The 60948-nt window shown below is 43.3% G+C and overlaps 1 protein-coding gene across 1 annotated transcript; it reads right to left on the bottom strand.

Moving 5' to 3' along the window:
- Positions 1-1110: 1110 nt before the first annotated feature.
- Positions 1111-25690, bottom strand: FAM81B (family with sequence similarity 81 member B). Its single transcript, XM_056325003.1, has 8 exons — positions 25656-25690; positions 22975-23218; positions 19162-19280; positions 13648-13777; positions 9979-10085; positions 6056-6191; positions 3630-3825; positions 1111-1217 (listed from the first exon to the last, which is right to left on the bottom strand). The coding sequence occupies exons 1-8, from the start codon at positions 25688-25690 to the stop codon at positions 1111-1113; spliced, it is 1074 nt and encodes a 357-aa protein (XP_056180978.1).
- Positions 25691-60948: the final 35258 nt, after the last annotated feature.

The raw sequence follows: 60948 nt of genomic DNA, 5'->3' as shown, positions 1-60948 counted from the left end.
TCATGATGCTGTTTGGAGCTGGAGGAATTTACTAGGCCTGATTCCAATGTTTACACCAATCAAAACCTGATGTCGCTTATGGCACGACTGGGCTAACGATGCTTAGTTACTGAATACTTGTCTTCTTAAAGTCCTCTAAATGATATGAATACTTTTGTGTGAAATCTGCTTGTAAAATTTGAAGTAAATCCTTAAAGTTAAACTTTTCTTCTACAGCAAAGTAGTATGTTCTAAAATTGTTGTGGAAATGTCTGTTGGTCTTTGTCACATGCCAGTCCGAGACCGGAGCGTGGTTCTCTTTGTATTCTCGGGAACAGAATTAAGACTCAAAACGGAGTCAAGAACCAAGGAACTTTATTTGCCCAACAATAAATCTGCGAATGCAAAGGGAGAGAGAGTGAGAGATAAAGAGAGAAAGGAAGGAAAGAAAGAGGAAAGAATGAAAGAGTTCACAGCAGTAGCTACCACCCCAGAGCTGCGGCGTCCCAACAGTCCAATTCATTTCCAAGTCTGGCAGGGGAACATTCTGTTCAATGTTAGTTGGTTCCGGTTTTTTAGAGCTGTTACAAGCTGTTCTGCTCAACCACACCTTCCACCCGGCAATGGTGTATGTGCCCAACATTCCTCAGGGGCCTTGGGGCACCTTGTTCCCCCTGACCCCAGGGCTGGGCACATGCACAGGGGTTTGGTTGAGTTTTGCAGGATCAGCCTCCCCCATTGCTCCATGGCGTCAGTCGGTTTGCTCCTTTAACAATGTAGAGGTAAATCTCTGCTGTGGCAGTGGTGTTACCTTCCTGCCTTAACAACGTATAGATAGATCATTCACTGTGGTGGTGGCGTGAGTTTCCTGCCATAGCAATGTTGAGACAACACATCTGCTGTGGCGATGGTGGGTCTCACCGGCGCAGCCTCTTACAGTGTTACAGAGCTGTTGTTTTTCTGGCTGCACAGTATCCTAAGTAGCAGTCAGATCCTTCAGGGACAGGGGAGAACAAAATCAGGTGTGTCTAAAGGCTACGTCTTTAACCCTGTGCTGCTTCCCACTGGAGAGAGCACCTGCAAGGGTTGACAAGGCTTGCTCTTGGTGTTAAGTCTTCTGGGAGGTCACTTTCATTGTCTCTTTTTCATGTCTTTCTGAATTTTCTTTTTTTCAAGTTTCAGCTTTGTGTTCTGTATCTGCTTGAGCAACTCCAGAGACTCGCGAATGGATTGAAATCCTGGTAGAAGAATAGAAAGAATTCATCAAATAGTGGTCGCTTTCAACACATTAAAAGAGCTTTCTTTTTCTTTGCAAAGGTTTCTGACCCACATTTAATACAGAGCACATCAAATCTATTTCAGCATTTTATTGAATACTACAGGCATGCCTGAGCAGCTTGGGTTGCAAGCTCCTTGCTATAGGACTTGTATCTTCCAATACATTGAACAATACCAAGCATGATTATGCATAGCAGTAAATTGCAATTGACATCAGATTTGCGGTGTGAAGGAAAGAAAATACTGTCTTTAAAACCAAGGGTATTGTTAGCTTTTAAAGCATTTTTTTTTTCCCATTGAGCATTGGGTTTGTTTTATCTGGTCTGGTGTTTTTTTAAGTCTGCAGTCCTTATTTTGAATCAAAGACTCTGTATTCCTATGGGATACTGACACTGCTGCAGCCCGCCTACCAGATAGCAAGGTTGGTGCCATGGGTATCCTGGAGTTGTAGCAGCTGTAAGAGTTACCCTTAATCTGAATCAGGTGCTGGGTTTTTATGCAATTCTGGGAGAACAGGAGCTCAGCATCACTGGCTATGTGCTTGTGCAGCTGTACACAGGTGTATAAAAAGAGAGAGATGGCAATATGCAGACACGCTTTTTTCCAAAACAGAAATACAAAGCACCTGATACATCTTTGTGGCACCACTGTACAGTCAAATATTATTAAATATAGACTGGAAAAGTAGAATTGTAAGCTGCTGTTACCTAGCTGTTTCCAGGTTGCAATAACTTTCAAATTATGAAGTAGTAGTTCTTCACATTTGTCCAAGCATGTCACGTGTTAACTTATTAGCAAGCAAGCAGCCTAACAGTGGAGTAAAATTAATTCTCTTCCTCTTTTTATTTTTTGTTCTTAAACTGCTAATTGTAACATGGCAGCTGATGACATGTTTTTCTTTTTGCAACGGTTGTTTAATATGGTTTAATTTTGTTACTGCTACAGTCTAGATAGTGTTCAACCAAATTGCTGCATAGAATTTTATAAATTCCAGACATGTCTCTGATTTCCAAGATGCCAATCTGTGCTGAAGCACAAACAGCTGCTGAGACAGTCTAGAGGCTGCCTCTGTGCCCTTCAAGCTGCTCTGCACCTCTTCAGTGGCCTCTTTCCCCGCTTTTGGGGTCAGCCCCTGCCGGAGGAATGCCACGGGGAAGAGCAATCCTTGGACTTGAATTTGAACACAAGCATGGCCAAAGTTTGGTATAAACAGATTTACTCTGTTGTTAATTTCTGCAGGCAGGAATTTGAAATTAAGGACTCTCTCCTCTCAGCACCGGCATTTTCTATACTGACATTTCTTAGCCACAGCTTTCTTTAAGATGCCGTCCTGTGCTCACTCAGATGGTCTCGTAGACAACCAGGCCTTCCTGTGTCAAAGCTGCGCAAAGACTTTAACTAATTTAGAGCTTGGTTTGCTACAGCCTTGGAGCAGAGCTTGTAGGTGGTTGCAGAGGATGAAGGAACTGGAGCTGAAGAGCTGGGGCCCTCAATCACAGACAGCTTGGAAGATGAGAGCCAGACGCTTGAGTTTCAAGTGAGAACATGTAAGATGTGAAGCCCTTGTGTGATGATTTTCAGCCATCTGTTCTCATGAAGAGAGGGCTGAGTGATTTTTTGGGGGAAACTGATGTGTCCACTGTGTTTCCACGATCAGCTGCGAGTGGAGGGTACCACAGCAGCTACGTCTGAGTGACATAGGGCAGGTTACAGTAGGTGAAACCTGCCTTGGGAAGGCCGCGTGCTCAGTGCCAGGTGAAAGCCTTCCTAATTGCTGCTGAAAGTTGAAAGGCCAGAATCATCTCAGATCGGTAAAGCAGTTCATGCTCTGTGGGAGCATTGCTGTGACTGCCCCAGGAAGCAGCTGCCGTGCATTCAGCAGCGTTATCTAACTGCTTCCCTCTCCACTTGCACAACGTATGGTCTGTGTCGGGAAGCTGTGACTCATCCAGATGCCTTTCTCCAGCTACTGTCGGTTGAGAACAAGAGTAAAGGATGGAAATGGTAGAAAACCATCAAACGCGCCCTCAGCAGCAGGATCTGTGCAAAACGGAATGACTTGTGCCTCCCAGCAAGGGTTAGGGGCTAACAGGAGAAATAGGTGCTCTTAAAAAATCTGGAAAACAGGTTGTGAAATTGCCTTTTAAAAGGTCTTACCCTGAGATTCTTAGGAAGAGAAAGTAACCTGTGTGCAAATGTCATGCTGTTTGCAAAGACAAGTGTGCTAACCCATACACCTCGGTCTTTGCAGATTGGGAGACAGAAATAGTAATATTAATGTCTCTCTGTCTTTACTGTAACGTATTTTCTGAAACAGCAAGTTACTATATAAATTTATTCTTAAAATAAATTGCATGGAAGCCCATCCTCACCTGATCTGTATTCATTCTGGATTTCCTCAAGCTCCTTCCAGATCTGTCTTTCAAACCTGGTGATTCTTGCATGCAGGTTTTTTTCATCAGTTCTCATCTGGTTCAACTGCTTTTCATATTTCTGTGGCTTAGATGTTTGTTCTAGCTTTAATGACAGAAGTAGGAGCTTTTCTTCTACTCTTTTTTCTGCTCTTTCCTTTAAATACATAACACAGGTTTATAGTACATATAAACACATGCCCACATTAACCTGCCTCCTGCCAAACCATGCATTTAATTGGTCTTGCTTCCTAATCCCATGTGTGACAGCACATGAATAATCAATAAATGCAGGTGAGATTTGGTACCCTGGAGGATGCATCAATCCTCTCTTCCCCAACAAACCAAATAAACTGGGAAACTGAGGCTGGGCCAGGGCAAAGGTGCTTTTTAAACTATTATTTTATTTATTCATTCATTTAAGTCCACTGGTTTGTTGTTAGATTTTGCAATGGGAGACTGGGAACTCAAACCACCTATCTCAGGTTGCTTTCATGCACCCATCTCAAGTCCAAGCTTTGCAACCTAAGGGGTGCAACACTGGTGTAAACCCAGCTCAGCTGCTGGTGTAAATAAGGAGGCTGAGCCATGTAAGAGCTGCCTGAGGGATGGCAAGCAGCTCTCTCCCACTGCTGAGCACAGCACAGCTCTTGGAGACAATTCCCCCTCCTTGAGGCATGCTCGAACCTGAGCTGTGTGGCTGCCCACCCCTTCCTCGGTCTCCAAGTTGCACTGAGGCCAGTGGTCAACTCCAAATCTGGTCAGTATGGTCAAAATCCTCCGACCTTCTTTAGCCCTTGAGGCCCAAGGGAGTCCTGGGGCCAAGGCAATGGCTCTACCTCCCACGGAAGGTGTTTGCACACTCAGCAGAGCTGTCTGAACCCAAACAGAGTTTTAGCGTGGCGGTGGAACATGCTCTGAGTGTACAAACATTGCTGTGCAGCGCAGGTGGCTGCTGGAGTGAGTCAGCTCCAGGAACAACCGAGCTGCTGCTCTGCACACCCAGAACGGCTCCATCACCAGCACACAGCCTGCCAGATCCACCAGCCCCCAGCCCCGGCTGTGCTGGAGGCGCATCCCCCCAGCCCAGCCGAAGAGCGCAGACAGGGACGCTGCCGAGGGCAGCTGCCTGCACCGCAGGGCCCACGGCTGAGCTGGGACAAGTGCCCTCCTGGCACAGGTGGAAGCTCATCCCCAGCTGCTTTTCTCCAGTATTTGTGCTGAGGTTTCCTTAGCTCCGGAGGACTGAGATGTGCTTCCAGAGGAGTGCCATGCAAGCCCCTGTGCATGTCTGTGCATACATGGAAAAACAAATGCATTCCTTATTCAACCTATTCAAGAGTGCTTTGAAAGCTCCGACTCCTGTTAACACTGTCTTTTTTGGCACAGCAGTCTCACTTAAGGGAGAGTAACTGCAGACCTTGGTGTGGTTTATGCAAAAATAATCACAAATGCTGTTAGTGGAGGGAGGGAACTCAAAGAGTAGCTTCAAGATAGAGGCTGACAAGATGGAAGTATTTTTATTATCTTCCTAGCTGCACTAAGTGTTGGTTGCATTGAGTAGAAGAGACCATCATCAGGCAGAATAAATGGAGACTAAAGTTCAGGAAAGAGCATTTTAGTTCAAAGCAACTTCTGATTCTGGTCTTTGATCAGCAACCTTCATCCTGGCTCTAAGACATTACGATCGTGTTTTGATCACTTTTGAACTCTGAAGTGCAAGGAACTGCACACAGCAAAGGAGGATAAGCTTTAAAAGCTGTGAAGGAATTAATTAAAAGGCATTGGTCCCATGCCAAGCGCTAACTGCCGCTGTGGAACCGAAAAAAGCTGCGTTTTAATGTACCGACCGCAGGATGGTGAGGGTTTGCCTATATTTAAAGCCAGGCAGGATCTGCACAGACCCTCCCTTCCTTTTCTGAGCTTGTCAGTGAGTGCAACTGGCTGGTCAGTGGTGGCACCGATGCTCACCTTGGGACAGGAAAATGCCATGGTCAGGTATATCAGGGTTACACAGATGTGAAATTGTGCCTTAATCAGGGAAGAGTTTATTTCCTGGGATGCCCGGAGCATTCCATCCTCAGAAACAAGAATCACTTGGACGAAGCTCAAGCTGTGACTTTGTTGTTGGCCCGGTTTGAGCGAGATGTTGAGCCTTATGAATTTCCAGCTATCCCTTCCAAAATAAATTAACCTGTGATCACCTGATTTCTGTAACTCATCACTTTGCTGGCTGCATCCCAAGGCAGCTGGTTCTGTGCTAGACCTCGGGCTTTGTGTGCGTTATTTGGTGCCTGCCGGGATGAAGGTGATGGGACCAGTGCTTCTTGCTCCCACTGCTGGCAGGGATGTGGGCCACCCCAGTGCCTCCACTGCCAGTTTCTTACCAGTCTCTCCTTCACCAAGTTAAGCAGCTGATGCCTGTGCTGTGCTTGATCTTCTTCAGAGCGTGCCTGCTGCGCCTCTGTCCACTTCCGATGAGTCTGTATCTGATCCCTGAAGTCACTTACAATACTTGTCAACCTAAAATTATGAGTATTTTTTTTAGTAACAAGACTGAGGCTTAGTCAGTGTTATGGAGGAGTCCTGAGTCACTTGAGTAAATTGCTTAAATTACTCCAAATCTCCTCAATAGTTTTCTTCCTAACAAGCCCTAAGCTCAATTATTTTATTAATCCTTACCTTGGAGGTTGTACCTACATGCCAAAATGTGATTTATGTATTGTGGTCTACTTTAGGAAAATATCTGAGGGCTGAAAAATGTTAATTTCCCATTTGAATTAACTCTGAAGCAGATGAAGAAACTGCACTATCCCACTGAACGTCAGCCACACCACTGGGCATCAGGGAGAGCAGCGCAGCCACTTGCGGTCTGAAAATGAAGTTCATAATGATAAAAAAAAAGTGTATAACTAACCCAAAAAGAGAATACAGAGTTGTCTTTGAGGCAGTAGGTGGATAGAAATGTGAAAGCCCACCCAGGACAGAGCAAGCAGCACCTGGAGAAGACAGGGAACCACAGGCAAGAGTGCTGAAAAAACATGCTGCTTGGGTCAAATCTGAAAAATGTCAAGTTAAAGGGAGCTGTATGGTTTCGATTTTGATTTTCTTGTGCTGAAACATGTAATTTACAGCATGAACCATGACAAGAGATGAACTTAGGTCCAAGCTGTAGTCATATATACAAATTTTCATGCTTGTGCATATGACCCGATTGTAGGACTGTCATGAAAAAAATTAATGTAATTGTATTCATTTCTAACACATACTTGAATGCAAACAATGATTGCTTAAAATTTGTTTGGGCCTCACGTAGGATACAAACCAACAGGTAAGGAGCAGAATTTTATAACCAGACCTAATGCTTACAGCACTTCTAATATTTAGTATCCCTTTTCAAAATGATGTTTGAGTTAAAGTATTTTTTATACAGAGTGATTGATAACAGCTCTGTATCAGTCTAATGAAGTGATAATTACCATCAACAGTTACTGTAAATGTGATAAAAAACACTAATGATAGCAAAATCTCTCTAAGTGGTATGTTACTGCCGTTTGCTACAGACCGTGTAATTTCAAGATCTTCTATATAAGCAGCCTGTTAGGTCACTTTATCACTATCACTCATTTTAGTAGTTCTACGATTTGACTTTTCATGAGACAAACATGTTGTTTTCATATAGAGTTTGTCATTTGTAGTCCTACTCTGAACACGCACACAGAGTTTGCTTCCTGAAGCACTCATCTTTGTTCACGAGGAAATAAAAGCATACTGTGAGAGCATGCTGATGATAGAGACCACCAATGATGACTACACTTTCATATCTATATGTGTAATCAGGATATTTCAATCCATCAGGCATAAAACCAAGGTCTCTTGCCATCGTTTGTGTTAGGATTACTGAACAGCTTTGGGGAATATCATTTAATGGGTGAATATGAGTTAATGACGGGTGACAGAATTGATGATCAGGTTTGTTCAAGGGCTCCAACCCAAATTTTGCGTAGCTGGCAAGTGGCGTTTGACATTGCTTCAGTTTCCCTGATGCTGGAAAAGGAGGAAGAAGGAAATACTTAAATCTAAAAATTAATTACTTGAAACTGCGTTTAGACAACAGAATAAGATTTGGCTTGCCTCGGGGGGAAGGGGGAGAACTGCAGAAATAATTAATTTTATTTAAAATTATTTAACAAATACTGAAAATGACTGCTGTGAACCACACTAGCAGTACCGTGAGGTTACACTGCCTGTGTGGTCCAGACCAAATGATCACAACAGTCTTTCTGGGATGCAAATCCTGTGAACCACAGCCAGCACGTGGCTCTGCTGAGGAGGACAAAGGCGGCTGGGGCCCATCTCAAGGGACACACTTGACAATGGCGAGATGATGATGATGGTGATTTAACATTAATGACTTCTTATTAATAATAAAACACCAACATGTTTTATTTTATTTTAAACTTCCTTCGATTAGCATCCCTCCTACATGTAGCTTACAAAAATACATCTAGCAGCAGCAAGGCTCCAGGGGCAGATGATTTGCCATAGTCTTTGGCCCAGCAAAGCCCTGAAATATTAATAAGGGGACGCTTGTGGATAATTAATAAAAACATACTCCAGGAGAGCTACAACAAACCTTCACATGTGAAAACTGATCTTTTGCCGACTGAATTGACTTTCTGTGGTAGAATGCAGCTACTCCAACTTAACCAACCCTGAGAGATAAGCATCGCTTCCCTGCGAAGGGCTATATTTCTGAGCAAGGCACAACTCCCATGAAATACACTTAAAATTAATCTTTTTTAAAATTTTTTTTCTGGTAACATTATCAGTTTGTACATTTACAGTACAACTGCCAGACTGCAGTCAAAGATGACTAGGTCCCAGACAGCTGCATGTCAACTGACAAGGTAACTCTGGGCTTTAAAGATGATTTAAACATGCCAAGATTTATGCGGAAGCTCCAGTCTGTTCCAGAAGTTAAATTTTATTTCAGCTCTATAAAAAGAATACATAAATCTGGTAGACTTATAAAGGAGAAATATAAAAGGAGACAGACATTCCCCAAAAGGGCATGCCATTTTAATTAAATTTTATATTAACTAGAATAAAATCTCAATGTTTAGTAAATGCGTATTTTTTATTTTATGTTAAATACACAAAGCCAGCACTTCTCAGTGTTTGGAAAGTCAACTTTTTTCAAGCTTCCTGTTTCTGCTGACAGTGGCAGTAAGGTTTCATTAACTTTTGAGAAACTCAGCATTTACTTCAATTCAGTTTTCCAATTTCTTTCTTTTCTGGTGTTGTACCATTCCTTCGTCCCTCTTATTTTGTTTTCATTCCTTGTCCCTTTCATATCATCTTGATCTCCATCATCCACTGCTCTCTGCCTCCCTATTCCTTCTTCCCTTTTTCCGGTTTTAATTAATTGCTATTATTTCCCCATTCACACCGATTCTTTTTCCTGTTCTCTTGATAAGAACCTTCTTCTGTTTAAAGTTCAAGCCAATTTTTACTTCTGAATACAATTCAGATAAAATCTTAATTAAAATAAATCTTTATTCAATACTTCACCATTTTAAGGAGTGGAACTATTGCCTTTGAAATATCATTATTGCAGGATTATTATAATTAGATTTTAAATTATTTGTGCTGGCTCTGCTATTCATTGCTGGGCTGTTTTGCATTGTTCTTGATATGGATGCCAGATGCTTTTGTTCATTGCATCATTCCCTGGAGCTCCCTCCTCTCTAGAACTCACCAAGATTAAAATGACACTCTAAAAATACTTCTGCAGCCAGAATAGGAAAAATGTACTAGGTAAGTAAGGAACCAGTCACAAATCTGTGAGCACATGTGGCTGTGCAGCTACTTCAGCCTTCTGCCCACCTTTCTTTGTCACCAGCACCCTTGCCCTGGGTGCCTGTCTTTGAAATGAGCTGACAGTCTGCAAGTGCCTAAAGCAGATGTCTTGTTCTGCACATTAGGCAAGTCACAAATTAGCCCCAGTTATAATGGTAAATAGTCTTTGTATTTGGTGCCTTCTTTTTCAGTATGGAAAGTTAATTGGTTTCATACCTTTCTTCTTACAGGATGGCATTTAGTGCCCCATTTTAACAATTAGCTTGCAAGACAATATACTTTTGTTATGTATTTTCATTATTTTATGGCATAGATCTTCATTAACTGTCTCTTAGTGTTTTGAATGCATGTTAATTAATGGGTTTGTTTTGCTCTTTCATGGCAACCTGTTCATCACACTAAAGCACTCAAGATGAATTATCATAATGAAAAACTCTCCATCACCTACTTGAAATCCAGAAGTTGCAATTTGTGATGTTGTTCTCCCTGGACTGTCTTTAAATTCGAGCTTTGATCAGAGTTGGAAGTCTCTATCTTGCCTAATAGCTGCATTACCTAATGAGAATTCAGCAGAGAAAGCCTTTATGAGCCAGACTACGAGCACTTACATTTAAATATGCATTATAATTGCAAGCATGGAAAAAACCAACTAACATCAAGGTACAACTACACAAAAATGAACCTTTCTCACAAGTAATTTCATTCAGTATTCAGTAAAGACTGAAGACTTGAGCTCAGAGTCACCAAGGCTGTAAGACATTCTGAAGTCAAATGTCTTTTTAGATGCAGGCTTCGCAATTAGATGCAGGGGTAAGCAACACTCACGTGGTTTGAACAGAGCATCGGGCACCACTCAGATCTCCCCATCAGTGGCAGAAACCGAGGGGTAAATCCATGAAAGCGCATGCATGTTGCAAAGTGTTGGCTGCCCAACACCTAATGGCATCCCAAGAAGAGCAAAGAGAAACTCTCCAGCACTAACAGATGATCTGGTGGCTGCAGCACCCAGATGGTACCTGGGGGACCCTGTTCAAAGTGTCTGCCCCCACTGCCGCATCTGTGTTGGGGTGCACAGCCCCAGCTCTGCACAGCCCCAGGGTCTCTAGGCTGTGGGACTTCCCAGGTACCTAATGCTCTCTCAGACTTCTTTTGCTTGGAGATGCCCCTTTCACAGGATCATTCATTGTTGGGGTGAGGGGAAAATAGATTGCTTCACCAATGCAACCAGCAGGCTGAGAGCCCTCAGTTGGGATGCAGAGAACAAGGTGGACCTGCGAGGTGAAGCCAAGCACCCCGTGTCCTGCAGGAATGGACATGCAAGTGCTCGTGGCCTTGGCAGCAGTGGCCTGATCACATTGGGGTCTATGGGCAGGAAAAGGTGGAAATACCCCATCTAAGAGTTGCAATTTCAGTCTTTGGAGGGCCTGGCAAGCCAGGGCCCTGAGCTGCCTGCCCATCACCTGCAGACACCTGGCTCTGCACATCACAGTTGGTGTGAAAATGTGATGCCCAGGGCTCCCGACACATTGGTGATACAGCACACTGGAGTGGTTTGGAAACACCGTGGATGCTCCAGCAACTGCATCCACTATTTCAAGAGAAGCTAGAAGTCCATGTGCCTCTGGAAGATGGCATGTGAGTGACTCAGGAGACTGGCAGCCACCAGAAACCCATTTCTCGTGTGACCCCTCACCATCCAAGGGTTTTCCCTGTGCAGCCTGGGTTACGTTACCTGCTGCTGCAGGTAAACACTTGATCTTGAAGAGCAGTCTGATGCAAGGGATGATGGATTCAGCCTGCCTACCCCTGGTTATTTGATGAATTAAAGCAGATGTGAAAACCCAGCAGATTTTATAAAATCTTATATAAAATCCCAGAAGTTTTTATACCTAATGAGTACCAAAAAAATCCCGGCAAGTAGATGCCACCACATGCTTGGTAACCATGGCACATCGACGTCAAAAAGGTGCCACTGAAGACTCATAATGTGTTGGTACCTCCTTCCTTTACAGCAACAGAAGAAAATTTTCTTTTCAGAAATTCTTTCCTTTCTTGTCTCCTACAGTCACTTGAGAGCAATTCTTTCCCTTTTCAGCTGAGGCAGTTCCTTCTGCATCCTGCTCCATGTCTACCCTGACTTATTTTCACATGAATTTGTGTACTGTTTCATGCAAGTAACACAGACTTCCCTTCCCTGCTTCCAGGTACAGAAGAACATTTTTCATAGGTATTCAAGTGCACAGATGTCCAAACAGTGCCTTTTAACAGAATTCCAGGTAAATATCTTTGTTTAAGTTCTGTCATGAGTGATTTTTCCTTGGAGAAGAGGGCCTTGGGTAGGCAAGGTACATGACAACTGGCATTGTGCCCTGTGCAACAGAAGATGCATTCAAAATATGGTAATGAGATTATATGCAATAACAGAGTGCATGAGAAATTGCATGTCCCACATCTGCTCAATCCTGGCAGGCACAGGTGACGTCTAGTTTGGAGCAGGAGCAGAAAGCCGTCATGCTGCAGGTTTAGAAAACTGAATTTTCTGGTACACCTGGATTGTAAAATATTACTGTTAATGCTCCCAATCCTGCTAGAGGCTTCAAAACCACTACTGAGCATAGCGAACCTCTCACATGCAAAGGCCACCTACATCCACTGTTGGCTTATGCACTCCATGGAGAAAAAAACCCCACCACACAGAAAAAAACACCATTTTCCACAACTTTTTCAGTGTTACAGTTTCAAAAGCCTTTGAAGCACTACCAAAATTAATATGGAATTAGATATATGCTATTAGATGCCTCCCTGCCACCACCCTAAAAATTAAAGAAAAAAAGAGTGAATTTAGATGATCTTTTTAGTGCCAAAGTGTCTGCAACTGAAATTTCCAGACACCCTCAAATATAAATGATACTGAGAAACCGTAATGGGCCATTTATGATCTGAGGATCCCTATATCTTAGAATATTTTTATTATCTGTTATTAACTTACATCTATTATAAACACCACTACCAGGTGGACACCAGTGATGAGTAGTGTCCCTCAAGGGACTGGGACTGTTTTAAGCCTTCATCAGTGACATAGTGGGATGGAGCACACCACCCTCGGCAAGTTTGCAGATGACACCAAGCAGAGTCGTGCGGTTGGCATGCCTGAGGGACCTGGACAAGCTGGAGAAGTGGGCACATGTGAACTTCATGAGGTTCAACAGGGCCAAGTGCAAGGTCCTGCCTCTGGGTCAGGCAGCCCCCGGTACCAGTACAGGCTGGGGGTGAAGGGGTTGCGGGCAGCCCTGCCCAGAAGGACTTGGGGGTGCTGGGGGATGAACAGCTGGACGTGAGCCGGCAACGTGCGCTCGCAGCCCAGAAAGCCAACCGTGTCCTGGGCTGCATCACCAGCAGCAAGACTGGCAGGTCAAGGAGGGGGGTTCTGCTGCTCTACTCTGCTCTGGTGAGACCCCCGCTGCAGCGCTGCATCCAGCTCTGGGGTCCTCAGCACAGGAAAGACATGGACCTGTTGGAGCATGTCCAGAGGAGGCCATGGAGATGCTCAGAGGGCTGGAGCACCTCCCCTATGGAGACAGGCTGAGGGAGCTGGGCTTGCTCAGCCTAGAAAAGAGAAGGCTCAGGGAAGACCTTACAGTGGCCTTTTAGTACCTAAAGGGAGCCTACAAGAAAGCTGGAGAGGGACATTTTAGAAGGACATGTAGTGACAGGACAAGGGTTAATGGTTTTAAACTAAAAGAAGGTAGATTCAGACTAGATATAAAGAGGGTGGTGAGGCACTGGCACAGGTTGCCCAGAGCAGCTGTGGATGCCCTGTCCCTGGAAACATTCAAGGACAGGTTGGATGGGGCTGAGAGCAGCCTGATCTAGTGGAAGGTGTCCCTGCCCATTGCAGTGGGGTTGGACTACATGACCTTCAAAGGTTCCCTCCAACCCAAAGTATTCTATGATTCTATAGTATCATGGAAAACTTATTTTTTTATTAAAAATCCTGACATATTTAATAAATACTATATCAGTCTTCAATATTGGTCAGCAGTTAGGAAAAGAAGCTGTATCTATGTGTGCATAGTCACCACTCACCAGATATTGCACTGGACGCTTCTCTACTCACCTTCTTCTCAAAATCGCCAACACAAGTTTTGAGGGCAGAGTGAAGGCCATAAATCTCTTTATCAGTCTTCTGGGCCTCACACCTGATGATTCTGATGTCTTCTGACAGCTTCGCAATGCTTGCCTCACACCTGTGGTCAAACCAGAGACGAAAGCCTGTGCAGGGGGCACTGGAGAGTGGCTGAAGGCAGGTGCCGGTCTCCATGCGCTGCTGCCAGCTCAAATCCATCGCCCCAGGACCACCCTGGCAAGTGGCAAAATAGGCAGAGACACCCCACTGCAACAACCCTGACCCCCGTCTGCTCCCAGACGTTACTGCCCGTTACAATGCTGCTGGAACTACGGTGAGGAAGCAGGAGGCAGCTGGAGGGATGCCCTCCACTGCAGCAGTGATGCCCATGGGCTCCAGGGGGTCTGCAGGACCCATCCACAGCTCACCCTGCCAGACTGGGTCCCCCCTAAATTCCGCTCTGCGATCTCAATAAATCAAATCTGACGCATAAATTAGGAGTCCAGTCTGAACTCTGAGCACCCCCAACTTTTGGGTGCTTACCAGGAGAGATGGCATCCTGCTGCCCCAACCCAGCCTGCAGCCTCTGCTGGCTGGACCCAGGTGTTGGGGAAGATCACTTTTACAGCAAAAAACCTTGCTGTTTTGTAAGAAGCATTTGTCATTTGCTATTTAAATGCTTGCAGTTGCGTTCCGCAAAATATCTTGTCACATTTAAAATTAACAAATAAATGATTTGAGGGCGGCAGCATGAACTGAGCAGCACAGGCACTGAATAACACTCAACGAGCTACTCTCGCCAGGTGGAAGGAATGGCTGTTTCAGCCCCTGTTTTTCACGTGTGTGTATATATCTATAAATCTATAAATCTCTCTCCATTTCCACACACACACATCGTGTATGTATAGTATCAGTATAGAGGTAAATATATATTAAAAATATATTTTTTTAATTTGATCAAGAAGATTTTCTTCTGTGTCTATGTAAATATACATATAACATTATATAGATGCTTGACGTGAGCAAAGAGACACAGGCTTCCCCTCCTGCACCCCACCTTCACACTGTTGCCCCAGAAGTGACTGCCTGCCCCAGTGCTGGTAGTACTTAGAACAAGAGTGGGGGAAAAAATACCTTACAGGCACAAAGCAGTGCACAATTTCTTATAAATAACAGAATAAAAGTTGTGTGAAGAAAACAGGTAAGTTTTACAATGCCAGAGAAATTATCCTCCAAAGCACCACCACTGAATACAGCTGGTGCTGTTGACAGGTAAAGGATCTAAAGAGAAATTTTGACAGTTTAAATAGACCAGTTTTTCGTCATCTCCTGATGATGCTTAGATATTGTGATACACCTACAGAGCTTGTAGATGAAGGACATTTTTTTTTTTAATAAAGTTACTTCAGGTAATAGAGGCTTTGTACAAAGGCCAGAACTTCGATCAAAGAAACCATTGATTTGGAAAACAAGTACAAAATAGCTGCAAAGGTGAACATGGATGTGTGAACATGGAAAGGGAGGATGCTGCTTCGGAGCCGACTGCCACCACAGCTTCTCCCCCTGCAAAGCTAGAAAAGAAGCTAGGAGCCAGCGAGGGAGGGTGGTGGAGGACCATGGTCCTGGGGGTTGGAAGGTCCCCATCAGGACAGGGGACAAGCAGCACTGCAGTGGGCTGGGGGCTTCTTGTGCTGGTTGCGAATGTGGAGGCACACGAGCACAAATGACACAAAGCCGCTGTTGAGGTGCAAGGTTGCTGACTGACTGCACCCACAAGTAGACCAGCTCTTTCAACAGAGATCGGAGAGATCCTGGCTTATCACTCCCTTAGGAAAATCCCACCCCAAGGCAACAACTGCAAGGCTTTGCAAGGGGTTGCAGAGTGTGAGAAAGATGAAGGTTAATGGATCTGTGGCAGTAAGAAGACATAACTTCCGTAACAAGAAAAGAAACCTGAATATTCTATGAGAATACTTTAAAACAGAGGATTTGACGACGGGATCCAAAAAGCTTGAAAACTAGGCTTGCAGCATGGGGTTAATGCAACTACACCTGCATTACTGCATAGCCTGAGGGGTGAGAGCCCTGCCTGGGGAACACCAGATGTGGCAAGCTTTGCAAAGACTCCCAGCACCACTGATGTGCCTTATGTCTCCACGTCTGCTCAGATCTCTTTTCCCTGCACATAATATCATTATTACATGCAAATTAGTTAAATGCATTATTGCAGTTCGGCAGATTGAGTCCCGAAAAGAGTGGGGATACTTGGAACTTGCTTAAATCTTGCTCTAATTTGGTATTTCATGTAGGAGACATTCTGCAGCTTGCAGTGAGATCATGGCTTTCCAGCTGTACAAAACAGAGGCTGGAGAGTGCACAGGCAGCCATGCAGATGGACTGGGAACAGTACAGAAAGTGTGCTCCTATGAGATTTGCATATAAATTAAAAATTAAAAGAAATAAAAGCCTCTGATGGTTGTATCAAAGGCTTTAATTAGAGACAGGAATATAGCTACCTGCTATATGTTCAAGGAGCTTTATCCTCCAAATTCATGGAAGGAACAGTATGTATTGGGCTGCTGTACTTGCCAAATTACTGCATTTTATGAAGGGTCAAGTAACTTCATGGGCATGCACCAGGGCTTTTGATTGTCTAGTGCTATGTTGGACTTACCCTCCAAGCAACAAAATGCTCACAAGAAAAATAAGTACAATATAACCATCTGTGAAAAGTTCATTATTTATTCATTTGTGCATTCATTTATTCTTTTGTTGGTGAGGCTGAAGAGAATGAATTAATATTTATCAGAAGTGTAGTTTATTTTACAGTCGATTACCTAATTCTTATTACTATAATACATATTCCCATGCCCAAAGGAATTCTTGTGAAGAGTAAGATATAAATAAAATATATAGTTAATTTAATGGGAATGCCACTATACAGGAGATGCTGGAGGCTGTGTTTTTTCGAAGATCACTCCTACTTGACACATAAATGTTTACATGGTGTAGAAATGTAGTCAAAAGGTCCAAGCATTAATGGACAACCACCCCAGTGGCTGGCAAAAGCTCTCCATCCATTTTTCAGGGAAAGACAGAGTAAAAGAATAGACACAACTTGAATTAGAAGAGCTAATTGTATTAATCCTTTACACATGGCAGAATACAGGAGGATGAATCATTGGCTGTGAGAAAGAGCAGTGACTCCATTTAAGGTTCATTTCATCCCAAATACTCTTGGATTAAGGTTAGGGTACAAATCAAGAGGAAAACTGTCATCGTAAGTTTGCATTTGGAAGATATCTATAAATTCAATAAACGTAAACGATATGAACACATGCATTTGTCTCCAGCAAGCCTGGGCTCTACTTAACACACATAGCAATTTTAAATCCTGAAACTCAAGAGCAAAGAAAAGTGAAAAATCACAATATTAATCATCACTGTAATGGCAGTCCTCTGTTATGTCAATTTTGGCTCACCCCTCAGCCACGACCCTGGGGGCAGGCACCCAGTTGAGGACTGGTATTTCCAGAGGGGAACTTCCACAGAAAGAAAAACATGAAAGTGCTGATGATTCATGAATCACATAAAACTATACTATGCTTTAGCTTAACGACAATCATTTGCATAAAACTGCATTATATTATTGCTGTTGAAATGCTGCTAACACACCAGATCTGGCTCTGCAATACCAGCAGGTTTTGACGAAGCTTGAAAACCTGTCATTTTCCCTTTTTCTCACCTTAAAAATAAATAAGGTCTAAGGACTTAGTTTCCAGCATGCTAAGATAATGACTTTGGTGCCCTCAGAATAGGTTTTTATGTGCAATATGTGTTTTGGGACCCTTCCTTCTACCTGTGGAAAAGGCCAGCCAGTGCACCTGAAAAATCGGCAAGAAAGGAAGAGAAAGCGGGACCCCGTAAAAAGTGTTGTGGACCTCCACGAGCACTTGACCTCCAGTTTCTTGGTTTGTTTGTATTTTTTTTTTCTTTATGCAAGTAGAAGTGGACTGGTCATTTTTTTCCCCCACAGTTACCCTGTTTTCCTGATTTCCCCAAGTGCTTTTGCTTTTCTCTGCTGCAGGCAATCACTGAAGCACAGTAGCTGGGAGCAAGCCCCCGTGCAGCTGATGAAGGGAAGGATCTCACCTAGGAAAACACCAGGAAAAGTGAAGCAATACACTTCACCCATCAAATGTTACAGGTTTGCTAAAAGCATATCATCCAGAGAGCCTGCCAACCTGAATTTGAAAACATCAGGAGACTTGCAGGAAGGATCATTTTGTGCCAATGCTAATCAGCCACAGGATTAAAAAAAAAATCCATCTTTTTCCTGCCAACTTTGAATGTGTTGGCTTCAGCATCTGATTTTGGATTTTTGGGTGTCTGCAATAGTCTGGAGTCCTTCAGTATCCTATGATTGTTTTCCTTTCTCTCCTGGTAGTTATACATGGGAATGAATACATCTCTGGATTTATTTTTTTCTATAAACTATACATAGATGTATACTTCTGTCAGGCAGAATTTTTCCTCGTTCTACCATCACATTCCTGGCTCTCCTTTACACCATAACACGTTTTTAACTTCATAAAGGGGACTCTGGGCTCAGCACAGTATTCTGGTTTCAATCTCTGTGCGACGTGTAGAGCTAAAATACACCCCCTGTTTATTGGTCCCCTGCTTCTTTTGCCCGAGACCACACTCCTGGCATTTCTGATGCCGCATTGTTGTAAGAGCTCACGGTGAGTTATTTACCTGCTGTATTCCCCAAACTTCTCACTTGTGAAACAGTCTCTCACTGGGTTTATGAAGTACATTTTTCTCAACCAGCCCACATTGCTAATATTCCTAGTTATTCTCTATGACCACCTTGTCCTCACTTGACCAATTTTTGTGTTATCCACAAATGTCAGCATCAGAAGCATATGACTGGCCTCTGGAGGAAAAAAATGCACTAGGAACATGCCATAATGATTACATTTTTGAATATATCAGTTCAGACAGTTCCTAATCCATGTGCTCTCTTGATACTACATAGCAGAGTTTCACTTCGTCTTTCTTTAATCATAATATTTTGTGTTTCGAAGTGCCCCATGGAACTCCACCTGTTACATACATGCAATTACTTGTACCAATGAAAACTCATAATCTCACCAAAGGAAATTGTTTGCTCAACGAGACCTACTTTCCAAGACAGGAAGAAAAGATTTTACTGAAACAACAGGAGAGTTTAAGTAGGAGGAAACAACCACTGGAGTCTAGCCAGACTGGAGAAGGAAAAAAATCCCCAAAATGTTAAGTGTGTGATGAAGAATGAAACAGGAAAATATAGTTATTTTTCCCTGGCTTGATAATTTTCTAACATGGAGAGCGTGAAAGCACAGATCTGGCACTAAAATGGAGACATAAAATGAGTGCGAAGTACATTTATGCCCACTCTGAATCTGCTCTGCACAAATTGACTAGCAGAGATGAAAATGAGGGCCGTGATGCATTCCTTACCTTGCCACTCTTCCTCGCAGGTCTCCAAGACCTTGGATGTATTTATAGTCCAGACTCTGAACCGCAAAATTAGTTTCTACTGCGACACCATCCCTTGTCCTTATTTGCCTCTCCAAAACCTGTAAATTCAAGACCATTAATGCACTTTTGGTTTTCTGCTTTGGATTTTTTTTTTTTTCCATTTAAAAATTGGGTTTGAAAGCACCACTTACAGCAGCAGGTCTGAAAGCTTCTGTTTCTTTCTTGGAGAAAGTAACAGTGTATTTTTCTCAAAAACCTTTATCTGCATAAATAATATGTCCATTTTTGCCTTTAAAAATCTGCTCTATGTTGAAAAGTCTAGCACACAAGAAGTAGGAAATGGAAACATGGGGAAATCAATTTTATTCTCCCCCTCAAATGTCTGCAGTACAGCACAGCCCTTAATAAATAACATACTGTTTTTTTAAAGTCAGTCTCTTTTTTCAACAGAGGATACCAAGTGTTTCGAGGAGCGAGTCAATAGCTAAGCTGAGTGTTTTGCAGCAACCTGAGGGCATCACAGCAAGGCTTTGCAGGGTGGGCAAGGCAGAGCAGAGATGGCTGCAGAATCTCTGCCCCGAGCAGAGGCTGCCCACGCTGCAAATGCACGAATGCTTAGTCCAAGCTAATGCACCTCACCTGGCAAAGTAAAAAGATGTTTTTAATGCACATAGGCCTGTGCAGGGCAGGTTTTGGCTCCAGTGAAGGCACGGACCCTGCTGGTAAAGCGCATTACAGATGTACCCACCCAGCCCTGAGCAAGGATGTGTGTGTCAGTATAAGCAGCTCTTTAATGTCTTGTTTTACCCTTGTTGCTCGGTATGTGGCCTGATATCTGATTTATTGCACAGAATTAAAAGTCTGATCTAAAGATGGAAGGAGTAATTGCCCTGTAGGCTTTTCTGAAGTGGCTCATCCTGATGGTATCTGAATGTGTCACAAGCATTAATTTTAGCAAGCCCTTGTGCAGCTTCTGTAACCTTTCACAGATACAGAGCGGAACAGGGGAATGATTGCTAAAACCTCCCAATTTTACTTCCCAGGCTGAAAGAAGAGGCCTGGGGCTGATACTTCAGTGTAATTCAGCACTACACAGCACTTCACCTGGTCTAAGCACTGCTGTAACCTTTTTAGGCAAATACCCTATTTGTGCTAGAAGAGTGGCTTTTATTGGCTTTTTGTTTGAAATTTTCCCGATTTGGGTTTTTTTTGTGTGTGTGTTTTTAATGATATAGGAAAGGACAAATATCAGGGGAAATTTAAACCACAGAATGCTTGAAGTTTGGCAAAGTTGTTGCAGATGGGTTTGCCCGCCCTGTGGGTCACACAGGCTCGTCCCAGTACCGGGGCTGTGGGAGGGCACAGGGGCAGTCTGGCTGGGTTTCAGCAGGTTTGTGCTGGTGCCCCAAGTTCGTGTGTCTGGATGTGGTGTCTGAGCCTGTTCCCCTGCAGATGTGCCCCTGCAATCGGAGTCTGGGCAAACATCTCCCAGGCTGCTGCACGCAGGGGAGGTGCGGTAGCATGTGCAAATACCCCTCCTGCTGAGTCCCCGTGCAGCACCACCATCCCACTTCTCCAGCAAAAGTGAGGCTCTTTGGCATCCATCAAAAGTGGGGCACAGGTGAGTGCAGAAAGCTGTAATAACTCTGAAGTAAAACATAATTCAAGTCTGTCATTTATGCAGTTATTCCTGAATAATCCTGGCCTCCCTGCACGCGGAGTGTGGATAACTGAAATACTGAGCACACTGGACATCACTATTTCTGCTCTGCGTCAGGAAATAATTTTCTCAAAGGGTTGAATACACTGCACAACTCAAGTGTGCTTTTGGCAGTGTACATGGCAATGCAAGTCTGATGCCACAAGTCTGCAAAGACAGAGGCATTGCATGGGACCACCGCTCCCTCACTGGCAAAAGCAGCGTGAGACACTTGTTCCTTAGGATGGAAAGCAGCAGCCTCCTGTTTATTGAGGGAAATCAATATTCTTCTACTCCATCTAGCTCCCCAGGCTCCTAACAGTGCTCCCACCCCACAGTTCACCCCCCCCTCCCCCCCGGGCAAAGGAGAGCCATGTGCACCATGCCATCCTTGCAGCTGGTGGTCACCCCTTGGCCTGTGTGCAAGCCCTGGGCTGAGGCATGGCTGCTCACAGTTGTTACCAGAGGTGATGCCAGGCACGCCTCCCCTCTGCCCTGAGGTTTTTAGTATTGATGTTTTTCTCGTGCAGTTTGCAATCCTGTCCTGGGATGGTGAAGGATGTCTTTGTCAAGGGACTGGTCATTTTGCACCTGGCACTGGTTGATTTGACATCCCTGATGTGGGGGCAGCGGGGGCATTTTTCTGGCTCTGGCAGAAGCATGTGCGTACTGGGGCTTGGCTTCATTCCTGATGGCAACAGCATGCCAGCCTTTTCCCCAGAGCAGGCTTTTTTGAAGGATGTTCTTCCTGCTTTGGGGAAGATTTGGAGTACGAGTGAGTCATGTTTCCTGGTGGATCTGGTTTTTTTGTTTTTTTTAAAATGCTTGAGAAATCAACATTGCCCAACCGGCCTCATTTGCTGCGTGCCAGGAGCGATTCCCCAAACCTCCACGAATTCTGTAGTGGCTTTGATTGACATGTCCCACTGTGCTGTTTTCTGTGCTGTCGCTGCTCTACCTTTATCAAATCCTCACCACCAAAGTACGCAAAGAAAACACGCACCTGAGATTAGGACCTAGAGAAGAGTCATTTCCAACCAAGGGAAAAGACCAGAATTAGGTGCTAATAGCATCTTAGGCATTTTTCTAGCAAAACAGTCCTGTACAGACTTGATCTGAGTAGGGTTAGAGGAATTGGATGATCTAAAATAAGTGGGTTTATAGCATGTATCACCATAGTATCAAAATCTTGAAAATAAAATTGAAAATAAAATCAGCATGAAATGAACGCAGACCCTCGTTTGTATTCAGATTAATTTCAGGTGAGCCACGACCACCTATTTCTTAAGATAAAGGTGCAGAAGATCAAATACTTCTCCAAGTACATGAAAAACAAAACATATTGTGAATTTAGTGGTATTTGTAAGACATTTAACACTTCAGAGAACAAAACCAATTCCTGGAGAAGTCTATTTCAGGATATTTTTGTACTTTACATCTCTGCCCAAAGAAGGTGTTGGTAAATTTCACATATAAATTTGACAAAAAAGAGCAAATAATCAAAGGTATTTAGCCGGAACAAGGGCATCCCATGCATTTCCAGCACAGAACCATCAGTAAACTCAAAATAAAACATGAACCTGAACCTTCATTCTAGTCTGCACTGAGCTTTGTGAAAAGCTTCAGGAATATTGGATTATGTCTGCATGCAGAAGTTTATATAAAGTAGTAGAACATCTGCACTGGCAAAACTAAGGGGTAAACCCAAAACCGAGCCTTGATATTACACATGAGATGAAAATACAGCATGCTTCTTATTTCCCTCAAACTCAATCTCCTGCACTCGAACAAAACTGAGAGCAAATAGAATCTGAAACTTTGAATCAAAACATGACCAAAACTCTTAATCTGCTTTTAAATTCATTTTGCTTTCCTTTTTTTTTTTTTTTTCCTCTTTACTTTCCCTAGACCCCTCCCTTCTGTTTTCAACAAGTAACTGCAAGTGCCACTATACCAGAAAAAAACAGAATTTGACTAAAAGATAGTGGTCAGGTTGAGTATTTTTCTGCTCCTGAAGCCAATATTAGTGCTGAATGGACCACGGGCTAGAGCTGCATCACTAAAGCAGGGAAATGCTCCTCAGCACGTATTACCTCAATGTCCTGGCTGAGCTTTTTAACAATGCTCGTAATGGTCTGGACGTGATTTTCCAGCAGCTGCCGGGCAGCAGTCTCCCCATGCTGATAACCTTTGCTTCCCTGGAGGCAGGAGACGATGTTGTCTTTGATTCGGAAAGTCTGATGGAGAAGGAAAGCTGTGGTCCTCTCCTGGCTGGATAACCGCTCTTCCAGCTGGCAAGCCCTGTCTCCAGGGCAAGGAGGAGGGGAAGGGTCTTTCCTGTGAACACCAAAAAACCCGGGTGTCACACCAGTCATGGCAAGCGAGCTGAGGGATGTGAGTGTTGGCAGTCTCCTGTCCACAGTGAGACCAGTCTCAGCCCCAGTTGTCCAGACTGTCTTTCCTACCAGGGGCTTTGATGCTCCCATGCATTGCTTACATATCTCTGCAATACCATTATTAATAACAACCTCTCCACACATGGCTAACATTTGGGCATTGGTCCCACTAACAGTTATGGAGATGTAAATGACTTTTTTGCAGCTGTTAAGCAAAACACATACAGCTTAAGGGCCTGGGTTTATTTTCAGAGGCTTTGAGGTACTTGGATAATATGTCACCATTGAAATCCTTATTTTACGCTTTTCCTATGTAATTTCAAATAAAGGCAAAAATTAATACATCCAGTGACCACCTCCAAAAACACCTCCATGGATGTGGCAATGCTCGTGCAGAGCGTCCCCAGGAACACCCCCCGGCCAAGAGGGCGAAAGGACAGCTGATGCCAAGTACAGCAGTGCTAGAGTTTGGTTTTCCTTTGTATTATTTACATCTACCCACTGGAAAGACGCCTGATAGCCTAATAGTTTTCTTACAGATACCCCCCTCCCCACTTGCCTGCTGAAACCCAGAGGACTGAGCCAGGGGCTCAAATACGCTCAGTGGAACTGCTTATAAATATAGAAGAGAGGAAAGATGTTGCAAGGATTTGAAAGTGGCAGGTACAGAATGAAGCTCAATTTAGACAGGCACAATCTGGAGCTTGAGGGAAACTAGTCAGTGATTACTTTTTTGTGAGAGAGATTTAGTTACTGCAGAACTTTAGGTTTGCAAGTTATTCAGAAAATGAAGTTTGTTTTATATCTTAGTTTAACCTGAATGGCATATTTTTTATGCTCTCAATGCTATATGAAGTACCCTTTCATCACTCAGTTTAGCTAAACCCTGTAGCTTAATGATGAAGAAAAATACACAGTTAGTCATACGGGAAAGAAGTCATACACATTTTCTCTTGCTCTCTGCTTTTAGACTGCTATAAATAAAGGTTCTGATGTAAAAATAATTTTTTAAAAAAGAAAGGCGAAGAGAAGAGAGTTCAGCTACCACACTCGATCAATACACAAAATGCAAAGATGACAGTTTAATGACTGAAGTGCGCCGAAGGATGCTCTGCAGCAAATTTTACAGCCATATGGGTTGTAATGATGTTCTGCAACTGGCTTATGTCTGTGTGCACCAGGAGCTACTTTACATTTGTCTGTGCAATTAAGGTTTTAAAATAAACATAACCTTCGGCAGCCATGAAGTACCCACAAGATCTCAATGCTTAATTTCAATCTCTTCTTGGTAAAAAACAAATATCAAAATGACCAGTTGAGGCTGTGTGAGCTCTTTTCTACTTGTGACAGCCAGAAGTCACTAGTTGAAAATTAAGTGCCTCCACAATCTATTTTTCCCCCTTCAGTTTTCACAAGCATCTCGTTTCTTACAAAACTTCATTTAAAAAAAAAAAAAAAAAAGACACTATTTTAGAGGAAAATGGTTGCATGGGAATGTAAGTTCAGTGAAGTCCACTGGTGTACAGCTTACCCCTCCACAGTCAGTCTCAAGACTTAGGCTCAAGGTCTGGTTACAGCAGCTTGAGAAGTTACACAGTCTTACCTCACTCATCTATGTCCATGACTGTAGACCATAGTACATGTGGAACAGGACACCTTAGCTCAAAGCACTCTTAGGTAAGTCAGAAAGAAGTCTTACTACGCTGCATTTTTATGCATGCAGCCAGCTGCATGCACCACGGCTCTGCTGGCGTACGGCAATGCAAGAGCAATGGCTCGATCTGAGCCAGAGCCCTGCTGAGGAGGTGCAAAGAACTTAAATGCGTGATCTCTGAAGCTTTATTCCCCTTACCCTTTCTGCCTTTTCACCCGCCTTGCAGACAGTTTCCTCCTGAATTCCCCTTGGACCCTCATGAGTTGCTGAGCTGGTCCAGTGACTCTGGTGACCAGAAGAGATGGGTCATTGCTCAGTTTGCTCTCCCATCCCTCTCTCCTGCTCTTTCCTCTGCTCCCTTTTTCTGCCTCCAGCCACTTAGTTCCATTTTTGCATCAAGATCAGCAGTGGGGGGTTGGGGGGATGCCATGGAGAGAGGGCGGAGGAGGCAGCAAAAGGAAAAAAAAAAAACAACCACAAAAAACCCTGAAACCAGCAGCTACTGATCAGGCTAAAGAGAAGTTTTGCTGTCATGATTACTGTCTCAAGCCCCTCATGAAGTGATGAAGCCTGCAGGATGCCTGTCAGAGCCAGCACCCAAACCTGGGGGGCTTCCAAGCCTTTTCATATCACTGGCCTGGAAGCCCCTGCCAGCCGGCTGGACCCCCACCAGCTCCTAGTGCATCTCTAAACACAAACGCCCAAGAGCACAGGAGATACCTACCTTGCATCAGCTTCCATAAATATCTTCTTCCTCATTATGACGCTGGCTCTGTCATCACCCTCTACCCTCTGTCACCTTGTGTCAGTTTGAAGGGTTGTATGCATAATCAGGGTGATAAAACACCCTCAACCCTCTGTCGGTACTGGGAGATTTACCAAAGATGCAGATCTGTCATTTGCAGAAATTAACTTCTGCTACAAACCTCAGTGGCCTTCTAATCTAATGCAAATTTGAGGTATGACTTTGTTTGGCTTTAGTAGAACTAACATGGATTTAGGGGGTCCAAGCCACTTTGATTTATTAATGACCTTGAAAAGAGCTGAGTGTGTGCAATAAGCTAACCCTGCAGTCTGCTGCTCTAAATACATCAATTATTATTATCAGTCATAATTAACCACTAAGTAGAGAAGCCAAGAAGGTTTTCAGATTCCAGGGGCTTCATAGGCTAGAAGTACTTTACACCAGTTGCTCCTCACACACCAGGATGCTTTCTGCAAGCAGAGCCACCTCCTGTGGCTCAGGACCAAGCAGAGGAAACACTCTACTCTCCAGCTGTTGAAGGTGCTAAAGCATATGCACTACTGGCCTTGAGTACACAGGCATTGCAAGCAGAGATACTGCCAGAAATTGAAGGAGGCTGACTGAAATAAAAGCTCCCTGGTCCTGGATAAGTTGCTCCCACGAGGCTCAGGTTTAGAGAGACAGGAGGAACTGGCTGTATTGGAAGACATCCCAAAGCCTGAGCTCAGGTGCTCATGGGATGTCCAAGGGAAAGCATACCAAGCAATTGAAAGAGGAAAACAAAGTGGGGAAGCAGGGTTAGTTGGATTAGATCTGCAGGCTGGGTCTGGAGGCTGTGGCTGGCAGAGGTGACAGGAGCTGTGTGGAGATGAGAAGAGGAGAGCTAAGGGGTAGGCGAAGGCAATACAGGTCATACTGCTTTCATTTTGCCAAGTAGGAGAAAAAAGGAAGTGCCTCTGCGTGATAGCCCCAGCCTCTCTCCTAGCCTTGACAAGTGTCACTGGAGAGGTGCAGAGGCACCCGGAGGTACCCCAGTGCACCTGACTGGCATATTCACATCCCTGTTCTGGAAATGTCTCCAGGACAGACAAAACCAGAGCTTGCCACAGGCTGCTGGAGACCACACTAACTTCTTGTACTAAGCACAGCCCCGTTCAAAGCACGGTTCTGTGAACCAACCGCAGTTCCCAGAGTTTGCAGTTTTACTGCCCCTCACTAAATAATCCCTCTTCCCTCTCACGTCTCCCATGACACTTCCCACCCTCCAACCGGGATGCCCTCAGTTCCCGGCGCTGCCTCTGAGACCTTCCCTCCCTGACACCAGCAGCACCCTGCAAACCTGCTCCACCAGCCCGGCGGCAGCGCGCCTGGGGCAGCTGCAAGCTGTGTTTGCACTTCTATGTGTGGCGCTGGTCAGAAGACCAAACTAAATGAAATTAAATTAAATAAATGACCCTCGCTTCACACTGAAGATCGGCAGTGACACTTCTCTGCAGCTCTACATGGCTACTGATTCTCTCTAAACCTGAAGGACATTCAAAGCTTTGAGTGCTATGCTTCCATCAAATCTGTTTGAAATGCCCAAGGAATTAAAAAATTGTTAAAAGCAGAGCGACTTCACTTTCCTGGAAGAGAAGGCTAACAGCAATGCAGGGACACTTGCACATAGGGAGAAAAAAGATTCAAATGGGGCAAATATTCTGTATGTTGTATTTCCTGGATTTTCTTTGTTTATTTTTATTACTGAGAGTGCTTTAGACAGGAGGTGAAAAAAAAAAAAAAAAAAGGACGACCATTTGGCTGCTAGCAAACAACTTCACTGTTCTGCCAAGCAGACAATGAGCATTTCCTAACAGAATTCTCTGCTGGTACAGCTGCAGTTCCAACTTTGGGAAACCAAATTTAAGTCAGTGGCCTGCAGGGTTAAAGAGACCACAAGAAAATATCAAGAAAATTCAGAGGAGGAACATTTATAAATGTGACATCAAGGGCAGTTAATCAATATGCCATTATGTTCCCTCAGTTCTATGAAAAAGATAAAAAAAGAGTAATCTAACACGATGGCATTTCATGGTTGTGAGTAATCTACATGCACCTTCAACTCACATGAGCCTTGGATGTTCTTGGCAGATGCAAATCCATCCTCATTTCTCTGCTTATTCAGCAGAGTGCAGGCAAGGATGCAGCCTAAGGAGAATCTGGACTTTTTCTGCTCAAGCTGCTGGTAGGGGTGTAGGAGAAAATACATTTAAGACCTAAGCACAGAATATATTTTTGGTGCCTTGTTCCAGGCTGCTGCCACCATTCCTGACACAGGGACTTTCTCACCAGCGTGTCTCTCCCTGACCAGTCACCTCCACCATCCCTGCAAGGTGTTAATTTCCAAAATGAGTCCTGCCCTGCATGATGCTCACTGAGTGAAGGGCAGAGCTGAGGAAGCAGAGATGTTCCTCAGAGCTGCAAAACAGGCCCTGTCCAACATGAGTTGTTACACGACCGTGGTAATTCATATATTGCATAAATAATCTATTTTTGTTTGGCTTTTGGAAATCCATATCCAAGGAAGAATTTTTGTAACCACCGATGGGCAGTTTGCCAGTGACTTCGAGTCCTGAAAATTGTCACCTGCTGGGGGGGCAGAGTAGTTTGTACTTTTGATGTAGGTCGCTCTGCCCTTCCTGCAGTGTCACAGTTGCCCCTTCTTCCCCATTATAACTCAGCTGCTGTTTTTTTCCTTCTCCCCTGAGAACAGGGACCGTACCTGCTGCGCAGAAGCTCTGTTAAAAATTACCTAGGCCAGGTTTAAGAACTGCCTGAAACACACAGTAAATCTGGCCACATAGAATGGTTTTGCCGGAGCGATTTTAAGATAGATCTTGAAAAAGCCTTCCAAACCTTGCAGAAATGTACTGCTTAACCATATAAATTATGTGCAGCTGCTGTTGCAATATAGTCATCACAATTTACCTCCTAGCTCAGTTACTACAAACATTTCCCATACTTCAGCGTGTAAAAAGATGTCGGTACAAAAAAGTTCAACGTTGACCCTGTATTATCTCATATCTATTTTCCCCTACTCGCAGCAACTATCCACAGCACCTTCCATGCTTGCAGCAGCCCCCGACACAGCCCACAGGGAAGGAGCCCAGTGAGCTGTAAGGAGGCTTGACTGCTTTGAGACAGCTGACCTTGAAGAATCACTGAACCCAATAGCTTAAAATGTCACACTTCAGCCAATAAAGTGAGCAAATAGAAGTGTCAGCACTTTCAGAAGAGTTCTTATTAGCTTATTCTCCCAGCTAATGAAATTAGCAGGTCACATATTTGAGATATGGGCTTGAGACTGTATTCTTTCTCAAGCAGAAGCCACATGATGCCAAGCAAAGCATGGGCTTGTGAGTCTATAATGTCACATGCCAAGACAGCCCGGACTCATGCTTCTGCTAACTCCAGTGTGAAATCAGTGCTGTGATTTCACGTGCTTTGGTCATTGCGATGCTCCTAGAAGACATGCAAGTGCAGCGTCTCTGCTGTAGGTGTGCAAATGTGGACATGAGTGACCCATGAGAAGGGGGATGGAGAAGCAAAGTGCTGTGTCAGCGACTGTGCAGATGGCTCTGGCAACTCTAACAGGAACATGCGTAGGGGTGTGCAGAGCCACAAGCCCACCTGGGAGCTCAAAATTCAGAAAGTTCAAGATATTCATTGACTGTCTGTGAAACACTCCTGGTCCAGTGGCAGGTGGTTGGTGAGTGGCAGGAGAAGAAGCCAGGAGCTTCATATCTCTCACAGCTCTCCAAACAACATGGGAAGCCATTCCTTGCCCAGAGGCACAGGCCACGGAAATGATGGAGACCTTACATCAGACAAATGCCTCCAGCTGGTTCCAGCAGTGAGCAGAGCAGAACTCGAGGCACTCCGGGATGGGACATTTGGAAAGGGCAGTGCAGGCACCAGTTCATCACAGGGACTGGAACCAGTTTTATGGAGTGAGGGAACAGCAATGGTGCAGGACAGCTGCTGCCACGTAGACCACCATGTGGAGCTCCAGGGGAGCCTCAGAGGTCCTGAGAAAGTACATTACAGGACTGCAGAGGTTCATAACACTTCAGCATGTATCAGTCAGCTTTTAACAGCACTCTTCATCAGCTTTTAACAACAGTCTTCATCCCTGTTGTAGAAAGGATGCCACAGAAATCCACTTGCTGACACCAATGCTTTTCTACACGGAGCAGTGCATTTCATAACCAACGGTGGTGTGATAATGGAGGTTACCCTGGGAAGGGATGTAGCTTAGGAATCAATAAACAGTAGGAGATAGTGAGTTGAATTTATTCATGTTGTTTCAAAGTAACTTCCTGAATGAAATGATTGGTGATGTTGCTCACCTTTTGGTATCTAGATAAATATGGATATAAATAGCGATGTATGTCTGAGAATACTGAACTTAAGGTCCCTTTTCTGAAGTTATTATCTGTTGTAGCTATGAAGAAGCCAAGGAAAAATTAATCAAGTACTTTATGTTTAATATATTTAGTATCAATATATCTTTGATATATTTTTAATATCTAAACATATGATTAATTATTAGCTCATTTTTATTTTATGTATTACAAAGCACCTACCTTGTTTCTACTTAATTAAATAAATGATTATGAAAGCTTCTGCATGAAGAGAAATGACTATAAAATAGGCACAAAATTACACAGCAGTCAAATAGGCATTCTCTTAAATAAGCAACACACAATAAAGATACATACCATTCCTCATAATATAAAAAGTACAGCAAAGTAACATGAAATGCAGTACTGCAAGTGCAGCACAATGCAGACAGTTTCAACAGTGCACCCAGCAGTACTGATGTCTTTTTATCTCGTGGGGCTCTAACGCTGATAGATGGGCTGGACCAGCAGCAAAGCAAAGCTCTGAGCTCCTCCATCCCACCCTCATACTACCACACTCCTGGGGGCTTCTGGCCATCCTGGAGTAATGAGGGTGAGGATTTTGGGGTCGTTCAGCTGTTTTTCTGTGTTGTTTCTCAAGAAGCAGTGAAGCACAGTCTGGGACACAGGAGAAAAAAACTGCAGGCAAAGGACGGGTGACCCTGAGCAGAGGTGAGAAGAAATGATTTGATGAGTTTAACTCCAGGCATGCTCCTTGCTAAAACCAATAACAAATGTTTTGGAGCAACCCACAACACCAATCTGTCCAAGTTGCCTAATTGCTTCTGTCATGAATTAAATAATCCTGGTGCTTGTTAGCAATTCCTTGATAACATCTGTTGAACGGGAGGTTTCTAAGCAATGATAATGATCTAAGGAGTTCAGCAAATAGCTTCCTCAGCCTTCTGCTGTGCTCAGATCTGTCTCCTGAATTTTTATTTAAACCAGGCTGAAACATGAGCTGTCTCTTCCCATACCGAATAAAACCCAGACAAGCTGGGATGCCTTGCAGAGCTGGGTTTAGAGTTGTTGAGTATACTGAGTATAGCGAGTACACCGAGTACCATTGAGTAGACAGGAAACAGCAGGAAAAACTAGCATCAGCAAGAACTTTCCAGGAAAATGGACTAGATCTGGAGAGCTGCTGGTGGTCTCTGCCATTAACCAAAAGCTGTGCTCCAGGGACACCTGCTTGGTGGGTGGTTGAAGCTCTTCCCACAGCTGTCTCCATGGGGCTGCAAACAAGCAAACTGAGAAAAGCCCACAGAGCTCTTACAGCTCCAGTACCACACCAGGCAGGCAGCACAAACACTATAGTTGTGGCCTGAACATGGGCTTCAGGCTGGGAGGATTTGCTTTTTCTTCTTGGTAGCACTCTTGGTTCATTCCTTCACTTGCTTACTTCAGCTCTTCTGGGCTTTAAAACCATGAGGACTGTCATGATTGTCTGGATCTGGACTTCCCATAGAACATATTTCATCAAGTGATCTTGCGGTGGCTAAATGCAGGAGACGACCTTCAGCAATTGACCTTGGCTGACATTTTGACACAGGATCAAATCTCCAGAACTGGAGCCAAAACCTGTCATTTTATTGCCTATCCACTGCATATAAAATTTTAACAATAGTATAGTTCCCCTCACATTTTTATCGCCGCAGCAAACTGGTGTCACATATGCCTATAACTGTCTAAAAGCAGAGATACCAAATGCATGCAGAACATATTTTAAAATAGAAAGTCTTGAGAGAAATCAGTCTGCAATGTCGTGCAGAGCATAGATTCAATGGATTCATAGTGCAAAGCTGTGTAATTGCAGGCATTTTCCCTTGACCTGTTTTGGTCCCTGTTTACAAGGGCAAAGGTAGAAAAATAATTAGTGCTTGCAAGCACTTTAACTAGCTGGGTCTGCTAGTCTGAGGCTGCACATCTCTGAGCTCAAGGAGGATGCTGGTTGCAAATGTTTTAACTCATCTGTTCTAAGAAATCCAACTGCAGGCCTTATTTTGCTGTGTCACTTAATGGCATTTGCTAAACATCACCCCATCACCTGTCTGTGACAGTTTTGTGCTGAATGAAAAACACTTGCAAAAAGGTCTGTCTTGAGCCCTCCACCCTGGCCCTTCCAGAGCTTTCCTCCTTTTTTTGAGCAGCATCTTTTGAGATGCTCTGGAGGCAGTCTTCCTCATTCTGGCTGTGGGCAGACTCAGAAGATAGAGATGTGGTCAGAGGAGTCATCAGACCTTTGAAAAGTCTCTCAAAATGAGGCTGGAAATAAGGATTACCTAAAAGGCAAAGGAAAGTCTTAGAGGAGTTCTGTGTTTTTGTGCATTTAGCGTATGGACGGGGAGCACCAAGAGATGTTTGTACCACGGACCTGGGGTACCAGCTCCTCTATACCTTTGCCCAGTGCTGGCTGGAATCATAGAATCATAGAAGGGTTGATGCAAGAAAATATAGTGAAAAACCTAAAGCTCTGCTGCAGGCAGGAGCTGCATAGATAACAGGAACCATCAACAGCAGGCAGGAGCCTCAGTGTCTGCGAGAGAAGGTCTGGAGCTTGTCCCACTCAGCACTTCAAGAAGGGAGTTAGTACAGATGTAGATGAGCTTCACAAGAAATGTAAATAAGGAGCCTTCTGACAAGGACCTGCTAACTGCTAAAAGAAAAACTACTGAAGTGATAAGACTCAAGGACACTAGGATAAAATAACTGTGGTAGTGGGAGATCTGGACCTCCTACTCAAATGCCCCCCCCAAAGACAGTGAATCCCCACTCGGGGAGCATGCACAGTAAATTTAAAATGAGCTGTACCTTTAAATTGAAGTGAGAAAGCAACTAACCAATAATTAGTTAGTACGTGAGACTTTGATAGAACTAACCCACTTCACTGTATAAATATGTATTGTGAGTACAACTAGGTGTGCAAGTTAGGAGGAATGATCCCCCTTGCACCCAGCGCCGTAACAAACATAACTGCTTTGTAACTTATCCCGAGTTACAGAGTCCAATTCCGCATGTCAGGGTTTGAGTTGCAAGGGACCTTAAAGACCATCTAGTTGTACCCCCTTGGGTACACCTTCCAGTAGCCCAGGCTGCTCCCAGCCCCGTCCAGCCTGGCCTTGAGCACTGCCAGGGCTGGGGCACCCACAGCTGCTCTGGGCAGCCTGGGCCAGAACCTCACCACCCTCACAGGGAAGAGCTTCTTCCTTACATGTAATAGAGCACAAAGCCCATCCTTAGCCCCATGCTGCAGAAGGCTGGGACGCAAACAACAGGTTTAATGGTTTTAGGTGGGCTTTCAGCACACCCACAAGGTATTTTAGACATTTCTGAGAGAATGACACCGCCTATATCAGCCTGGACTTCCTCTCCTACACCTTCATGAACACTGGCATCCCCAGCAGACTGGGGAACTGGGGCTGATTTCGCAGGGGAAAGTCTGATTTCAGATCCAGGAGGAATGACCTTTGCTTTTGTTTAGCAGAGTCCTCTCCACCTGGAGGATGCCGATGGGGGCAGCCACGCTCTGTTGAAGAGGTGCAGCTTTCCAGGCTGTACCTGTTGTGCAAATAACCAGCGATGCCCTTGGTTCCTAGGGCTTCAAACTCTGCAGAAGCATTAATCTTCAAAGACCAGCAGTGGAAGGCTTTATTAGAAAGCATAAACACGGCAGAACGTGTTGGCTGGCATTGGAGAAGGCACATCAGAGAGAATATCCAGACTGGTACAGCTGGCAAATAATCATGGCTTAAAATCACATACACCAGGCAGAAATTCTGCTTTCAGTGGTTCAGAAACAACTTTCTCAAAACCAGTATGTTTGCATCAGTGCTTTCAAAAACACTTTTGGCCCATAAATGTCTACTGTGACTTCAATACTGTAAAAACTTATACAGATGTTTAATAACAGTTATTCTGGAAAATAAACATTTTCCTAGCATTGCTAATAAGAAATCTGAGTAAATAACCGTAACATACTTCTGTCTTTCTGTATGGCACTGCTTGCACTGCATCATGAATTACGAATGCATAAATTAAGTTTGATAATACACACGGTTATGATTCTGTAAGGAAAGCAATGGTAAAGGGTTTCTGGAATTCAAATGTCTAAGTTAAAATGTCTACATGTGTAATACCTGCTTAGGCAGCTGCAGTTTCATATATAAGCTTCTTAAAAAAAACCACGTTTTAAAAAGTATAGAGAAGAACAGAGCTGCAGACGGGTGCTTCTCGCGGAAATACCACCCTAGTGCCACAGCAGCACTGCACTGTCCCCTCCGACAGGCGCAGCCGAAAGCCTCTGGAAAGCCACGGGCTCCAGCTGTACCCTGAAACGGGTCGTTTCCACTCCCCGCCCCCGAAGTTGAAACTTCAACTAATCCCAGCCCCCGACAGCCGCAGCTCCAGGAGCGCCCGCCACGGCACAGCAGGTCAGGCCCCGGTCCCCGCCGGCCCCGGTCCCCGCCGGCCCCGGTCCCCGCCGGCCCCGGCCGCTCAGCAGGTCTGGGGGCAGCGCCGCGGCAGCCCCGCAGGGTGCCAAAAATCCAGTTCCCCGGGGGCAGGCAAAACACTGTGCGATCGGAAAGGGGCACAGAACTTGCCTCCTTAGCATGCTGCAGCAGAAGCCGCTGGGCAGAGGGGCCACCGCGTCCCTGGTCAATGGGCACTGCTGCTGCCAAGAGGTTTGTGTTTGCTCTTGTCTCCAGGATACCCCCGTGCCGGCTCCGAGGAGGAGGTGTGCTGAGGATTAGTGGCTGTTTTTCTTTTGTGTACCCAATCTAAACTGCCATGCTTCAGCCACCATCTGTCCTCCTTATCCAGGAAATCGGATGGCAGGGCTGAAGAGCTGCTGCTTTCCCTGGCTGACAGGAGAGGACCCATGTAGAGCACTGGGGGTGATGCACCCCCCCAGCAGCACCACACTGACTGCCCTGTATTGGGGGTTTGGCCCCATCCCTGGAGTCCTGTGGGTCCCTCCACCTGAGAAGACCCCTTCAGCTCCATGTTCAACATCAGCCCAGGAAAACCTAGGAACAGTGGGTTGCCCTTCAAGTGAAATATGTGATCACAGGTGAATAAATTGCAGGTGATTCAGGGAGTGGGTTGGCACGTTTGCAGGTAATTTCCCCAAGATGAGTTGCACAAGACCTCACAGGAACCTTTTCTGAAGACTGTTGTCATTACAGTTCGCCTGGTAGTCACAGTGTCAAAGCGAGCATCCAAGGGCTCAAGAGCTGGTTTGGCAGAAACACCCAATGTTGTTCATTTCCAGGTGGGCTGGAAAAATGTAAAGTCATAGCTGCCATAGACAAGAAGGATGTCCAAGAAATGGCAAATGCTGCTGTTTCCATGTGAGGTCTCGCATGCAGAGCAGCCCGTGGGAAGATATAAGGGCAGGGCTGCACAAATGTGGTGTGTGTCAGCAGCAGCATCTGGAGGTACAGAGAGGGATCAAACACAAACAGATCACTGCGTAAATGATCAAAGAATCACACTGGACAGCCCTCTCTGTGTCTTGAAATCTTTCTGTGTTTTGCTTGTGTTACACAGTGTGGATGTGCAGGGGATGACACAGAGCTGATCATGTCAAGATGCAAAATGCAAAACGACAGTCCGTTCCTTTTGGTTGATGCTTCTGCAAACAGAAAATGACTGTGATTTTCTACAAACATATGTCAAAAGCAAGAGCTGAACACAGAAGAAAGCTAAAAGGCCCTTAAGGAAATATAGCTGAACACAGGTAATATTTGAGCTTGAGAAAATGGCCTGCAAATCAATTTAAATCCTTCTGTGGCACTGCAGAGATGAAGCGTCATATACTGACAGCTGGATGGCTCCACATTTTGGGCAGCCAAAACATCCACAGCCAAATATCTGGTACCCCTGCTCAGCCCTGCTGCAGTGAAAACAACCTGTGAAACCATCTGAAAGTGGCATTTGTAAGTTCAGCAGTGCTGAATTCTGGAAGAGGTGAGTCCTGTCTCAAAGGACCCGTTTTGGGAAAATCAGCCTCCTGGCTGAAATAAACCTGCCTTGTGACTCCTCCAGGGGTGACACAACCCCTGGCAATATCACAGCATTTGTCTCTTTTCAGAAGACAGGTGGCATTTTGACATTAATTTGGATAGAGGGGAGCCAAGTCCAAAATCCACCGCAACTAACTGCTTCAGATTTATCTCTGTGCCTTACCTTGATCCCCAAAGATTTCCTTTCCTCCCTCCAAAATATAACCTTCTAGGATGACCAGGAGAACTCCATACACACTTTTTGCTGATACGGAAAGGAACATCCTACAAGTGAGAATATTGCCTAATGCAACAACAAAATGGAAAGTTAGCTGTTATTAGAAACTGAGATCCATTGAGTACCAAAGCATGCTAGGAAAAGTTGTGAATAGTAAAGAGAAAATTAAAAAACTGAATTAATCACTGGTATATATATATAAAAAAAGATATGTCAGATTTTAAATAAGGAGCTAAAATTATTTACATACATTTTCTGAGACTTACTTCAAGACCCTCTGTGCACCTCTGCAGCTTATAAGTTTAACCTGCTTCTCAGACAGAAGGTAGATACAGAGATAGGTATATATGCTCCCTAGGTAGAAAAAAATATTCCTTTATGCTTTTTTATTTATATATATAAATAATGTGTATATATATGTTTCTCTCACAGTAATAATGCCCTGCAGAGGCATAAAATGTAATGGCCAGTAGTGGGATGAGAAGGTTGAGACAAGTAAGGCCCTGAGAGCAATCATCTTAAGAATGAAGTCAGAGCAGGTTTTTTTGGGGTAGTCAGATGCTCATACTTAATTTCTTTCTTTGCCTCTTGGAAAATGAGGAATTTTTTTCTTTCTTTTTTGTTCCTGTTTTTTTACGCATGGATTAAACCTGAGCTGTGTTCCTAGCCCCATAGAACTATATTTTGGTGGCAAATAGAACCCAATAAAAAGTGTTGAACAGAGAACCTGCAATCTAGCCATAAGCCAATAATTTCCTTATTGTTGAGGGGAATACACAGAGAAGACAGAGTACATGCAAAACTTGTTATAAACCATGGCAGTAGCTATTGTATTCTGAATTTTAATCAGGGAATGACCTTGAGAAGTACCAGGTGAAACACAGGCATTTGAACTTTACTGGATATGTCCTCAACTTGTTGGTCTCTTAAGGGAACCCACTGGTTTTGGATAATGTTTGCAACAAAACAGAGAAGCAATAATTGGGAAATCCTGACTGCCTCAGCATAAGAAAAGGTTGAAGTAAATACTTAGAAGAGTAAATTGTCTTATTTACAGAGCTGGTCTCTCATGTCAAAAACGTTTATTGCTCAAACTGAATGATGGAAATTCCTTTTCCCAAACAGAAGAGTAAGAAAAAACTAATCACACAGATATTAAACTGAAAAGCCTTAAGCTGCATTTTCCTTGTATTCTCCAATATAAAGGATTATCTTTCTTAAGTTACTCCTAAGCAACTGTAGTAAGAGTTTAAAGACATAATTTTTGTTATTTATTAAAATATTTTGTTATTGATACACTGTCTTTTAAAAAAAGAGGAAAAATCCAGAGTCATACAGCATTGGATAAGGGGGTATTTTTTCCATAGCCCCTCCCAAGAGTAGAAGGAATGTACTTTTTTTGCTATGGATTTTGCTATGAATGTACTTTAAATTCATTTGTACTGGGAAATATTTCAATGCTGTAGCATCATCTGTCAACATCTGGATACTAGACTAACAAGATAGAACTGCTTATCCCAAAGCAGGTAGGATAGGAGGCAACCAGGTAGAGTCCCTATTTTCTTAAGTTAGTGACTGAAAGACTTGGTTTTTAGGCATCTGGTTGGTGGAGTGGTGTTGCAACACCGAAGCTGCTGGACTGGGTGGGCAGGTCCCCATGTTCCCTGCAGAACAGCCACTAGTGCTGACCTTTAAAAAACATAACAAGAGGTCCCCCTTGGCCCAGCAAGGGCCAGCATCTCCAGGTCTGGTGTGGTAAAGCAGGTTGCATTGCAGTCCTTCTCCACTGGCACCTTCAAAGTCTTCTGAAGATCTTGCCCCAACCCTTCATTGCATCTCAAGGCATTTCTGCTCATGCCTTTTTGGTCAGTGGGGAAGAGTAGAAGGACGTGTAGAAATAGGCTGCTACTACTAAAACACTACTACTAGAAGAGTTCAGCAGTTTTACACAACACTGAAGCCAGAGGATGAGTTTATAAGGGTGTGGTGTGGGTTTGGGTTTGTTGTTGCTCCAGGGAGGGCACAAGCAATGGGCTCCTGGGATCCAGCACTGCCCAACAAGACCCTCTGCTGCGTTTTCCCCACATGACAGAAAGATGAAGGGTGGTGTTCACAGTGCCTGTGACAAGTTGTATTTTCAGACAGATGGGCTCCCATGTATCTTGTACCTCAGAAAACTCTCTGGGGACCTGGCAGAGCTGCCAGATAACCATGTGTTTCTGAAGGCAGCCCCTGCACGGCAGGCTCCCGTGTGCTATGTTTAGCGTGGGGATGAACAGATGGACTGTTCACACAGTGCGTGTGCAGGCTGGATTCCCTCAGTGTGAAAATAATGCATATCTCATCTAGACAGGGATTAAATGGAGACAGGGAGGATTCTCATGGAAGAGCTGCTTGGCTTTTCCCATGCTGGGTTTTCATTGACAGTGCACTTCTAACAGGACGGTAGGCTGCTCAAAAATCAGGTTTCTCAGAAGTTTTCAGTTTACTGCAGCTTTTCTTATGTCATTGTGTTCTGCATCAACAGTGCTGTCTGTTTTTGTGGCTGGCATCCAGTGCTTGTCCTTTGGTTTCTACTCCTTCCAGTTAGTTGGACTTCTTTTGGCATTTTATTCTTCAGCATTTTTATCTATGCAGATTAGTACAATTCTTTCACTGTTGATAACTCAATAAGCCACAAACTAAGTAAAAGCAAAAACAAAAATACAAGTTTTTAATACACATTTCAGTAGTGACCTATATAAATTTATCAGCTAAATCCTTCCCATGTTACTTTAAGACAGCTTTTTATTTATAAAGTTGAAATATTTGAGAAGCAAAATAAGGAGCAGGCTGCCATGTCTGTAAAAGAAATCCAAAGTTCAGAAAAGCACACTGTAATTAAAACACATAAATACACTATAGCATTTCTCATAGGTGGACCCCAGTTTTGTGCAAACTGTGACATAAACCAGAGAACATTGTGCAAGGGAAAAAGTCACAAAAGATAATGAAACTTGATGGCTGGTTCAATCTCACATTTAATACAGCTGTGCACAGAAGGAGGTGGCTAGCAGGCAGGAGCAGAGCAAGAGGTGGTGCTGCAGAACAAACTAGTAAGCTGCAACAAGGCTTTTACCATCAGTCAGATTTTACTGTCCATGCTGTTTCTCCTTCCTCCAGAGATCAGCCCACACTACATCTCCCACACTCCTCAGGGCTATTTAACCACTTAGCAGGAACAAGCTACAGGTGCACATCATCCATGTCAATCAACCCACTGCCTCTAATGCAAGGCCACAGCTGCATGCTGATCAATCCACTGCCTTCATTCCTCTACAAGGTGAGGTGCTGTTGAAGGGAATCATGTGGCTGGGCACCACTGTGGGGACCACGAGCTCCTTCAGTCCCAAGCTCCCCAAAGCCAGCAAGAGCCCACCAGTACCACCAGGCTCAGGATAGGGACTCTGGAGAAACTATTGGGATGAAAGATCAGACAGATTCACTCATGGGAATCACTAACATGCAGCCTGTAATCACATAAGAGATTGGAGTGGGAACTAAAAAGCTTGCAGATACTTACTTTTTTTTTTTCCTACTTTCTTTTTTTTGGGATCAGATGGATTTTGCTCTGAGTAGCACCAGGCTTTCAACTGCTCCAATGGAAGATGCTACTTGGCTTCAGCTGGGAGCAGCCTGTTAGTGCAGACATGCTCTGTGAACTCGGACTTGATGGTTGTTGGTTTTTTTCACATTGGAATGCAATTAAAATTATTGCTGGTTTTATTTCAATGTAAAATCTAGTAATTCTTGCTTCTGTAAGCAAGAATTATGACACCGTTTTATAACTGAACATGCCAATCTAAAAGGATATATGTAGCCAGAACGCAAAAACAGTGTCAGTGGAAGCAAAAATGATACTGTAGCAAGTTGCGTATGCACATATACAACTTAAACAGTGTAAAATGCAATAGTTTTGAGCGTTAAGTACTTGACAAGCCAGGTCACTTCATGTTAAAATATTGTGGTGGCTCAAGTGTGGCTGGAGGCCAGGTGCCCCCCAAATCCACTCCATCACTCCCCTCCTCAGCTGGGCAGGAGAGAGAAAGTCTAACAAAACGGCTGGAGGGTTGAGGTAACGACAGGGAGATCACCCACCAATTCCTGTCATCCGGAAGACAGACTCGACTTGGGAAAATTAGCTGAATTTACCACCAATCAAATCGGAGTAGAAAATAAGAAATAAAGTCAAACCTTAAAGGCACCTTCCCCCCACCGCTCCCTTCCGCCTGGGCACAGCTTCACCCCCAGTTTCTCTCCCCGCTCCCCGCCGGCGGCGCAGGGGACAGGGAATGGGGCTGGGGTCAGTCCCTCAGCTGTCCCTGCCGCTCCGTCCTCCTCACACCCTGCCCAGCCCCAGCCCGGGGTCCCCCCGCGGGACACGTTTCTCCAGGAGCTTCTCCAGCGCCAGCCCTTCCCGGGGGCCGCAGCTCCTCACCGCCGCCCCAGCCCGAGGCCCCCGCGGGGCGCAGCCCCCCAGGCCCGGCCGGGCCCAGCGCGGTCCCTGGGGGCCGCAGGGCCGCGGCTCTCACACGGTGCCGCCCTTCCAGCCCCGGCTGCACGGGGCGGGTTTTCCCCCGTCTTAAAGCCGTTATCCCGGAGGCGCTGCCACCGCCACCGATGGGCCCGGCCTGGGGCAGCGGCAGGGCCATCCTGGAGCCGGCTGGTGTCGCCTCCATCGGCCATGGGGGAAGCTTCTGGCAGCTCCTCACAGAAGCCACCCCTGCAGCCCCTCACTGCCAAAACCTTGCCACACAAACCCTGTACAATCACCTAGAAGGCAAAGGCAGCATGGCAATACGGCTGTTCCCCTGCATCACCGTACTAGTCTAGTGTAGTGTGCTGTTCTATAGATTTTTATTTACTGTATGACTAGACACTTATTCCAATTAGATTTTACGGCTTCCTGTCTGAAAGGTATTAGCTCCACATAAGTAGGAAGTGTTTCAGTTATCTTAGCTGGACATAATGGTCATAACATTTTTCAATGATGAGCACAACAGAAGTATTTATTAAATTCAGTGAATCAAATTAAATACACTAGCTACCTAACACAGCACAATAACTAAATAAATGCCACCATAAAAGAATCTTGCAAGAACTTAATTGGTTTATCCCATGATTAAATTTAGTACAGGCCTATATTACACATGAAAAGCAGTAAGTGCAAGTATAGCTATGCACAGGATATTGTAATGAGCAATTCAAATTTGCTAATGCTTTTTTTATTTGGTAGGAATAAGATGCACTTTGTAAGCAAATTAAGGAACTTAACTTCATAACTTTTTTATTGTCGCCTGACTCTTCTGAAGGGGATACATGCTTGAGATCAATTACATGTTGCTGTTGGAAAAGAATGTTATATATTTACATTAATACAGAGATACACATGCATAGCACAGAATTTCCGTGGGACTGTTGTCTTTTGCAGATATCACTATACAGCCTGCTCTGTTTCTCTGAGTATGTTTATTCTTCCCTTAACTTTCTGTCACTATGAAGGTCTTGTAAATTCTCCTTGAAAGTAAGAAACATGAGGAAGACTTACTTCTTGATAGAGTGGCTGCAAATTTTTAAATTTTTGTAGAAATATGAATTCCTAAGTAGTTAAGTCTCTACCTATTTTTAACATTTTTATTCTAATAACAAAAGACATAATACTGAGTAATACACAGAACAATTTTAAGGATTAATCGAGAAAAAGAGCAAAGATATTTAGGGGCAGGTGTCAAGTTGTTTGAGCACCCACAGCCTTTTATTACCCTCTGATCAATAGCATTGACTCTGCAGTACATGGACAGGAAAATAATTTCTCCGGTATGCGCTCTCAAGAAGTAAAATCTCTGCTGAGCATCATCCAAGACAAAGAGATTAAGAAAAAAGTCTCATTTTATAGAAAGAAAAATAAATGTGCTCCTAATTATTATTTCTCATTTTGCTTTAACTTGGATTCTGTCTTAAGTGTGCTCTTTCAGCAGCATAGACTACTGTTTCTGGCTTTAGTACAGAAATGAGCGCACTTCCCTAGCTTCGTATCTCTCTCTCTCTCTCTCTCTCTCTCTGATGAAAGCTGCTTAATATTAGCAGTTCTAACACTGATGAACTAGAAAAAAAATGGGGCTGCCAGCCTTAGTTAATCCTAAAAGGAGAACAACTATTGCAGCTATTACTGGGATTACATATATGCAGTGGGGAGGGCATGTTTGGTACAACGCTGTAAAAAGCCACATGATAGACTAATCCCCATATTATCAGCAAAAGTGCTCTGTCATGGATATATGAGCTCTGCAAGTAAGGTGTAGTAAAAGTGTAATTTCACATTAGTGGCATAGTAATGTTGTTTAACAGATTGTTTTAAATACAAGAAGTAATTGAACATGCTGTTTTGTAGTTGCTAGTCTTGTGTAATTGATTCCATGGTATATTTTCATCAATGATTTATCCATCTCTGTTTGCATGAGTATGCTATTAACACTGGACATATCAACCCACAACTGTAAAGTCTGGGCCAGGTAACCAAGACATGTAACAGGAATGGCTGAGCAGCTCTAAAATAGGCCACCCTTCCCATAATCTCTGATCTTGATCAAAATAATTTGTTGTTCCAGTCGATGCTTAGGAGTGGAAAACGCTTTATGTAATGAAGCTCAGCGCAGCGAGTTTAAGTCCCTTTCAAAAAACAATTTATTTATCACCCTTTCAACCCTTCTGGTCCTCACAGCAGGCAGCTGTAGGAGAAAGCCGTATCGGACCAGATGGGTCATCACTGGCCATGGCCATTAACAGGCAGCTCTGGCTAAAAAAACTGCTCACATGTGTATGAGGATGTCTCTCCATGGAGATGTTGTCTGTGTGCTTTAACTCAAATATGCTGCTCCTTACTTAGGCAACTAACGGTTTTTAACCCTAGTATTTCTTGTAAGAGTGGTGTCACAATTATTGTACAAATTGCAGTGCTTGCAGTGGTTGATTCAGGGTCGGTTTCAGTGTGATCCCCTCCATTTGTCCACAATAAATTTGTATTTCAGTATCATATGACCACAGGATGGCGGAGTTCAGGATCCTGTGCAGAGGAAGCAGGACTGTAACCCTGGCCTTCGGGAGAGCTAACTTTGGCCTCTTCAAGGACCTACTTGGAGGAATGCCACAGGTTAGGGCTCTGGGAGGTAGGGGGGTCCAAGGGAGCTGGCTAGCATTCAAGCATCGCTTCCTCCAAGCTCAAGATCGGTGCATCCCCACAAGTAAGAAATCAAGCAAAGGGGGCAGGAAGCCTGCATGGATGAGCAAGGAGCTTCTGGCAAACCTCAGACAGAAGAAGGAAGTGTACAGGATGTGGAGAAAGGGACAGGCCACTTGGGAGGAATATAGGGCTGTGGTTAGAACAGGCAGGGAGGTGACAAAGAAGGCTAAGGTTCATTTGAAATTAAATTTTACAAGGAAGGGCAAAGACAACAAGAAGAGATTCTTTAAGTTCAGCAGCAAGAAAAGGATGACAATGGAAAATGAGGGCCTGTGGCTGAAAGAGCTGGGTGCCCTGGAGATGAAGGTGGTGTTACTGAATGCTTTATTTGCTTCAGTCTTCACTGCCAAGTCCAACCCTTCACTGTCCCAGACCCTGGAGGCAAGAGAAAAAGTCTGGAGAAAGGAAGAGTCTCCCTTGGTTGAGGAGGATCATGTTACAGATCACTTAAACAAACTTGACTGTCACAGTTCCATGGGCCCCAATGGGATGCACCCCCAAGTGCTGAGGGAGCTGGCAGGTGTTACTGCCAAGCCACTCCACATCATCTGTGAAAGGTCATGTGTAAGAGTCGGTCCAAAGAGAACGATATTGTCTCAACATTGCCAACAGAGACCCGGAGATGGAATGTGGTCCTCATGGACACCAAGACACAAAGACCCTGGGAAAGAGAACTGCATGGTACGAGGAGTACTATGCCATTCCCTGCTACCTGGGATTGAAAGGAACAATTACAATAAGGCTGCATAACCACTGTCCAGAAGATGGATAACCACTGTCGTAGCAATGAACTAGAAAACTTGAACTTCAGATGAACTTTCTTCATTACTATATCATTATAATGTATTATAATATCATTATAATACAAAAACACACCTCCTGGTCTGAAGCTACCTGCCTCTAAGGCAAACCATGCCTTAGGCACTCCTCTTTGGACATGCTGGTAACCTTGCTCGAGAAGGCAACAAGGAGACTGGCAACAATTCATGGGCCAGAGGAGGAGCAGTGTGTGTTGCTTGGCATTCCCCACCAAGGATCATGATGATCAGAAGGACCAGCGGGACACTGCCTGGACCTGGGTCCATAGGGACACCTTGGACCCATGGTGGTAGCTATAATCCTCTTTCCTTTTCTTTTTACTTTACCTTTTCTTCCCTTCCTGTTACTCTGTCTATCGCACGCTGCTTTATGGGCAAACAGTAAAGCTGTGCTGTTTGATCAAAGCATAACCCCTTGGCATGGTTGCCTTGATTTTTTTGCACTTTGAGATCACAGTAAATGAACCATCATGAGTTCGCTGAGTGGACAGTGACATAAAATTGGCATCATGGACAGGATGTATTTCAGACTGTTGATACATGTTTGGCAATCTGGAGTCTCACAGGAACCATCACGATTCCACTGAGTGGACCGTGACATCAAGGAGGACAGGAGAGGTGCCTGAAGGACTAGAGGAAAACCAGCATCACTCCAGTCTTCAGAAATGGCAAGAAGGAGGGCTTGGGGTACTACAAGCTGGTCAGCCTGTCCTGCGTCCCTGGGAAGGTGATGGAACAGCTCATCCTTCTGGTCATCTCAAAGCATGTGGAGGGAAAAAAAGAAGGAAAAAAAAAGGGAGGTCATCAGGAAGAGTCAGCATGGATTCACCAAGGGGAAATCATGCCTGACCAACCTGATAGCCTTCTCTGATGGAATGGCTGCCTAGGTAGACAATGGGAGAGTGACAGATGTCTGCCTTGACCTCAGCAAGGCTTTTGACACATAACATCTTCATCCGTAAACTCAGGGACTGTGGACTAGATGAGCGGACAGTGAGGTGGATTGAGAACTGGCTGAATGACAGCATTCAGAGGGCTGTGTCCAGCGGCACAGAGTCTGGTTGGAGACCTATAATTAGAGGTGTTCCCCAGGGGTCAGTGCTGGGTCCAGTCCTGTTCAACCTCTTCATCAGCAACATGGATGAAGGCACCGAGCGCACCCCCAGCAAGTTTGCTGATGATACAGAATGGGGAGAAGCAGCTGATACACCAGATGTTTGCATTGCCCTTCAGCCAGACCGGGGCAGGCTGGATGGTTGGGTGCGGAGGAGCCTCATGAAGTTCAACCAGGGCAAGTGTAAGGCCCCACAGCTGGGGAGGAACAGCCCCACGCACCAGCACAGGCTGGGGCTGATGAGCTGGGGGGAAGCTCTGTGCAGAGGGACCTGGGAGTGCTGGTGGGCAGCAAGACGCCCATGGGCCAGCAGAGTGTCCATGTGGCCAAGAAGGCCAGTGGGATCTTTGAGGGCATGAGGAGGAGCGTGGCTGGCAGGCAGAGGGAGGTGATCCTCCTGCTCTGCTCTGCCCTGCTGAGGCCGCATCTGGAGTGCTGTGTCTGTGCTGGGCTTCCCTGTTCAAGGGGGACAGGGAGCCACTGGAGAGGGCCCAGCGGAGGGCTGCAGAGGCGATGAGGGGGCTGGAGCACCCGCCTGCTGAGGAAAGGCTGGGAGAGCTGGGCTGGTTTAGCCTGGAGAGGAGAAGGCTGGGAGGGCATCTTGTCAACATCTGCAAATCACTTGAGGGCAAGTGTCAAGAGGAGGGGGCCAGGCCCCTTTCAGTAGCGCCCAGCAGCAGGACGAAGGGCAACGGGCACAAACTGCATCACGGGAAAGTCCATCTGAATCCGTGGAAGGACTTCTTTCCTTTGAGAAGGACTTCTTTCCTTTGAGGGTGACCGAGCAGTGGAAGATGCTGCCCAGAGGGGCTGTGGCGTCTCCTTCTCTGGAGACACTTGAAACACACCTGGAGGCAACTCTGTGTGACCTGCTCTAGGAGAGCCTGCCTGAGCAGAGGCTTGGCCTAGGTGGTCTCCAGAGGTCCCCTCCGACCCTTGTTATGTTGTGATTCAGTTATTTGGTTATTTTTGTGATTCAGTGAAAGCATGAAACACTATTAATAAACTATAATGCAGAATGACTGTCTTGATAGCCATGGAGAAGAACAATTAATGTAGTTTAAAGTTTGGTTTAATGCAAATTCGAAATCATCTGCAGAGAGAAAGCAAACCTGTAGGCATCTTTACTCTGGCATACATGAGACTTACCAAAAAGGTCAGCACGAATAAGCCCTTTTTGATTAGTGGAGGAAGGAGGAGTTGGCTGAGAGAATTGTATCTTGTAATGTACTTGAACGAAGCAACATGACTTAAAGGTGATGGTAGAAATCAAATATATTTGGTTCAAGTATTTTACAAGTAAAATATAGAATGTTTGCCTACCAATAGAGTAAAACTGAATCTGATGGAAACTGGAACAGAGTCCGGGATGAAAAAAAGCGCAAAGAAAGATAAATGCAGGGGAGCCTGGGAGTGTTGCCTAGACACCGCCAACATGAAGTAGCGAAAGCTGCCAAAGAAAAGGGGATCTTGCCCATTGCCATCGTGTTGGATGAAAGCAGAAGAAAGAAGAGCTCTCAAATCCTGTTCCGGCTCCAGAAAAATAAGATACCAGAGTTAGACATGGGTATCAAAAATATCAGCCTTCCTCACAACTGAAAAATGACTGTTGGCGTCTCTTAGGAGATACTTCTGAGTGTATTGATTTCACATTGTTCTTCCATTTATAGTTCAGATTTTTCTGGCTGAACACAGTGATGCCTAACAAGAATTATGCAATATTATCCAGAGGAAGAAAAAGCTGCTATGAAAATCATATAAAGTTTTGTTGCACTTATAAATACTGCTTCAGAGGATCCTAACTTTTTAATTGATTTTTGTTGAAATTGATGAAACATGCTGTAAATATAAATCAATATTTTTATTGTACAAAAAAGTATACTGGTGTCTATTTAATACACCGCGCAATGAAGATACTGTTATTTAGCTCTTCTGATGACATGACATTTCTATTACATTGTTTTGAACATTTAAGTCCCTGACAATGACAGATCATCAGCTCATGAAGATCAGAAGGATGTAGGTATTATGTAGCCAATTCAGATGAAGGTATTTGTTACTAATCCTCTCTCATGTTTTGCTAAGCATTGCTAAGTAAACATGTCACCAACACATTTTCCCTAAAACCCAGGATATTTAATCTACTTACCTCATGTCAAACAACTTTTCAGTGAAATTATCATTCCTAAAGAAATGGATGGTTGATTCCTCCAGACTTGTGGAGGCCACTGATCTGGTGGCCTTTCCATCTGTTTGTTTCAGAAGGTTGCACAGGGTGTAACAAAAGGCAGTCAGTAGCTTCCTCTGCCTTTTAGAAGGAACTTACATATTCCCATTCCCATCCTTAAGCAGTGCTAGGACAGCTGTGGTAACCTTAATTCCTGGTGCAAAGTACAACAGAGAGGGCTACGTTATTTTTTACTACCTGACAGTGACTTCCCAAGGATACAATGATAGTAAAGGTGGAGAACTACTTTAAAAAAAATTGAACATTGATGTATTCCAGGCACAAAACAACTCATAGACTCTTTTATTGTTTTAACACCTCTTAATCAGTTCGTCAATGGCCTGTGTAGGGAATTTGTAAAGGACTGGATTTGTCTTTTTTATGGCTCCTCTGTGCTGTCCCAAACCATTTGGTGTCAGGTGGTGGTCCACACATTTATGCAGACACTGAGTACAGTTATCTTCCTATACGTAACAAGTCAGTGGGCACTTCCATCCATATTCACTGAAGAAAATAGGTACTGCATTAAAATGTTGTTTATCATATTCTTAGTTCAGATGAACGCTTGAAGAACGGTTTCATCAGCTGCAACACAAGAGGAGCACAGAAAAACTCACTAGAAATTCCTGCAGATTATTGCTACTTTTATTGTCCTCCAGCTTGGCTTAACCCCGAAGTGCAGGTTGACCTGAATTCAGCTAAGAGAAATGTCATTTTGACTTAGCCCAAATAGGCATCATCCCGCCTGCTGCCCACATCCAGGCAGGCTGTGCAGTCTGGGGATCTGTGTGGATGGCAGGTTATGTAGGTCTGTGCAAAGAAGCAGCATTTGTAAACAATCCCCAGTGAATTCTAATTACAGGAGCTGCAAAGTGGTGGTAATGATGGATGTGAACAGCGGGCTTCCTCAGCATGTGACACTCCACTTTTATTAAAAAAGCAAAACCTGCAGCCTTGACCACACATTTTATTGCTGATCTCAGTCAAGTGTTGCAGGGCTGTTTCAGGTGGGGAAGGTGTGGATTCCTGTCCTGTTGCAGGATTAATTCAGCAGCAGTGGAGTTACTAATACATAGAATGGTTTGCTCTTACGGTATCATGTACTCACATTATATTTCTGATAAAATGTAGTTATTTTTCCAATAGAGACAGCCATCAAGTTTTGGACAAAATAAATGTTGGCAGTATTTTGTGATTACTCATTGTTTTCCACCTGACTGTGAAAGACTGAATTAATTAAGCTTCTCAACATCCCAATGAAGTAAGTGTTACATTAATTAAAACATGCATGGCCCCAGAAAGCCTACTGCACATCTAAGAAGTCATATTGTAACAGAAACAAAATACAGGTCAGCTTTCTGAACATTAACGAAGCCAAATCAGAAATAGATCTGCACACCAGCTTATTGAAGTGCTCAAAGTGAAAGGCAGATAAATGTTTTTTTATGGGCTCTATTCCACACTGTCATTTTCCATTGGAAATCCATACCAATGACAAGACACTGGAAAGAGCAAGCTAGAAAGACCTACTGTAAACCTCTGAATAAAAGGGACGAATATGAACTTTTATATCCATCTAGGGTTCTTTTTGGGGAAACTAATAGGCCAGTCTATCCTAGTTTAAAAATAAAAATTATGCACGTGACAGAGAGCATGAGTTTTACAAGATGTTGTTTTATTCTTTTGTGTTTAAAATCATGATGGTCTCAGAAAACAGGTGGATTAATTCCCTTTGGAGGCTAGCAGATGAGGGTCATGACAGACTAGGCATAATTTGGCACCCCACTCTTTATATCAGTGATAAAAACCATTATCTTTATTTATTCATATTGCATCCTTTCCTAAACAGTTTTCAGGCCAGCCGAAAAAAGTACCAAGAGATTTTTTTCAGAAAGGAAAGATGCCAGTCTATAGCATCTTCCATCTCAGATGTTTTGGTTCAGTAGTATAACCCCCCAGGTAGTATTACTACTAACACAAAACACCAGAAATTAAAGATGCGATATCCTCAAAGCCCTTTAAAGTAGTGTTAATAAGAATATACATCTAGCCCCCATTGCAGCACAAGGAAAGCAAAAGAAAACAAAAAGGACTGTTCCTGTCTCCTGTAGTTATTTTGGGGCTTACTGAAGACACTGTGACTGCTCAATAAATGAGGCATTTTTTGGGCATATGTACAAGGTTTTCTTCGCAAACACTGAATTTAGAAGTGTAATTGCTCTTCCGTGAAAGCTGACGAGGGAGGTAGTGTCCTGTACAGCAGTGTATCTGCAAGGTACCATTACATAAGCCTGCATGAGACCTTTGGAAGCAGGAATACCTTGGTCTGACGAAGGCATGTGGAAATGCAGGTGAGATTCAACTGGGGTGCCCTTGTTCGCACTTCCCAGGTTGCAGGCAATGCCAGCTTCCCACAGCATCCTGGGGCAGGGACCTGGGGACAATCCATGCTGCTGGGAAGCCACCTCTGAACTGGGACTCCCACAGACATTGCAAGGCTTCCAAGATTTTAGATGTGCTCATAAACCCTGGGAGCTGCAGCTCATTGGAGAGCTCTGCAGCTTGGGCTCGTGGCTGTAAATTCATTTATATTTTTTTCTAAAATTCTTCTGGATGAGTTTTCTGTATGTGCCAGTGTATGGTTGGATGCCTTAAGGTCAAATGATCAAGCATTCATATCATGGTATAGCTCTGCACATCATTATGTAAACAGTGCACACCATCCACCCTCCAAGAGTGCAAAGTCTACAAAGATGAACATGGCAGTAGTTGCCTGTGATCCTTGCTTGTAGTTATTTGTACATGTATTTTAAATATGATTGAATATTTTTTAATAACTTTATTTTCTAGTCTGTAGTCTCCATTTCAGGAATACATTATGTATCAAATGATTTCCAGGAATAATTCAGCCATCCGTAGCCCTTTTGATTTATTTGAAAATGCTCAAATTAATTTAATTAGACAAAAATTATTTTTTCTATGCATAATTAACTCTTTGACCAGCTGTTGCCACTGGTTCTTTGAGAAAAAGAGCTCATTATGAAAGAGAAATCAATAAACCTAATTCCTAATTTCCCATCAATAACTAGGTTTCTCATTAATACTTCCAAAGATGAAGAAAAAATAATCAAGATAAAAAGCACATCTGTCACAAGTAAGAAACAAATACAATATCTCATGAAAAAAATATCTCTTCAAATATCTATGTAGTGTAAGCAAGCAGGGAAATATGCAAGTGTTGCTTAGATTAATTTTACTTTTTTACTTTTCATCATAATATTCCCTAAAGTGTTCTGACACTTTAAACTTCTTAAATCTGCCACTCAGAGTTAAAATGTGGTATGACAGACTGTAGGACTGAATCCGACAGGATTTCTGATCTCACTGAAAATGAAAAGGCAAAGACAACTCTGAAAAAGCAAACAAGTCAAAAGAAGAGTGAATGAGAGAGATGAAATTAACACCCATAAAGGAATAAACAGAAAAAGGCAGAGAGTAATCGCAGTGCTTGAAAGGATTAGTGGGAGTGAAATGACGGAAAAGGTATGTGGGCAGTGAGAGCACTTACAATGTGGATAAGAATGTATCATTTCAAGAGGAATTTGGGTACCAGAGGATGAAGGCAGCTTGCTCAGCTCCTGTATTTTGGGATGCTGTTGGAAGAACACATCATGCTGTAAGGTAGAGCTGTAGCTCAGCACTAGTATGCACCCTTGAATGCTTGTTACACCCCACATCTGCCCATGATGGCCCGAACGAAGGGAAACACATGCTTACCATGCTGTTCCACAGGGATCGGCAGAAGGAACAAAACCCGTTGGGGGATTTTATCATCCTGCAAGTACTTGACCTGTAAAAGCAGAGGGGCAGCACTGTATTAACCTTGAAAGACCAAATTATTTCTGTGCAAACCATAACGTGTGGAAAACCTCTCAAGTAAAACAGGGATTTCTTGTTTCCTGATGAAGCCCACAAAAGAATGGGCGCTGACCAAATCCAGTTGGTCCTAGAAGGGAGTATCCGTGCTTGTTTTCTAAATGCCAGCTACTTTGGCTTTTGATGTAATTGTAAAGTCCTGCCACAAGTAGCCTGCAGAGTTAGGGGTGGCCCTTCCCAGGGAGAAGTGTGGGACTGATTTCTCATGTGGCATAGCCATCAGACAATGGTTCTGCTCCTCAGTTCTCTTCAGAACTGGTTCTGATTCAGCAGATAACATGGCACAAAGTGGGGGAAACAGGTGATCCCTGCTGAGCTCTGGGTTTCCTCTGTGTACTCATAAATATACACACTTACATGGGTATAATTCCATCCACTTGCTGGAAAAAAATATGCCTTTATATAAATTACAGACAAATAATATGCATATTCAAGAGGTAGTTCTTTGCTTCAAAGTAAAGGTTATTTTTTTCACTTGAGAATAGTCCCATTATAGATGGCATCAGTTCAGACTGCTATGCCAAGCAGATAATCTTGCACAGATACAGGTTTTCTTTTTAACTCCTTGTTTTCAGCTACTCTACTTTTTCTAAATTTCTGCTTTCCCAACTGAAGTTCTTCAATCATAACTTTCCAGGCAAAAGTGATTTCTTGAAGTTATTTGATCAAAATAAGAATGCTGTTCTGCAAAGCAGCAGACAAAGGTTGGAAATACTTAGTCTGCTGCTGAATAACTGGTAAATTTTCTTTGAACAGCTTCACAAATAAAATTACCTTTATGTTCTGGAAAAAATGACTTTACCTGAATTGAATTATGAGGCTGCTGCCAGATTAGAAGGACAGCTCCTCTCCTTTTCTTTGATTACCCTGACTTAGGTATTGTCTCCCCAGGAGCAGGTAAATAACTAAAATGCTCTGGCATCTCCTTATGACCTTCTAATGAACATTCTATAAATCTGAAAGCCATGTTATGGCTCATTGCAGTACTGCCTGGCTGCATTTCATGCAGCAGAAACCTCAGCAGTATGAGAGGGTTTTTTTTTTTTGCGTCTTGCCTACTTTTCCTGAAAACAGATTATAACAAAATATGGGGGAAAATCAGATATTTTTTTTTCATTTGAAATGTATCAGCTATAGAGAGATACACAGAGATAGAGAGATAAACAGAGGTATACAGAGATACCACATTGTCTCCAAAGACAGCATCAATTCTGAAATGCTGAAGTTTTGAAGTAGGAAATAGTTTTGTATTCGTGTGTGCTGTTGTTTAAATACTTAAAATCAATACAGAAAGTATCAGACAGTACTACCTCTATTAATTCTAGAACCTTGCAAACAACATCAAATCACTTTCCCTAAAGTAACCATGAGTCACTGTGACATGTCCCAGTGATACTCCTGCGATGCGTCAGCCCAGCTCCACGGTGCTTCACAATTCAACAGATGTGAATAGGCCACAAACTTCCAGCGATGCTTTCAGTACTGCTTTCTGAGGCTTTGTGGTATTCCCTCATGTACAAAATTGTTCAGACAGAAGTTCAAAAGTTTTTCAGCTTAATTTTCAGACACAGTCTTTCACACCTATTCATAGATGCAAAAATCCTGCTGTCTTAATTGCATATGTAACAAACCTATAGTAATTACAGCAGTTGCTTAATCATGAAGACAATTACTTTGGTTTAGTCTTTTGCTGGTGCATTCTTGTACAAGACAAGAAGTTACCCTGTCTGACAATAAGCCATCTGTGATCAGTAATGAATACAAAGATGAGCAAGCTGTAGTTCTAATAGCACATCAAGGAATACAGGTGCTGAATATTAGTAGATACACCTATTCTTAATTGCCAAAGACAAAGTTCTAGGTTAACAATTGTGTGTTAGATAGTATTTGCTTGCAGTTGCCTACATGTTACAAAACAAGCTCATATGGGAATGTACATACCCAGGGCTCCACATGCAAAATGAATCGCACATTTTGCGCATTAGACTACTTGGATTTGACAAAGGTGTGATCTCAACTGCTTGTAGGCTACTTCCATGACACTGATGATCTTTCTGAAAAATTTTGCTTGGTGGGAAAATCCAGAGTCATGCCTAATCTCAGTGAGTGAGTAATAAGAGTTTGAGAATAATATATTCAGATTACAATTTATTGTGTGAGCAAGAGAAATTAATTTCTTTTTGGTATGAGATTGCCACAGATTGAAAGGACTAGTGTTAGTTTCATGCTGCTAAAAAAATTATTTCCCTTCTCATAAGGACACTCATTCTTTCCAATATATACAATGTAGAAAAGATACTAAATAAAAAGTAATTTTATCATTCAGAGGTTTTAAATACTTACTAAATAAATTTCAGGTGAATTGTATATGTAATCAATCTCCAGCTGATAAACAGATAGCTAATAGGTTTAATAACGGGCTACAAAGTCTCCCATTTCCTGTGAGAAGTCCTCCTCGAACGGATGGGGCCTCAAAGAAAGGTGATCTTCCCGTTGCCCAAACTGTTGCCGTTGCGTTGCTCAACAATAGCCTCATTGCTCAGAGCTCTCAGACTACGTTTTGGGTTCAGTTCTCAATGTGGTTAGCAGTTTGGGCATTTACAAATGCAAATATTTGCATGTGCAGTTACAGTGTGTGCAAATGTGATGTGGTAGACAACAGCCTATTTTCAATGGTCAACTCAAAATATATAAAAAAACAATAAAATGTGTATGTTCCATACATCTCTTTTGAAGTTTGCATGTGCAAGCAGGTAATTAGGTAACTGGTTACTACTGCTTGAGTCTTTCATTTAAAATGTCCAAGTGCATAAAAGAGTACACAGAGAATGTGACATTGCAGTCACAGCTCTGAAAATCTGCCATCTGGCTTCTGCACTGTAGATGCCTTTGCGAACCCTCAAAAATCAGTTTTGTTTGGGCTTGTGCAGAATCCTGTGCACCAGATGGCTCTTTCATTGAACTTGGCTCTTAAGTAGCTGGCCACAAATTACTTAAGTATGTTATCAATGTAGTAAAAATGTCTGTCATGTAAGGTAACTCTAGCTTACCTTTGAAGTTTGTTACTTCCTCTTGATATGCAGGAGTTCCTTTCTCTCTGTCATGCAACTTTAAATTAAAGGCATTTATGAACTTCGGAAAAGCTGACATCAGAAAATACATGGTAAAAGCAATGGAACGAACCAAACCCATAAACATTGTATTTGTTATGAGCTTCATATTGACTTTGTTAATGAAAAAATGAAAACTGGGTCAGAATTGTATTAGACTATTATATAGGGAAATACCTATTATTTTTAAGTGTCTTTTCCCACTGAAAGTCTACTGAAAGTGTAATGAGCTGTTTTATTAAAGTATTTGTTCTAAATTAGAGATAGGGAATATAGACATCACCTGAAGGAAAAATCTATCAGTGTAGCTGGAAAATAGAGCTGGCCCAGTGGACTGTAAAGTCTTCACTCTCCAGGAATCTAGGTAATTGCTGGGAACCACTTCCATCTTGTTGTTGCCTATTGCAGTTTTTCTATTAGAAATGACACCTGCATTTCACACTGGCTATTTTATGTCAGCTACAGATGCGGGCCCTAGTAGCTATGTATTTAATTACCTATTTGCACATGTGCATTCTGTCAGGATAATCTGGATCTTTAATCAATCAAAGCAGAATGTATTTGGAACTGTATTTTTAAAATTGTCCCCATGGCATTTACATTTACATTAGAAGCTTTACTTTTGTTTGCTGCTGTGTGTTTTAGGCCCTCAGTGACTGCTGTGGATGTAAGCTCAGTCCAACAAAATCAGGTTAATTTTATCAGATTAACTACCTATCATTCAGGAATGGCCAAGCCTGTGAAATACAGTGCTAAATAGATCCAGAAACACATTTCACATGTGACAGAAATAAGTTTTTTTGCATCCTCTTTCTTGTAGATACAAGCAACAGCTTTTTAAAGATGCTCAAATCTAAGCTTGAGCCTGTGTAAGGCACAAAGCAAGCCCATTTTATTTACAGTAAAGGACCGCCAGTCTAGTCCATAAAGCTATGGATCCAATGTATGCATACATGTATTCCCAAGTGTGTAATATGGCCCCTGTATGTGTAAGATGTGCTTGTGTCTCTTCTCCCACCCAGACGTAAGGGACAATTAGCAGTTAGAAGTTGCTCTGTCTGCCTGTAATACACTGCTGTTCTCAGAGATGTTGTGGCATGCCAGACGAAAGCAATGCCAGTGTTAGTTATCTGTGACTACAGTTTTTCTTCCTATAGGTTTAGACCTTTAGACACATCCTAATTTATTATTACCTTTTCCTAGAAATTCCCCCAGCAAATTACTTAATACCTTCCTTCTTTCCCCATCCTTTTTACCTTCTTATTAACACCTTACCACAATTTTTTGTGTTACTTTCTAGTCGTACTGCTCCTTTTCATTGGATTTGGCCTCGACGACACTGAATTTTCTGTTTCTTGTTTCGTTTTTTCTTCCTCATCTGGAATCATGGCAGACCAATGACATCTGAATCTGAGCTGCAGTTTTGAATCCCACCTGTCTGAACCTCAAATTTAGGCAAAATAATTTGCCTAATTTGCTTGCATGTTGTAGTAGGATTTTTTGGGAAGATCTTTTATCAAAAAAACCACCAAAACCACAAGATGATTGTCTGTCATCCCAATGCTAATTCAGAAAGTGTGTTTTGTTTTGCATCTGTAAAATCCTCCCGAGGGAGCAATATCCAAAGACACTTTGGAAGGAACAGCTGATGCTGAATAAAGCCATTTGGTTTGGTCTTTCTTGTGGCAAGACTGGGCTGTCTCCAAGCTTGCTTCAAACAGTGATAAAAACCCCTTTAGATGATAATCGTTCTTTTATTATTGATTTGTGTCGGCTAGCTTTGACATATTGAAAATTGTGACATCGTGTATCACACCCGTAATTCCCCAATAATTAAATTCATCAAGTTCTTTCTTTCAGAAAGCTCTAATACTCGCCTAAGCGTACAATACAGAAGTGGAGTTGACCATGTACATTGCCCTGAACATTGTGTTCATCTTTGCAATCACTGGTAATTCCTAAATGGGGATATATCAGATTTTTGTGAGAAGTCTGATAAAGAAATCATAAGTGAAATAGCTATGTTTATCTGCTATCCCATCTCAAGTGAAAAAAATAAAGTATTTTTCTTCTACTCTGTGAAGAGCAGCACAATGTTGCAATGTTTCAGACAAGTAGGAGTCCTTTTTAAGCTTTATATGTGTTACTGTTTTATTAAAACAGAATATAGTTAAGGCTTACACAAAAATGCATTAAGGAAACATGATGAAAGCGTTCATTTCCAGCCTCAGTCAGTAAATGTTCTCCTTTCTCAGATCAAATGCCATCGACATGGAGACAGAGAAACATAAATTATGGGGAAACTGCAGAAGAAGCTTAACATTAAAAAGCTTACTCAAATGCCAGAAGACAAAGAGAAAATACCCAAACCACCAACAGAATGATCAAGGTCCACAGCAGATAAATTTTTAAAAAATCATACTGTAGTCACGTTAAAGCAACTCAAATCATAAAGCAGTTGTGTACCAATGACTTCTCATGAAACAAATGAATTGTTAGCACTTAAAGTTACTACTTATGATCTTAAAACCAACATTGCAGTTTTACTAAATACTGGAGCTTCCCCAGGCTGACATTGGACTGTGTATTCACATTTAATTGCAGTTCCATTAATACATGAAAAGCATGTGGATGCTTACTCACAATTTTATATCCATCTTACCTTCTCCAAAGTACAACTGCAAGAAGCACCTAACAGTAAGCCGTAGTGAGTCAATACTGGATTCTCTGAAGGCAACTGCATCAGATGTGTTGGAGTGGGTGCAGACAATGCACAGGCGGTGTGATCTGATCAGGCAGGAGAAGGAGCACCATCTGGTTTTACTGCTGTACGCCGCTGGTGCTTCTTGGTGCTGGCTCTCACTCAGATGTGTTCTGCGCTGGAGTTAGTTCACCTCTGAATGTCCTGTAGCAGCAGAGGAAGCAGCTTCATTGACCTCCAAATGTGCTTCATATCGTGGCATGTTCCCAGCGATGCCCTTGCTGCATTTGGGGAACCCAACAACGAGAGATCATGCCAGGAGAGGGGAGTGGACCTGCTTGGAAATTCTCCACCTTGACCTACAAGCTGTGCTCACTGAGAAGCAAAGAAGAGGCTGAGCTCCCTCAGTACACAAAGAGAAGAGCTTCTCCTCTTCCACCAGCCTCCAACTCCCTCACCCATGCAAGAAGGACAATGAGGTGATAACGTGCCTGTGGAAGGCAAGGCCTCCCTTGCTGTGTGGAAAAGAGAGCAGAGCAGTGACTGAGAGGCTCATTGTCACCTGTGCATATGAGCAGGCAGGTGTGCAAGGTGGGACACATCTGGATGGAGAAACTACTCACACCTGTGCCATTTGTGCTGTGCAGCGTGCACCTCTGGCATGCAGTCACGGGTGTTTCTCCTGGTGAAACCAGCAGCAGCACCACACAGCTTCTCCCACTGGCAGAGGACACTGCCTTACCTCAGGACTGGTCAAAGGCTCAGGGGTAAGGGCTCTGCCAGCTGCCCATCCAGCACAGAGCTCGCGTAGCTGAGGGGGACAGGGTTCCTGTTACCCTTTGAGCACTGAGGAACGGAATAAAGTTATCTTTCCCTAGTCTCTAGGGCAGAAGATGGGCTTGGAGCTATTGCTCCCTTTATCCTTGCAAATTCATGGGTTCTGTGGTAACAGAGGGGACCACTGAGATCACAGGGCACCAGTGAACATGACAGTCATAAAGACTTAGTTGGCAGCAATAGTTCTTTCTGTCCCGCCTCCTTTCCCACATGTGCTTTAAGTTTGGATTATCGCAGTCACAAGGGAGGTGGACAATGGGTGCAGAACAAAGAGCAGCAGCAGATGGCCTTGTTGTTTATCCAGCGTGCAGGTGATCAGCTGCTTAGAAAGATGCTAAGAATGGGGAGAGCAGAAAAGCAAAAAGGTAAGCCCAGGAAATGGTGCTTGAGCATAGGCTCTGTAGCGGTGGGGATGGGCTATGCACGAGTAGCATCAGTAACTTCTGAGAAGGTGGTAGGTTTTTTGGGAGGCAGAACAAAATAAAAATTAAAAAAAAATAATAAAATAAAATAGAATAAAATAAAATAAATTAAAAAATGAAAAAGAAAAAAGAATGAAAAAAAAGAGAAACTCACAGTAGTGAATACTTAGTTGAATAAACTAAAAATGACAGCTACAAGGATGGGTCCTAGCACTGAGGAGGACTTTAGAGATAAAAGATAATCTATAGAGATAATAACAGCTTTGGAATGTCAGAGAGAAATATTGGAACTTCAGAGCTGTGATGAAAATGTTTTTACTCTGGGACTGCTACAAGGGGCCAAGAGCAAATTGTCCACACTGCAGCTTGAAATGTATGTTCACAAAGCCTGGAAGGTGGCAGTCAAATAGAACTGCAGTTGAAAGGATACATCAGAGCAAAATCTTTATTAGAGCACACTGAATTAGAGCGCAGTTATACAGTTACCGATATCTCTTTGGATTCTCAGTGCTGCAAGAAAATTGAAAAAAGTAAGTATGGACACAGCCAAACAAAAAAAAAAAAAAAAAAAGCACAGAGACAGCCGAGTACTCTTTTATGTGGGTAACTTGATAAGCAGTTGTAAGAAAAAGGCGGAATTTATGGTTAACCAAGGCACGGCACTAAAACTTCGTCAAAATTAAGAACCAAGGCATTTCTTAACTTCATACCAGATAGCTTTCTACCTACTTAGACATAAAAACAGCTTAAAATATATGATCCAGAGGAAAAATCAGGCAGTTATATACAACAAGATTTATAGTTTGTCTAAGTAGTGTAACATAGCTATTGAACTCACCCCTTCTCCAGGAAATTCAGAACGTGGCAACAGCAGAAGAAATGCAGACAACAGTTTTCCTAGAAAAAAAATTTTGCAAAGGAAGAGGAAAAAAGTTGTGTAGAACACTAATCACTGTGTTAGGAAACCCTGGGTAGCCCCAAGGAAATAGTAAAGTGTTTTAGAAGAAAAGCAGCAATTAAGTATTTTGGGAAATGCAGAGCAGATGGGTAGATAAACAAGGAAGGTCCAGGGCTAGTATACTGTCAGATCATAGTATGTTCAGACCAAAGTGCAATAGAGCGAGTATTTGATGTCAAACAATATGGACAAACAGGCATGGTACTGAACTCATTAAAATAATGTAAGACAAGATGTTGGTTTAGGATTGACACAATTGTAGCTCAATACTCCAGAAGTCCAAAAGTCAGGAAATATTGCTTATTTTTCAAGTCAGCAAATGCATTACTTGACTGGTCTTATATGTAAGATCAAGGAAAAAGCTCCAAAGACTGACAAATGAAATATCTATATTCTGTGTCTGAAATCACAGGAAGAATTTATTTGGGAAAAGACAGTCTGTACAATACACAGATGTAAGTACTGTGTTCAAAACCAGAAAGAGTGGTAATATGAGTTTATATAGATTGTTTCCTTTATTATTAATACTTCCAAAATAGAGGGGAACAAAAGAAGCTATTTGTATGAGAAATTATAATTAAAGGAGCTTGACATGTTGGTGACTGAAATAACAGAAAAAGGCAGTATGATTCAGTATATATATATATATATATATATATTTATCTATAAGCTCCACATGATTCTCCAATCAGCTTTTTTCTTTCCCGCTCCTAATGCCAGTGCTAGGATGGAGAAGGAAATGGACGACACAGCATGAGTCCTCCACAGTCTCTCATTTCAACTGGAATTGAAATGGCTCATTGTGTCGCAGGACGCTGGTGCCATTTGTGGAATCAGGGGGCAGTTCTAAATATAAGCAACGTTAATGTGAAAAAAAAAAATAATGCTTATATCCTCTTGGGATACTGAGAGCTCACAAACCAAGAAGGCTGTTGGGAGGGGAGATGATTTTAAGCAGAGTTGACTCACAAGTAAAAGAGGAAAAAAATCATTTGTCTTTCTAAATTTGTTAAGTGGGAGTTGAAATAGGTGAAGTATATTGACTGTAAAGATCAGTACATGTTCTTGGTATTGCAATATTTGGAACTGTCATTTATGAAGCACATAGTCAGTTCCCCATATTACTGTACAGGGTTGAGAGGAGACACCTGAGAGAAAAAGCAGGAATGGAAAAAAGGGCTCACC

This window comes from Falco biarmicus, chromosome Z (assembly GCF_023638135.1).
Source record: "Falco biarmicus isolate bFalBia1 chromosome Z, bFalBia1.pri, whole genome shotgun sequence".
Taxonomy (NCBI): Eukaryota; Metazoa; Chordata; class Aves; order Falconiformes; family Falconidae; genus Falco; species Falco biarmicus.
Note: the sequence above shows the minus strand (reverse complement) of the source record. Positions and strands in the feature narration are given on the sequence as shown.

Coding starts and splice junctions, on each gene's coding strand:
- FAM81B (XM_056325003.1), bottom strand. CDS start 25,690: ATGAGGAAGAAGATATTTATGGAAGCTGATGCAAG. Junction 19,281..22,974: donor AGCTCAGCCAGGACATTGAG/GTAATACGTGCT, acceptor TTGAATTTACAG/GTTTTGGAGAGGCAAATAAG. Junction 13,778..19,161: donor CTGCGAGGAAGAGTGGCAAG/GTAAGGAATGCA, acceptor GTTTGACCACAG/GTGTGAGGCAAGCATTGCGA.